Raw genomic sequence first — 62020 nt, forward strand, 5'->3', positions numbered from 1 at the left:
ATGTCGCAATTACAAAGCTCCTGTGCTGCCAGGACAGTAGAAACCCCCGACAAGTGACCCCATTCTGGAAATTACACCCCATAAGGAATCTAACAAGGGGTGCAGTGAGCATATGGACCCCACTGGTGACGGGCACATGTGTAGAACATGTGCCGTGAAAATAAAAAATACAATTTTTTTCATTTTCACGTCCCAAATGTTGCCGTCACCAGGGGGCCATATTCCTGCTGCCCCCCTTGTTAGATTCCTTATGGGGTGTAGTTTCCAGAATGGGGACACTTGTGGGGGGTTTCTACTGCCCTGGCAGCACAGAGGGTTTATAATTGCATCATGGCCTCCTCTAATGGGAATGGCGGCCATACCTACTTAGCTGGGAAAAGGGACAATTCTAATTTATTTGGGGGTGTTAGGCCAATTTTTAGTTTATAAGGTTGGAAATGACAGGTGTCCATCAAATTCTATCTGTGTTGATCCAGAGGAAGGCAAAAAACCCTCGTGAGGCAGATGACAGTAGCCTCATCACAGGGGAAAAATTCCTTCCCGACTCCATAATGGCGATCAGAATAATCCCTGGATCAACGTGACCCCTGAAATAGGAATAAGGGACAGAATTTAGATAATGTAGAACTCCAATGACGTGTGGTGCGCCTTGGAGCGATCCAGTATGCAGAGGCCGGGGTGATCAGGACAGGTGTCACACTGGAAAATGGCGTCCTTCCTGATCCCCCTGTTACGCCACACTCTGCACTTCTTCTGGGGTCTCCCTTTCTCCAGTGTGGGGGACGTCACCTGGAAAATGTTGTCCTGGTGCGATACGGGGTCCTTCATATCCAGAAGCGCTGGGTCCGCTCCATGGCTGCTAAATATTAGGGCGCTATTACTACTTCTGATATGTTCGGATCGTGCCGCAAGCTACAGGGCAGCGAGGGACCGGAAGAGGGGGTGCTGGTATAAAAGTTATCCCCGTACGGGTGGTGACCTTTATCCAGCAGTGGGAAGATCAGTTCCCGAACGATCTCCCCACTAACTCCGAGGATGGGGGGGGAGGGGGCATCTGGGGGCATCTGGGGGCTGGATTCGGGTGTCCCTTCCTTCATACACTCTAAGGGTACATGCACACTGCGGAATGGCGAAGGATAACACTTTGTGCATTCCACAGCTGGCACCAACCGGCGGACTGATGCAGGCGCGCCTCTCCGTCCGTGTCATAGACTCCATTCTATGCACGGGCGGATTCCGCTCTCTGTCCAACGTATTCATTCTTTGGATGGACGACGGAATCCGCCCGTGCATAGAATGGAGTCTATGACACGGGTAGAGACATGCGCCCGCATCAGTCCGCCGGCGGGTGCCAGCTGCGGAAAGCACAAAGGGTTATCCTTCGCCATTCCGCAGTGTGCACGTACCCTAAATCTGTAAGTGTACCCAGAGGTACGCTCACAGAGTTTGTAGAATTTCACGCCATACCGTGGATCTCTTATTGGGACGGTACTGGCGGAAAAGACGTGTCTGGGGGGCAGCGTACGCTACGCTACCCCCAGATACATCATTGGAGGATGAGGATGATGAGGATGAATGGAGGAAAGAAGGATCCCCCCATTCATCCTCACTGGCTGTTTCGGTGTCGGAGGCAATAATAACGTATCCCTCTGACGCCGAAAACACCCTGGGGGTCATCTTTATACGGGGATTAGTATATGGGGTATGTAAATGTGGAGTGGTGTAGTGTCAAACTTTATTCAATGTAGTGTAGTGTGGTGTAATGTAGTGTTTTTTACGTGTTTTTTTTACAGTAAGTATAAAAAAAAAAAACTACGGCAAAAATGGTGTTGCTGATAAATGCCGCACTTATGTGCGGCACTTATCAGCAGACCGTGGCAGTAGGATATAGAAAAAAAACACCCTACGCCAAAAAGGAGGAGTTGCTGATTAGCAGCGCACTTTCGTGCGATGCTGATCAACACTCAGCGGCGATAGGGTGCGGAAAAAAGAAAAAAAAATTTTTGAAAAACAAAAAAAAAACTTTTATTACATACTGAACATCCCTGTAGCTGCTGATAAGTGTATTACACATATCAGCCGCTAGAGGGCAGCAGAGCGGAAAATCCCGAAAACCCGACGCTGGAGCCGAAAATAGCCGAACGTGACGTCACGGAAGAAGCCGAAGACCCGAACGACAACACGAGGACGCCGCAAACCCGGAAGACGCCGATCAGGAGCCCGGGACAGGTGAGTAATGTACGAATACCTGCTCTGGACCCCTCAGCTACCTAGCTGAGAGTTCCGGAGCAGGTATTTATAACTTTTGGGGACTTTGATCGCCGTGAACGGCCGTCCGATAGGCCGATCGGGCCGGTGGCACCTGGCCACCATTACTTTTTACAGTAATGGCGGTCGGTGCCGTCCTCGGACAGCACCGACCGCCATTTTTTCCGGGTCATCGGGTTACCGATGACCCGGAAATGTTCCGATCGCCGCTATTGGCTGATCTGAACTGATAAGCCAGTAGCGGCGATCGTCGGCATGGGGGGGGTTAACAACCCCCCATGCCGACAGGGAGAGATGGCCTGCAGTGTATTTCTGCAGGCCATCTCTCCCGATCGCATGCGGCCGGTCCGCGGCGCCCTCTTAAAGGACCCGCGTACCGGTACGTCATGGGTCCTTAAGTGACAGTGATCCATGACGTGCCGGTACGTCATGGGTCCTTAAGAGGTTAATGAATCTAGCCAATATGTTTACTTAAAAGAAAATCAACCTTGGCATGAGAAACTAACATTTCATTTAAATCACATGATTAAGACAAAGAAGGGATTACATGTGACTTCTATATATAGTTATGCTCTTCTAACATCAGCTTCAACGGTAACAGGTTGAAGATGCTTCCAGCTTATCCCTATGCTCCCGGTCTTCCTTCCAACTTGGGAGAGATACTTGTAAGTAAAACTATTTATTTTTATTTATTTGTATATGAAGCTTGTATTACTGACTATACTTAAAGTCAATCTGTTAGCTGCTAACACTATTTGGGCACAGCCCTATGACTTTCTGTAGACAAGCACTGATCTCCTAGATCGATGCTCACTTACTGAGGCCATACACTGCCCAATAATGATGTCTATGCAGCCTTTGTGAAAAATATAAACTCCTACATACCTCTCCATGCTCCCTGCTGCAAGCTTCGTCCCTCTCCTGGCACTGTGTGAAGTCACAGGCTGCTCAGCCAATTACCGAGACAGTGCCAAAGGTACGAAGCGGCCAAAGCTAGCAGGACGTCAGGGAGCATGTACAGGTATGTAGGTGTTAAGTTTTTTTTTTTTTTACACATTTATCAGCCGTCAGCTGCACATCACGATTACACGTAGCGATGAGTGCCGACGCCCGATGATTGTAGGTCTGGACTGATGATTGGTTCATTAGCTGTTCGTCTCTATTACATGGAGCGGCAACCGGCCAAATCGGCCTGATTCAGCCGATTATCGCTCCGTGTAATATAGCCCTTAGTGTTCAGCCAAGGACGCATATGGTACCTCTGATATGTCTGTCTGTGCTGCCAAAACAGAGAAAATGGGGGAGATTTATCAAACATGGTGTAAGGTGAAACTTGCTCAGTTGCCCCTAGCAACCAATCAGATTCCACCTTTGATTCTGTGAGTAATGAAAAGTGGAATCTGATTGGTTGCTAGGGGCAACTGAGCCAGTTTCACCTTACACCATGTATGATAAATCTCCCCCTATGTTTTTATTTTTCTGTGTAAAGTGCAGAGAGCAAGCTGGAATGCCTCCTCAGACTACATCCACACGTCCGTTGTTCTGTCCGCAATTATGGGCACGCAATTGCGGACAGAACATAGAATCAATGGTATTCAAAGGCCTCGTTCAAACGTCTTTACGTGTGTACGGGGCCGCTATCCGTGCCACAAAAAAAAAAGGATATGTTGTATTGCGGACCGCATTTTGCGGCAAGGACCGCTACCCTAATGAAGCGGCAGTGTAGATGCACATTCGTAGTGCGGGCCGCGGTCAGGGCCGCGGTCATGTGTGAATGTAGCCTCACTCCCTCTCCCATTCCTATCCCTGCTTGATTGACATCAGCTGGAAACTAAGCCTAAGCAGACACAGGCATAAGAGGGGACGTGAAGAGACAATATGGCCCTCAATAATATATTGAGTTGGAAAAACCTCCTGGATCCTTGGCATTAGAAAATAAAATGCAGTGATGAAAATGCAAGGAAAGACCACTTAATTCATATAGCGATTTATTCCTCACACCTCATGCTTTGCTAGCCCCCCTGGCTGCAGTGTCTTATCCTGTTGATGCCCATACAGTAAAGTTATTGAAACCTTAACCCTTTGAGGACACAGCCCAAAATGATCCAGTGGACCGCGCCAATTTTCCTTTTTGTGCCTTTGTTCCCCCTCCCCTCTTTGATCCTCATGTCAGGTCCTCATGGCAATCAAAACCAGGAGTGGATTGAAAACACAGAAAGGCTCTGTTCACATAATGTTGTATTTGAGTGGATGGCCGTCATTTAATGGCAAATATTTGCTGTTATTTTAAAACAACGGCTTTTGTATTGAAATAATGGAAGTTATTTACCGTTATATGGCGGCCATCCACTCAATTACACCATTGTGTGAACAGAGCCTTTCTGTGTTTTCAATCCACTCCTGGTTTTGGTTGCTATGAGGACCTGACATGAGGACCAAATACTGCCTGAAATATACTGTGTGTGAACCCAGCCTAACACAGATTTTCTAATGTTTTATTTTTTATGAAATCCTTTTTTTTGCATTTAATTAGTAATAAAATGGTCCTATTGTGACTCCTATAACGGTTTTAGTTTTTCACCTACATGGCTGTATAAGGTGTCATTTTTATATGTTTTATTTATACTATGGGATAGGGGGGTAATTTTAACTTTTATAAGTGGGCGGGGCTTAAGGGTATTTTGAAAAACATTTTTACATTTTTTTTTTTTACACACTTTAAGTTTTACATGCAACCATTAGATTGCATACACTGATCATTGCTATGCCATAGGCATAGCATTGATCAGTGTAATAGGCGCTCTGCTCATTGAGCCTGCCTGTGGCAGACTCAATGTGCAGAGCGCCAATCGAACCGCAAGGAGGAAGGGCCGACACAGCGATCGGGACGCCGATCGGTAAGTGACAGGAGCTGCTCCTGTACGTCCTAGGTCATCTAGGGCTTAAAGGGGTTCTCAGAGAATACTCCACAGGATAAGGGACAAGTAAGAGATCGGGGGGGGGGTGGAGGGGGGGGGGTCTGACATCTGTGCCCTCCCCTCAACGATCTCCAGAGTGGCTCCTGGCTCTTTTATTTTGAATACAGCCGGGGGTGGGCATGAGACCCATGGCTCTGTTCATTCTTTATGGAGCCGCCAAAGAGAGACAACTGCAGCACTCAGCTCTTTCCAGCAGGTTGGGTGTGTTCTTCTTGCTATTGTTTTATCTCTACTGTTCTTAAATTAATTAAAGAAAAAAAAACATATTCCTACACACCTGCAACATCAGATTTGAAAAATAAGACTGACAAAGAGGCTAATACTGGTGGTGGGAAGAAGGGGTTAATAACCCAACATATATTAGGATTCCAGAGTGTCTGTCGGCCATATCTTCCTTCTTTTCTTCCCGCTTTCTAAAACTCAACATGGACAAAACAGAACTTATCATTTTTCCCCCATCCCACTCTACCCTGCCGTCTAATCTGACAATCACTATCAATGGCTGCACTCTGTCCCCTGTCCCCCAAGTCCGCTGCCTTGGGGTCACCTTTGATTTTGCCCTGTCTTTTAAATTCAGGCCCTGACCACCTCCTGCCGCTTTCACCTCAAAAACATTTCCAGAATCCGCTCTTTTCTCACCCCTGACTCCACCCAACTGCTGGTCCATGCTCTCATTATTTCCCGCTTGGACTATTGTAACATCCTCCTCTCTGGCCTTCCATCTAACTCCCTTGCTCCCCTCCAGTCTATCCTTAACTCTGCCGCCCGACTAATCCACTTTTCCTCTCGCTTTGCCTCTGCCTCTTCCCTCTGCCAATCCCTCCACTGGCTCCCCATTGTCCAACGTATTCACTTTAAATTATTGATCATAACGTACAAGGCCATCCACAACCTGTCCCCTCCGTACATCTCTGACCTGATATCCCGCTACCGTCCCTCACCCAACCTTTGATCCTCCAGTGACCTCCATCTGCGCTCCCCCCTTGTTCGTACCTCGCACAACTGCCTCTAAGACTTTGCCCGAGCCTCCCCCATACTCTGGAACTCACTACCTCGACACATCCGGCTCTCGTCCACCAACAAGTCCTTCAAAAGTAACCTAAAAACCCATCTCTTCAAACAAGGCTACAACTACAATAATTCTGCATCACCCTTGACTGGCTGCACTTTACCTCCTGTTTCTCTCCTATTACCTTATAGATTGTAAGCCCTCGGGGGCAGGGTCCTCTTTCCCATGAATCAGTCTGCCATCTGCCTTCATGTAATGTGTTTTGATCTTGTAATGTTCTTGTTTGTTACCCCTGTCGCCTGTATAGCGTTCTGGAATTAAGTGCGCTCTATAAATAACTAATAATAATAATAATAATAATAATAATAATAATAATAATAATAATATATACTCCCATTAGCTGCAGAGCACTACATAAGCCATAGCATTAACCCCCCTCACTTCAGCAATACGCATATATACAGCAGGTTCCCACTGCACATGCCCCGTGCAGTAGGAATGTAAATATACATTCCTGAACTGAAAGGGCTTTAAATGTGTGTAGGGCCACTCCAATGAGAGCAGTCCCACACACATCAGTGTCGCCAGCGCCGGAGGCAATGACAGCCTGTCGATAATCCCTGAAACTCCTTAAATTCCTTTAAGGGAGTCAGTGAAAGGATAAGCACCTGTCACTTACTGATCGGGCCCCAATGACTTGTACTGACAGGCAGATCAGGCTCTGTGTACAGATCGCAGATAGTACTGGTCTATTCTTTGCTATGGCACAGCATAGATCAGTATATGCAATCTAATGATTGCATATGTAAGTGTAAAAAAAAAAAAAAAAAGTGTTAAAATTAAAAAAATATTTAAAATAAACCCCCAATAAAAGTTTAAATTACTTCCTTGCTCATTACAGAAACGAAAATATGTAACAATAAATAAATAAACATATTATATATTGTAGCGTGCAGAATTTTCCAATTTATTTAAATATCTCAATATATTTCCTGCACGGTGAAAGGCATAAATTAAAAGAGTGGGGGGAAAAAATACCAGAATTTACTATAGCAGAAAAAAAATTTTAGTAAAAATTTTCTCTTACACCAATATTATAATAATAAAAACTAGAAATAAAAACAAAAAAATAAGCCCTCAACCAGCCCTGTAAGTGGAAAAATAAAAGCATTATAGATCTTTTTTCACCCACTGCTCCCTATGACCTAATCTCTTTCTCAGACTGCTCCCCATAGTATCCCCTCACAACAGTAGTCTTTCATCCAGACTGTTTCCAAGGCCTCTTATTTACAGACTGCTCCCCCTGGCCACTTTCTCTAGCAAACTGCTTTGTTTTACATTCCCTCTTCACAATGGTAAGAAAATCCCAAGATCATGTAAAATACTAAAATACCAGTTGTACCTCCATTCTAGGGAACATAAAGCATGTAATCACATGGGCAGGTAAAAAGGATTTATACAGAAGAGTCCATGCTGGCAGCGTGATTTGTAAATATATCTACATATATAAAGGGAGTAGCTGCAGTTTGGCGATTAATTATTGTGCGGAATATCGTTATTTCGTTCAAATTTGAGCGATAATCGTCCTGTGTAATTGCAGGCAACGATCGAAAAATAGTTTGTGTGTCGTTGATCGTTGATTTAGATCTGGCCCTAAAATAATCGTTATTTGTTCGCTAATTGTTTGCTGTAATTCCACATTCTTGCACCCAAGTTCCACATTCGTTCACTAATTGTTCAGTGTAATTGCACATTGTTCATTAATTTTCTGGGATCAGATGGAGTAAATGATCGTAATAACGATCACAACTAACGATTATTGTTCTGTGTAGTATGGTGAACAATTTCCGGTTAACGATAATAATAATAATAATAATAATAATAATAATAATAATAATAATAACATAACTCCATAATATGGGTTTCATATCTTTATTTATATTCGCATCCACAGGACGCAATCGAGAAGGTCATTTATACACCGGTAGGATTTCAACCTATTTTACTTGTGGGCTAAAACAAAGCTGGTTTCTTCCTATTTGTCATACTAAAGACTATTTCTTTTTACAGCCAGAGCCCTATGAAGCTCTTCTTAGAAGACCATCATTTAAAAAAACTGAAAATATTATTCTCGAGGGATACATCCCTGAGGGGGCACAGAGGTATGTTTCTTTTTGAATTGAGTTTGTATAGTGGATATGTAAGGTAGGGACCATATAATTTTGTATGCTCAGAGTTGGACTGGTCCACCAATGTTTTAACCACATCTCCAATGCTCTCCTGCCTCATCCCCCATGAAACTATTGCAGGGTGCCGTTCTTTTGTCATTGAAGCCTTTTTTTTTAAAAGTGTCTGCTGAGTTTGTTCACCTACTACACCCTGCTATAGGCAGAAGATAATAGGGATCACAAAAATGTCAGTGCATTAGAATACTTTACTGCAGTAAACTCTAGAAATGATCAGGCAATTGCTTGTACAAGTCCCTTAAGGGAACTAAAAATGTAACTAAGTTCAAGAAAAGTCCCCATAACAAATATTATGGGTTAGAGGTGTAGATTGTCAATTCTTATGTACATATATACACTGGTTTCAAGAATATATATATATATATATATATATATATATACACACACATATGCTGTATATATATATATATATATATATATATATATATATATATATATATATATACAGTGGTACCTTGGTTTAAGAGTAACTTGGTTTACGAGCATTTTGGTTTAAGAGCTTCCTGTACTGGGTGGGAGGGGGAGTAGAGGAAGGGCATGGTCTGCATAGTGGGGTCTACAGCCCTGTACTCTGACCCAGGAAGTCTCCCTCACCTTCCAAATCATAGCAGATCCACTTCAGGCTGGGGCTTACATCAGGGGACAGGACTGTGGAGGTAATCTCTCCATAGCTGTAACCCCTCTCTCCCCGGACAGAGAGCACTGCATGTATGTGCCCACATCTGCCCTGCTCATTCCTTCATGCTCCCTGCAGTCTCTGTCCGCCCTTGTGTTTCCCATCCTCTCCATTACTGTACAGTAACTTATAATATCACATATTCTGCTGTTTCTGAATGTTTGTTTCATTTTATTCCTGGAAAGCCTCTTTAATATTAGACAAGTTAATAAAGGCTCCATACCATAGATCAATATAAATTTAAGTGAATGCTCATCTTTTACATTGGACTGTGTCAAGATTAAAATTGATGTCTCTGTCGCCTTCCCAGGTTTAGAGTAAATCTTATGAACAGCATATCACAAGATATTCTATTTCATGCCAGTGTTCGTCTCAATGAAAAAAGGATTGTAAGGAATAGTAAGAAACATGGCAACTGGGGTAAGGAGGAATCTGATACGCCCAACATGCCATTCGAAGCTGGGCAAAACTTCACGGTAAAAATAATAATTGTTATTAAGACTTAAGAGGTTGTCGATAATAGACAAGAATAACTTCTTTTTTTTCCCCCTCAAAAATACAGGTAGCTCACAATCTAAATGTGCCTATCATCATAATAGCTGTATTATCAATACCAAAATGTTTCATAAGTTTATATACAGTCTATATGTATTTCAGGGGAATTTAACTTCATAATTTAACTTTGTCAGGGCCTCAGCATCGGAATGACCTATGTCAAGTGCTATGGCCTTTTAAACACAAGGAGGAAAAAACGAAAGCTTAAAATTGGCTCAGAGCTTAAAGGGTTAAAGACATGTTTTATTGATTTATGTTTTACATGACTCTGCACCTTGCCACAAATGGATGTGTCAGGAACAGCAGGTCTGCACAAGCCCTCTTCTGGCATGTCTACATATCGCTAGTGCTGCTGCATTCCAGGTTGCCAGGGCTGCAGCGCTACTGACACAAGCTGCTTCCCCAAATCCAACATCTTCTTTCATGTGAATATAAAGTTATAATATATATACTATGAATCCACTATTTTTTCTTTTGTCTAAGAGTACTCACAATGCAATTTATTATTGCATTGTAAAGTCCCTATTCCACGGAACGATTATTGGCCGTATTCGGCCGATATCGGCCGCTACGGACGATAATCGTCCCGTGCAATAGAGTGCAACAATCAGCCGACATCGTTCATGTCGGCTGATCGTTGCAGTCGCTTGTTTTTCAACATGTTGAAAAACAAGTGACTGATACAGCAACGATCTTCTGGTGTCGCTCTGTTGAATAGGAGCATCGGCAGCAGACGCTGCTATATCCTATGGGCTGCCCGGACGATCAGCGATCACCTGCTATTAGCGATATTGGGTTTAGCATTAGCAGTATTTTTTTTTTTTGTGTTTTTGCTTGCTCCTGCTTAGTGTGAATGGTGCTGTAGAAGAGCTGAACAATTTTTTTATTTTAATCTGTGTTACAGATGGGGGGAGTCAGGGCCGCTTTAACCAGAGGGCACATGGTGCACGTGCACAGGGCCCACTGGTTAAAGGGCCCCCCCCCGAGCAGGCCGGCCGTTGCTATGTGCGACCAATGCGGTCGCACAGAGCTCCGGCCACCAGCCTGTCAGGGGGGAGCGCCATGGATGGGTAATCTACTTACCCCTCCATGGCGCCCCCTGCAGGGCCCCCCCGGCGTTCGCCGCTGCCCCCGCCCGCCCGCTGCTGCTGCGGCGCTTCAGCGCTTCAGCAGCAGCGACACTGACAGAGAGAGAGCCATTGGCTCCCTCCCTGTCAGTCACTCTTGTGGCCGCACTTCCTGCGGTCACAAGAGGCCGCACTCTCCCTCTAGCGCCCGACGTCACTGGAGCGTCGGCGCGAGGGTAAGGGGAGTGCAGCCTCTTGTGACTGCAGGAAGTGCGGCCACAGGAGGGAAGAGAAGAGGAACGCGTGGACCTAGGTGAGTAAGTGTTTGTTTTTTTCAATGTTATATGGGAGGGGAAGCACATATACTATTGGGGAGCACAGGGAAGCTATATACTACAGGGAAGCACATATACTATTGGGGAGCACAGGGGGCTATATACTATGGGGGAGCACAGGGGGCTATATACTATGGGGGGCACAGGGGGCTATATACTATGGGGGAGGACAGGGGGCTATATACTATAGGGGAGGACAGGGGGCTATATACTACTGGGGAGCACAGGGGAGCTATATACTATGGGGGAGCACAAGGGGCTATATACTATGGGGGAGCACAGGGGGCTATATACTACTGGGGAGCACAGGGGGCTATATACTACTGGGGAGCACAGGGGGGCTATATACTATGGGGGGGCACAGGGGGCTATATACTATGGGGGAGGACAGGGGGCTATATACTATGGGGGGGCACAGGGGGCTATATACTATGGGGGAGGACAGGGGAGCTATATACTATAGGGGAGGACAGGGGGCTATATACTACTGGGGAGCACAGGGGAGCTATATACTATGGGGGAGCACAAGGGGCTATATACTATGGGGGAGCACAGGGGGCTATATACTACTGGGGAGCACAGGGGGCTATATACTACTGGGGAGCACAGGGGAGCTATATACTATGGGGGAGCACAGGGGGCTATATACTATGGGGGAGCACAGGGGTCTATATACTATTGGGGAGAGCACAGGGGGCTATATACTATTGGGGGGGAGCACAGGGGGGCTATATACTATTGGGGGAGAGCACAGGGGGGCTATATACTATTGTGGGAGAGCATAGGGGTCTATATACTATTGGAGAGCACAGGGGGGCTATATACTATTGTGGGAGAGCACAGGGGGGCTATATACTATTGTGGGAGAGCACAGGGGGGCTATATACTATTGTGGGAGAGCACAGGGGTCTATATACTATGGGGGAGAGCACAGGGGGGCTATATATTATGGAGAGCACAGGGGGGCTATATACTATTGGGGAGAGCACAGGGGGCTATATACTATTGAAGGAGCACAGGGGGGCTATATACTATTGGGGGAGAGCACAGGGGGGCTATATACTATTGGGGGAGAGCACAGGGGGGCTATATACTATTGTGGGAGAGCACAGGGGGGCTATATACTATTGTGGGAGAGCACAGGGGGCTATATACTACTGGGGAGAGTGCACAGGGGGGCTATATACTAATGGGGGAGCGCACAGGAGGGCTGTATATAACTGGAGGAGCACATGAGGGGCTATATACTACAGGGACACCTTAAAACTATGGAGGCACAGAGGGGTGTAACTATGTAGGGGTACAGAGGGGTGTAACTACTGTATAGGGGTACAAGGGACCTAACTACTGTATGTGTTGGAGCCTAAAATATTTGTCTGTCAGATTCTGGAGAGAAGATGCATAGCCAGGAGAAGACTTCAAGGTGGCCCAGGCTGGATGGAGAGAAAAAGAAAAGGTGACAGACTCTGATCGGAGAAGACGCCCCCGGTGAGTCACTGGATGTAACTGCACTCTGTTATAGGGTTGTAGTGTTAGGGGTCATGATGTGGCGGTATTATGTAATGGTATCATTGGTGATATCTTTGTTTTGTTTAGTGCAGTTTTTATGTAATATGTAATCACTTTATGGTGGAAAAAGTGTTATAAGGTAACTACTGTATGTATTGGGGCTCTTGATACAGTGTGGGGGAAAATTCAGTACATTATACAATGTGCCGAAAGGGAAGGGGGGGGGGCCCACTCTTGAGGGCTGTGCACTGGGCCCACCAATGTATTAAAACGGCTCTGGGGGGAGTGGCTGCCTCTACTTGGTCATGCACGCCACCCATCCCACCTTGGGGGTTATTTTGGCCAACATCAATTGGATCCTGCATACCCAGAGCATAGTCTTATTATTAGCCCAGGAAATGCCAGAGTTATTGTAGGTTCCATACCATATATGGGGCCACCTTACCATGGTGGGATGTTACACTTTATTCGGGTTTATGTCCTGCCATTAGCAGCGAACTGGTTCCATTTTTTTTTTTTAAATCTGTATACTGTTTGCATTTTTCAAACACCATATACCTTTTATGGACAAGTTCCACAAATGCGGACTGTTTAAGTGACTGTCCTATTTTTATGCAGAATGGACTTTCTGCAAATTTTAGGAACACAAACAAAGAAAACAAAAACAAAAAAACTGTTAAGGCTAGGTTCACACTGCGTTTTCAGCATCCGTTTAACGCATCCGTTTTTTGCAAAAAACGCATGAAAAACGGATTGCAAAAAACGGATTCATTTGTGTGCATCCGTTTTTCCATTGACTTCCATTATAAAAAAAAACGGATCCGTTTTTTTTTGGCGGACCAAAACGGACCAAAAAACGTTGCTGACCCTATTTTTCTGGACGTTAAAAAAAAACGGATCCGTTAAACGGATGCTGAAAACGCAGTGTGAACCTAGCCTAAGCGATAGGATCTACTGCATACTGTATAAATATTGACAGTATACAGATAGAAATATACAGTGATGTAAAGGCGGCCTTAGTGCTTTTATTCACTCCTAGCTGAAAAGGGATTCTATCAGCTGACAGCCGGGTTGCCAACTTGATTTTTTATTTTTATTTTGGACAACTGATCTAAAACTCACAAAGCTCATAGTCTGTTTACACTGAGCGATAATTTGCCCAATCAAACGATTCACAACTTCGAAGTAACGATATTTTTTTTATAACGATCAGCGTTTAGAAGGATATATCTTTTGAAAAAAACGTTATTGCGTTTAATACGAGCTGATTATCGCTCAAATGCGATTGTTATCTTGAAAATGCGAATAAGAACCTGTCACTGACTGATTGGGACCCCTGCAATATGGCTGCTGCATAGAGTCTGCTCTCAGGCAGCTTTTATGTACAGATCGCTGAGTGTACTGAACAATGCTATGCAATGGTACAGCATTGATCAGTATATGTAATCTGAGCATTGCATACTTTATAAGTCTCCCAAGACTTCCAATAAAAAAAGCTTTAAAACATATTTTTTAAAAAAAAGCCCCAATAAACGTTTAAATTACCTATTTTCCCATTAAACAAAAAAAGAAACATTTTTTATGTCATAGCATGCGTAATTGTCCGATCTATTAGCATATAACAATATTGTTCCCGCACGGAGAACAGCAAAAACGAAAAGAAAAAAAGGATTGCTGATTTTTTTAAATTATATATCAGAAGAAAATTAATAAAAATCAAATATTTTTTTTTCTTTTATACCAATATGATATCAGTAAAAACTAGAGATCATGGCGCAAAAAATCATGCCCTGTAGGGGGGAAAATAAAAGTGCTATGGCTTTTTGAAGGGGAGAAGGAACATTGTTTCAATTTGACCGGGACATCCGTGCATCAGTGACATTTGGCCTGAAGGGGTTAAATAGCAGAACCAGCAGTAAGAACAACCAAACAAGATTAACATTAGGGCTCATTTAAACATCAGCACTGCTACATCCCCATATCTGCTTTCCATGTTATTTCCTTCAGGCCTTCAGCTCCCTACACATGACTCCCATTTCCCAGCAGTTCCCTGCTCCTCCTTGTGGTCTCCTGTTTCATTTTTCCATTGGTGGTTCTGGTAGATTCTCCTTAGTTTTTAATGTCTTGACAATGTATAATATCTGTGATCCCCAGTAAGTAAAAATCTTTTCTATGTATTATTTACTACCAGATGGAAATCAGGAACGGAGAAAAAACTATTGAGGTGTATGGTGATTTAGAAAAACTCTTCGATTTTCACCATCGCGAGTTTATCAAACTGTATGATACAATCGAAGTTGTCGGAGATGTCAACTTGACCTGTATGGATTTCTAAATCCATGGAAAATCCAAAATTTGGTCCATAAGAATCCTTTACCAGATCTATCCTTGTCTACAAATATTAATACAATCCTAAGTCAATGATAGAATACATTATACATTACATTACACATTACACTTACATGTCATTCATGGAGGATCTTTTTTGCGGCTAATGTTTCCTTGGTTTACGCTTCCATAATGTAATGACAGGATCGGCTTCTCTCGCCCTCCTTATCCCATCAGTTATAGACGTCTCCAAAATTTAAATGTTCTTTATAGTGGAAATTTTTACTATTAATTATTTCTGATCTGCACTTTTATGGTAAACTCCAATGTCTTTCTATTCTGTGCTTCATAATCTCCTCCTATAAGCTATGACATGGATTGTATTTCACCCCACAATAAATGCATTGAATCCCATATACCGTCTCTGGTGCTTTTGACTACTGAGAAATGGTAACATGTAATGGGATCTCAGTCTTACCCAGTTAGTAAGTTTAGGAGCTCAGTACTGGTGCCATATAATGTATACCAATGAATGAATCATATGTATAGTGAGATCACTCTTATATTGTTGACTTTTGTACATTGCATTTTGGCAGGTTTGCTTGATAGTAAGAACTTTAGGGCGGTGCCTTGTCAGCTAAAGGGCCTCCTTTTATTGTTAGCCATTCCCTAATATACCTTAGATTTCCAGTCACAGTGCTTCTTACTGTGTCTGTGAAAGCCCACTTTAAGAACATTTATCACCTTATTTATCACTTCCCTATGTTAAAGTGACTCTTTACCCACAATCTGTCCCCCCCAAACCGCTTGTACCTTCAGATAGCTGCTTTTAATCCAAGATCTGTCCTGGGTTCCTTTCGGCAGATGATGCAATTATTGTCATAAAAAAACCCAACTTTTAAACTTGCAGCCCGTTGTCAAATTGGCCTGGGGTGTCTATGCCCTAGGACTGCGACGCCTTTCCCCCCCCCCCCCCCCCACCCGCCCTCTTCACCATTAGGAATGCCCCAGGCAACATTTCTCCTATTCACCTGTCTGAACACTGCACAGGTGCCTTAAAGTGTCACTGTTTCATTTTTTTGGCAGAAATCAATAGTCCAGGTGATTTTTTAGAAACTTTGTAATTGGGTTTATTAGACAAATATGCCATTATCTGCATTCAAAAAGACTTTCCCCAGGTACCCCTCCCTCCTCTCTCTCATTCACTGCTCATTATCAGGAAATCTCCACTAGTTTACATTAGTCTGTCTGTTCTATGAAGAGGGGAGGGGGGAGGAGGGAGATTAGTCAGCAGCAGAGAGCAGAGAACAAAGGATTACACAGCAGGGAGCCGCATGAAAGCCGGTATTCAGAGGTCAGAGAGGTCAGTGCAGTCTGTGAGAGGAGATAAATGGTTTGTAAATAGTGAGGTTCCGGCACTCCAAAACTCAGTTAAAAATCCAAAATTTATTAAATCATTTTAAAAGTCAGCTGAACAAGTCATGCTGCGTGGCATGGCGCAGCATGACTTGTTCAGCTGACTTTTAAAATGATTTAATAAATTTTGGATTTTTAACTGAGTTTTGAAGTGCTGGAACCTCACTATTTACAAACCATTTATCTGCCGACGGACAGCCACCGCCAGGAACCGTGCACCCTCCTGCATGTGCTGAGACCCTAACAGACATACCGGGAGGTGAGCTGATTTCCACTACTTATTTTTTGTGAGAGGAGATAGCTGGAGATGTAGCTGCAAATTAACTCTTTGTTGTCCTGTTTTGGTGCCTCATCTCCCTCCACCTCTCCCCTCTCCATAGACAATCATAAAGACAAGGGGGAGATCTTCAAACTGCTTTTTCATTATAAAAATGCATTTTTTGGCTAATAAACCCAATGGCAAAGTTTCTTAAAATCGTCTGTACTGTTAATTTCTGCAAAAAATTTAAACGACAGTGACACTTTAACGATTCAACAGGTGATGAATAAGAGAAATCCTGCCTGGAGCATTCCTTATGGTGAAGAGGGTAGGGAGGAGGGACGGAGAGGCATCATAATCCTAGGGCATAGACACTCTAGGCCACACCAATTTGACACAGGGCTGAAAGTTTAAAAGTTATTTTTAGGACAATAACTACAGAACCTGCCGAACGGATCCCAGGAAAGATTTTGGATTAAAAGCAAGTGGTACAAGTGGTTTAGGGGGGTCAGATTGGTGGAACAGAGTCGCTTTAAAACCTGCTACAAGCAATAAAACTAAGCTAAAATCCCATTGTAGTTAGTAACCTCAGGTAAGGCAAATGTGAGTCATGGTGAACATGGTGACTCACTGAGAACATGGCACTGTGCAGAGTTCTAAAAGGTTTTTGCCATTTTCACACCTTTAAATATGTTGTGTGAACAGCAGTAACAACAGTCAACCACTGGTCATAAAACGTTTCTTTTCGCTCACATATTGTCCCTTACAAGCCAAATAGATACCACAATTACAGCAGGGTAGGAAGATCTGGTCAAATCAAGCTGTTTGTTTTATAGAAACCACTCAAAAGTGAAATGTTTCGGCAGTGGTGTCTCTTCAAGGCTCTATTGAAAAAGGCACCATTTTAAAATGTTGCACTTTGTTATGGTGGTATCTATACGACTTGTTGTCTTGGATTGGTGCAACAGTAGATCAATTGTTTGGTGAATGGTGTCTGGTGCTGGATTGCCTACACAAAACATTAAATGTCCCTTACCACAATAAAACAACAAGCTGGGTAACTACTGAACAAGTTCCTCTTATGCTGCGTTTAAACGGAATGATTATCGGGCGAATTTTCGCGATAACGATCAAATTCGAACGATAATCGTACGTGTAAACGCGGCTAACGATCGAAAAATCGTTCATTTTGATCTTTTAACATGTTCATAAATTGTCGTTCGTCGTTCGCAAAAAACTCGCCGATCGTTCCGTGTAAACAGTCGTTCACTAATTTTACCTATGTGTGAGATAGGCTTAAGCGATCGCAAAACGATCGCAAAATGAATTTTCTGTACGATATATTGTTCCATCTAAACGCTGATCGTTATAAAGAAAAAAACTTTACTTTGAAATCGTTAATCGTACGATCGGGCCAATTATCGCTCCGTGTAAACGTAGCATTAGGGTCCATTTACACAGAAAGATTATCTGGCAGATTATCTGCCAAAGATTCGAAGCCAAGGCCAGGAATGGATTTGAAAAGAGGAGAAATCTCAGGCTTTCCTTTATGACCTGTTCTCTGTTTATAGTCTGTTTTTTGGCTTTAAATCTTTGGCAGATAATCTTTAATAATAATGCTTTTATTTGTATAGCGCACACAGATTCCGCAGCACTTTATATAGTTTTTGCCAATTATTGCTCCCTGTCCCCAGTAGGGCTCACAATCTAAATTCACCTATCTGTATGTTTTTGGGTGTGGGAGGAAACCGAAGTACCCGGAGGAAACACACAAAAACGGAGAGAACATACAAACTCTTTGCAGATGTCCTTGGTTGGATTTGATCCCAGGACTCCAGCGCTGCAAGGCTACAGACTAACAACTGAGCCATCTTCCTGTGTAAATAGATTCTAAGTAGAGAAAATGTACACTAACTCTATTTGGGTTTTGCTAGAGAGGGCCTTGCTCTCTAAGGGCAGTATTACACATCCCAATGACCGGTATAGGCAAACACCAATCTGCTAGAGGGGGCACAGTGCACACCTTACATAAAGAGAGAGCACAGTGCACACCTTACATATAGAGAGAGCTCAGTGCGCACCTTATATATAGAGAGAGCTCAGTGCACACCTTACATATAGAGAGAGCACAGTGCACACCTTACATATAGAGAGAGCACAGTGCACACTTTACATATAGAGAGAGCACAGTGCGCACTTTATATATAGAGAGATCACAGTGCGCACCTCACATATAGAGAGAGCACAGTGTACACCTTATATATAATAAAAAAAAACTAGACTTCCCCTTTAATGGAAGTGTGGTGTCCTACCCCTGGTGTTTCTTTCTCTTCTATGCACCTGTCAAAAAGTTCTCACTTAAGTTAACGGGTGGATGAGGTATTTTCAGTTTTCCGACTAGGTGTCAGTATTTCCTATGTATTCATATGTATTGAACAGCCGAAGGTTGAAGTCATTGGTTAAGGATTTTATACCATGTTTTATATGCTGACCATTAGGAGGTACTCTACTCTTCTCTACCTATCCTCTTTCTTCCAAAAACACCACCACTTTGATGATGCAGTGTTGAGCACCAACAAGGGAGAGTAGTCACCAACGAACCCACACCAGGAACACATCTCAAAAGTGCATGGCAGTATCCTGAAAAGGTAGGATCTGGCCTCAGTAGGACAAAGCAACCAGTATACAAAAGGTCTACATATCCTCCTGCGCAGTGCAGGTAACTGGGAAGACTCGGACACCTAGCTACACCCAGATAACCACGTCTGGGGCTCGTACTTCCCTACTGGGATGGGTTCTATGCTACCAGAGGGTAGAAAGTTGTAAGACAGTGTCCAAACATGAGTACGAGTAACATTTCACTACTAAAAGATATCTATCAAGGTTCCCACAGAATATAAGGCTACACAGGGTTAGGGCTCCTCTGGCAAACTCCTCTCCTTTACTCTTTTCTCCACAAGCACTACTGTAATTACCATTGAGCGAGCACTGACATGACAGGTCGACGCTCCCTTGCTGTGAAGACCTCAAGCAGTGTAATAGAAGCTTTATACACTCTTCAATCTCAGCCTTATGTCTGAGATCAGGAACCACAAATTGTGTATTCATGTATCCTTTCTTTTCGACCTCGACTACCCAATCCCGCCACAAAATTGGTAACAGCAGGGAGCTGTTGAACATTGCATGTGGACGTAGTTTCAGGTGTACAAAATGCTCGCAACATACATTTGTCCCCCCTCGACTCAAAAGGGAAACTTCCCGGATGGCCAGACAGAGGAAGTGGAGAGTCCAGTAGTGAAACAGATACGATCTCTGGATCACCATAATCTCCTGGGTCAAAAATGTCACCCTTACTTGAGCTGGGGATGCAATAGGGGGTTTAACCCCCATCTAAATTATTACTGGAATGCATGCAATAACTACACATACAGTAACCCTATGGGAAGAAACATCCCTTAACCTTACAACCCCTAAATAATCTTTACTCTTACATAAAAAGAAAAAAAAAATGACACTAAAATATCAACAGTGATAAATACTCAGTTTCTTTTGTGTATAACTAATAAAAACTCTTTTTCTGTTTATCTCATCACATATCATTATAGCATCTGATATTGTGGAACGTTATACTTATGACAGCCCAGCTGATACTGTAATAGCTTCAGGGCACTAGGTGATTGCTTTAACATATGACTCATAGCTCACAGGCATTATCCAATGAGAAGTGTTCATACTTAACACTATAGTAGCTGAACACGATCGCTGTATACCAGTGCTGAACAGCATAAATGGTAAAATGATGCATCTAGCCGCCCTAATGTGCTTTACAAAATAGCCATCATATTCAGAGGTTTAGAAACTAATAAAACACTGATATATATTTCAGTTTCCCTCTATCATAGGAGATGGGCGACATCACTGTCATGCACCTGAGATCGTTTATTGAATAAAAGTGACCAACAAAACACAGTTATCACTGAACTCAAGGAGAACAGTGAAAAAAAATTCCAATGAAGTACTCAATCAAGAGTCTCCACTGACGCCCCCCAAAATTTAAATATGCAAAACAGGAGTCCGTGGAGCCTCGGTTGCGAGTCTCTAAACACGGGATAGCCAGATATCTCTAGCCTGTTGCCACGGGGTGCCTCCATGATAGGGAGAGCACCACACCACCCTGATAGATAGCCCCCTAAGTCCCACTCGGTTGCGAGTATTGGAACATAAATAGGGAAACACCAGGATGGCCCCTTTTTGTCAATGTCTAACTCAAGGTGCGAGTATTGCGATCATGACAAGGGCTTGCCGAGGCAGGCTATCATCCACAGACAGCCGTTTCGGGGTTTTTGCCCCTCGTCAGTGTGGAGTAGGATTAGTGTGCCTTGGCAAGCCCTTGTCATGATCGCAATACTCGCACCTTGACATTGACAAAAAGGGGCCACCCTGGTGTTTCCCTATTTATGTTCCAATACTCGCAACCGAGTGGGACTTAAGGGGCTATCTATCAGGGTGGTGTGGTGCTCTCCCTATCATGGAGGCACCCCGTGGCAACAGGCTAGAGATATCTGGCTATCCCGTGTTTTGAGACTCGCAACCGAGGCTCCACAGACTCCTGTTTTGCATATTTAGCCAGTCAAGTGACTTCAGAGGTATTTAACTCCAGTCACTGACTGGCTGAGTGGGCATTTTTGAGCCCGGTTCTGACATCATAGGAACAGTAGCCCATTTGCCAAAATCTATAGCCATCGCAGCGTTTAAGGTAGTCAGTGACAGGACGAGCTCCTGTAACTGACTGATCGGGACCCCTGGATCGCTTTTACCAAAGGGCAACTCACTTAACTCCGTCCTGTTGGATCGTCCATCTGTGCATAGACTCTTTTCTTAGGCAGGCTCTATGCACAGATAGCAGATAACAATGATCTATGCTATCCTATGGCATAGCATAGATCAGTACATTCAATCTAAAGATTGCATGTTATACTGTAAAAGACAAGTGTAAAAAAGAAGTGTAATTAAAAAAATTAAAATTTTAAAAGTATTTGAAAACCCCTTATATAACCCCACCTCCCCAAATAAAAGTTTAACATACCTCCTTGCCAATTATAAAAAATAAATAAATAAATATATATATATATATATATATATATATTAAAATAAACATATTACAAATCATAGCGTGCAGCATTGTTCAATCTATTAAAATATAACATTATTGTTCCGCACGGTGAACGGCGTAAATAGAAAGAAAAAACACCAGGATTGCAAATTTTTTAACTGACCTATTTTTAGTATTTTATAGACTTTTGCAAATGTTGACATTAGAAACTGGAATGCAAACCCACTGGGCACATATACAGGGGTCACCTTTATATTGGGTAAGATATATGTATATGTTAGTTGTTTCGAGTACTATGTGAACTTGAGTTACACAGGCAGGTAAAGCACATGTACTAGTCATGCCAGCTGTAATGAATCTAGCCCATATATTTACTCAAAAGAAAATCATCCTGGCATGAGAAACTAACATTTCAGACGAGATCAAACATTCTATTGAATTCCACCCCCAAGAATGGTTTATATGTAACTTCCTCATACACTATGTTCTTCTAATATCAGCTTCAAAGAAAACAGGTTGAAGATGGATTATTTCTCTCCCTTCAAAATTACACAGCTTGTAAGTAAAATAATGTATTTATATGTATTTATTTATAGGTTTTGTATTACTAACTATACATAAAGTAAATCTGTTATCTGTAATTTACATTCCAAATTGCTGACACTATTAGATAACTGTGCACTCAAGGAGACACATGGTCCCTTTCATATACCTGTATATGCTTCCAGAACATAGAAAAATCTGTTTATTTTCCTGAAATAATCTCCTGAAGGGCAGCAAGCTGAATATCTGATCACTTCCCCCTACCCATGTCCCCCATGATCCCAAGCAGGGAAAGGAATGGGGTAGGGGAGTGAGGAGGAGTTACAGACTTAGGGAGGAGCAAATTTACAGTATTAGTGAAGAGAAGGGTTTTGTTATGCTCAGCTGTTGGCTTGTCAGCCACCTGTTTTGAGATCTTCTCCTGGTGCCTGGAAAAGCTGAATGCAGTCCCAGAACTGCATCCAGCTTTTCCAGGCACCTGGAGTAGAGTTCAAGGTTGCGGGTTGACGAGTCGACAGCTGAGCGCAAAAAAGCGCTTCGTTTTACTAATACTGTAGATTCCTACACAGCACTATATGGATTTGGGAAAGCTCCTTTAATACTTTGCATTAGATATTAAAAGCATTTTTTTACACGTTCTGGAAGCACAAATGGCAATATGAAAGGTACCATGTGTCGCCCTGAGGTAAGAGCTATCTCATAATGTCACCAGTTTTGAACGTGAATTGCAACTGACAGATTCACTTTAACTCTTTCATGACCAAGCTGCGCTCTTCTCCTCGCCTTCTAGGAGCCATAACGCTTTTATTTTGCCACCTAAGGGGCTGGTTGGGGGCTCATTTTCATGACCACGATTTTTAGTTTTATTTGGTACCATATTGGTGTTTTTTTTTCTGATATATGATAACAAGCAAGCTACAATACCAAATATGTTTATTATTTTTTTTTTACATATTTGTAAAATGGAAAAGGAGACGAGTTAAACTTTTATCGGGAGAGGGGTTTTGTGATATTTTTAAAAACTGTTGTTTTTATTTTTTACACACTAAGGGGGACATGCATCATCCGGCGTACTGATGATTTTCGGCGTAAAGTGCCGATATGCGAATGATTTTATTCGCAAATGGCCAATTTGCGAATAAAATATTTGCATATCGGCACTTCACGCCGAGTACGCCGGGGGGCAGGGAGGGGGTGTGGCGGGGGCGTTACGGGGGGGCGCGGACTCAGAGTCTGCGCCATTTATCATTTTTTCAGCGCAAAGATACGCAGAAAACCTACTCCACCTTTCAGGTGGCATAGGTTTTTGGCTGTGCGCACCAACACGCACAGGATTTATGTAGAGGCAGTCCGCCTCTACATAAATCTCCGTAGCATCGGAGATGCGGGGACATTTATAAGTCCGGCGTAAAAAACGCCGGACTTAATAAATGTGCCCCTAATTGCCCCTAGATTGCTTATATTGATCAATGATCAATTGATCAGTGATCTGCTTGAGGCTGAGGTATAAAATATTTCTCTATCTGCCAGGGACACTGATCGGGATCCGCCCAGTCACACTGCGGTGGTTCTGATCAGTCACAGGGGCTGATCCTACCACAGTGATCACAGTGTTTAAAGAACTGATGGCAGACAGCAGCATGATCGCTGCTCGCAGTGAAGCAGCCCTGCACACAATAAAACCCCTCCATGTCAGGTTTTCCGTAACAATTTGAATTTTAATTTTGGAGACTAATGTGGGTTAAATAACACTGAACAGGATCAGGGACCCACTGATCAGTAAGGCTAGCCCACTGAATGTTACCAATGATTTTCAGGCAGCCATAGGCGTGATAATGGCCTTTGGTATCCTCACAGAAGCCAGTCAAGGCTTGTTGATAGGATTTTAAGAGAAGATGAAAAAGATAAAAAATAAAAAAAGCTAGTTTTCATTTTACACCACTGGTTACTCATTAAAGGGAATCTGTCAGTTGCAATTCACGTTCAAAACTGGTAACATTATTAGATAGCTGTTACTTCAAGGAGACACATGGTGCCTTTCATATAGCCATTTGTGCTTCCAGAACATGTAAAAGTGCTTTTAAAGGGGTTACCCAGGATAAGAGAAAAACATGGCCACTTTCTTCCAGAAACAGCACCACCCTTGTCTCTCAGCCCAATTCCATTGAGGTGAATAAATCTGGGTTACAGCACAAAACCTGAAGAGAGGGGTTGTGCTGTTCTAATCCTGGATAACCACAGTAATTTCTGTAAACACCAGTGGGCCCAAATAGTTCAGTCTTTTACATTAATGGATCAGCGCTGGTACCTGCTAGTGTAACAATCTTTTTTTTTTACCAACCGCCCGGTTCCCCTGCACAGTGACGGTCTATTCCTGAGCATCGGCCCAGCTTGAAGCACTGGGATGGGTCCGCCGGCTCCCCGTGTGATGAAACCCCCTTCCCTTTGTGAGGCAGCTCTATTGATTCTAATGGAGCCGCATCACAGGGGAGAGGGGTTTTCATCACACTGAGGGACAGCAGGCTCCAGTGCTTCATACTAGGCTGGTGCTTGAAAATAGACTGGCACCTTGCACTGGAATTGGGGGGTGGTTCAAAAAAAGGATTGCTACACTAGCATGCGCCAGCGCTGATCCATTCATGTAAAAAAAATTAAAGTGATGTACCTGATGGTACATTAGCTTTAAGGGGGATATCCAGGCTTAGAAAATATAAGCTGCTTTCTTCCAGAAATAAATCCAGGCGCATGTATTTCGAATTTAAATAATTGCTGCCAAAATTAAAAGCCATTTTCGAAGTCCAAAAAAAATATGAGGATGTTTCAGAAATTATGCCAAAATACAGACTTAGTCCATGTTCACACATGGCACAAACAGCAACCGTTGTGTGACACGGACATACTTTACATTATTTTCTATGGCTTATTGGAGTGTGGACACACCCGAATATGCCTGCATTCCAATTAAAATTAAGTGATGTTCACCCGGTCGATGGGCCGGGTGAACATCACAAACAGCTTTTATTGTTTGACATGTCCATGTCAAACAACGGACCCTGTTTTGCCATGTGTGAACAGGACCTAAATGTCATGGTAAATTTAGGTTTAAAAAATTGCACATTTAAAATATGGGCTTTAAAAACCGACCTAAAATCAGTAGTCGTTAATGAAGAAATTATTATGTTACAAAAGTTAAAAGAATTAAAAAAATGTATTCCTACACAGGTAAAATACAGTGGTACCTCGGTTCTCGAACTTAATTGGTTCCGGAAGGCAGTTTGAGAACCAAGCAGTTTGAAAACCCATAGGAAATAATGTAAATGTGATTAATTGGTTCCAGCAGCCACCAATAATTACCTACAATCCTCATTTATTACACTGATAAGTGCTCAGTATAATCACTACAGTACAGTACAGAACAGCACTATATACTGTACAGGACATTAAACATAAGAAATGTTTATCAGAACCAGCAATTATATTACAGTAGTCACCAACTCCTCACCCATCCTTTACCGTATAGCGTCCCCCCCCCCCCCCCATCCAAGCACTGTAATGTATGGGAGATGGTGGTGCACTGCCTGTACTACTACTGCACTGTATATGCACTCCAGCAGTCTTATACAGCACTGTACTGTTTGTGAAGCCTCACCACTGCTTAACTCGCCAGGTACAACCCACCATCCACGCTCGCAAAAATGTTAGAAAACCGAGCAAAGTTAGAATTCCAAACACTACTTCTGGGTAAATTTCCGTTCGAGTACCAAGCAGTTCGAGTTCCAAAGCGTTCGAAAACCAAGGTATTACTGTATATAAGATTTTAAAATGAGGCTGACACAGAAAGGCCAAAACTGATGGTGGGAGGAAGCGTTATTAATTACCGGTAGCTGCAAATCACTACATAAGACATAGCATTTTAATGTATACAAAAACAAAATAACAATAAAGATGCAGCTCCCATCTTTAGTGTGGGGGTGCTACATCTTGTAAGGGTAGCTCGACAGTGTGTTGCAGTCCTATAACCGAGTGTGGTGAAATTGTCAGGTACAAGAGGTGATCAGCAATGCCTTACTGTATTGTATGAATTGAACATCAGTAACAGATAACTGGCAAAGGTTAGCATTGATGCACACAGTACTGTATTTGTTGCTGCTCACCTAACACAGAATCCCTCCTAGCTTGGCAACTGCCCCCTTTTTCTAACAAACTGCTTCCTATGGCATATTTACTTGTACAGACTGCTCCCACGGACTCACCCTCTTTCTCACAGACTGCTCTCAAGGATTCACCTTCTTGCTCATAGACTGCTTCCAAAGACTCACCTTCCCTCTCACAGACTGCTCCCAAGGACTCACCTTCTTTCTCACAGACTGCTCCCAATGACTCACCTTCTCTCTCACAGGCAGATCCCAATGACTCATCTTTTCTCTCACAGACTGCTCCCAGGGACTCACCTTCTCTCTCACAGACTGCTCCCAATGACTCCCCTTCTTTCTCACAGGCTGTTCCCAATGGCTAAACTTCTCTTGCACAGGTGGATCCCAATGACTCATCTTCTCTCTCATAGACTGCTCCCAAGGACTCACCTTCTCTCTCACAGACTGCTCCCAATGAAAAAAGGCAAATACATATAGGGCTATGCGTAATAGGAATATTTATTGGCTGCTGTTAGTTACATTCACTAGCATACAGCGAGAAAGATCGGTCTCCAAAAGAACTATATACAATTATATACAATGAGACAATGACTGTCGTAGTTTGCCTAGTTACTAAAAATCCTGTCGGTCACTAGATCCTCCAGCAGCTCACGTCAGTTATGACCTCTGTAAGTTACTACAGCCTCAAACGGCTAAAATCATATGCAAAGTGCTGCCACACACACCCATACTCAACGCGTTTCAGTCAACTGTGATCAAGACATCATCAGGAGTATTCAGGTGGTAAGTATTAGTAAGCAACACATATGTTAATATTGTGCAAATAGTATCAAATTCTAGACACTGGTTCCGATGGCGGTACTCACTATCCCATGAGGATGGGGCTAGGAACATCTAGATGCAGTTTAGCAGTGGCTAACACCGATCTAGGTCGCCAATTGTCCCCTGAAGTGTGAGTATATAATGGGTCTCAGATTCCGGTGGTGTGCCGGTTGTGTCCGATGTTGGGAGATGTTTGCGCTCCGTTCTTCTGCAGTGGCTGGTCCCAATGACTCACTTTCCCTCTCACAGGCTGATCCCAATGACTTAACTTCTCTCTCACATACTGCTCCAAAGGACTTACTTTCTTTCTCACAGACTGCTCCTAAGGACTCACCTTCTCTCTCACAGACTGCTCACAATGACTAACCTTCTTTCTCACAGAGTGCTCCCAAGAACTCACCTTCTTTCTCACTGACTTCTCCTAAGGACTCATCTTCTCTCATGCAGATTGCTCCCAAGCACTAAACCTCTCTCTCTAACAGACTGCTCCCAAGGACTCACCTTCTCTCTCACAGACTGCTCCCAATAACTCACCTTCTTTTTTACAGGCTGCTCCAAAGGACTCACCTTCTCTCACAGGCTAATCCCAAATACTCACCTTCTCTCTCATAGACTGCTGCAAAGGACTCAACTTCTCTCTCACAGGCTAATCCCAATGACTTACCTTTTTTCTCACAGGCTGATCCCAATGATTCAACTTCTCTTGCACTGGCTGATCCCAATGACTCACCTTCCCTCTCACAGGCTAATCCCAATGACTCAACTTCTTTCTCACATACTGCTCCCAATGTCTTACTTTCTTTCTCACAGACTGCTCCTAAGAATTCACCTTCTCTCTCACAGACTGCTCACAATGACAAACCTTCTTTCTCACAGAGTGCTCCAAAGGACTCACCTTCTTCCTCACAGACTGCTCCTAAGGACTCACCTTCTCTCACACAGACTGCTCACAAGGACTCATCTTCTGTCTCACAGAATGCTCTCAAGAGCCTTGTCCCTTATTGGGTTCTTTTTGTGCACAGACCGTGTATCCCAACAAACTTCTCATCATGGCCCTTTTATTACAGACTGCTTCTTATTCCCATCCCCTCTCTCACAGACTATTGCCCTCTTGTTCTTATTCCTTTTATTACATTCATCCGTAGTAGTAGTAGTAGTAGTAGTAGTAGTAGTAGTAGTAGAACACGACATGGAGAGAAAGGAACAGCTGCACATCCCATCTATGGCTGATACTAATGCCGATATGCCTATTTTAAAAATCAACACCAGGGTGTCTGTATACAATTTGATCAAACCATAATAGCCCCGTGTACCACGTGTAGGTCTCCTGGTTCACACAGGTCCCTACGCTAACTCCACGCCGTGTCGGTCAGTGAATGCCAACCCCGCAAAGCGTGCACATGCAGAGAAGGGAGGCCACGGAATGGCCCTGCAACCCCAATGTCACAGGACCAAACCCAAAATGTCCCATCAGAACCCGGCCAGCACCACCGGCGGGGAAGGCTGCCCCCAAACAACACAAATAGGAATATGGTATTACACTCACCACTGCTGCTCACACAGAATGGGGAAGACATAAGGTACTGACATGTGAGCACAGGCATATCCTGCTAATTTTGGTCATGTGGGTCTTATAAAGGTGTGCCAGCTGTTCAGAAAAGGGAGAACTGTAAAACATGACATGGAGAGAAAGGAACGGCTGCACATCCCATCTATGGCTGATACTAATACCGCTAGGCCTATATTAAAAATCAACACCAGGGTGTAGTAGTAGTAGTAGTAGTAGTAGTAGTAGTAGTAGTAGTAGTAGTAGGAATAGTAGTAGCAGTAGTAGTAGCTTACAGCAGCAGCATGCTCTTTCTTTCAATACTCCCCTTTCACAATGGTAGGACAACCCCAAGACCATGTGAAATACTGAAATGCCAGGTGTACCTCCATTCTTGGCCCTTAACAATCATTTCTGCAGTAATAAAACATTTTTCATATGTCTACAATGCCAGCAAGGGTCATTTACCTCTTTTAGTTGCAGTTTTGCTGAAAATACACATCCATAACTTATGGACATTGTCCTGGCTCCATTTTATCCCTGCCGACCCTTTATGGTAATTAACAAAAATGCTAAATAACTGAATTAAATTATTGATAGGATCAATCAGCGACATCATTTATAAGACTCTGGGTGGAAAATGCTGCACAACCTTCTTTCCCTTGTTCTTCCTTCTATCAGTTCTGTTTGCATGAAAACTGAACACATCCTTGGGTAATATAACGGATTTAATAACATGTGCAAGCAATGATGATTTATACAGAAGAGTTCATGCAGGCCGCGAGTTTTGTGAATATATGTACAATTATACAGGGAGTAGCTGCAGTTTGGCGTTTCTGTAAATGTCATTGATAAGTATGGCTGGAGTTAGCAACTTCAACTTGTTGAACTTGTGGATATATTGTATACTGTATGTATCTTAGTCTGCCTGTATATTAATAATGTATCTGTATAATATAGATTTTATATCTTTCTTTATATTTCCACCCACAGAAAACTGACAAGACGCTTTATAAACCGGTATGATTTTAACCTACAGTATTTTACTTGTGGTCTATACTAAAGCTGATTCTTCCGTTTTGTCATACTAAAGACTATTTCTTTTTATAGGAACAGCCCTATAGAGCTGTGTTTGCGGCAAATATTGGATCAAATAAACATGTAATTATCAAGGGAAAAATCTCTGAGAAGACAGAGTGGTATGTTTCTTCTTAATTTACCTGCAAAGTTTCATGGGTTTGTATAGTAGATACGTAAGATACAATTTATAGAATTCAGTGTACTCATAGTTATACAGGCCCACCAAAGTTTTTACATCTTCAACCCCTTCACGTCAGCCATATGTATATATATGTTCCTGCTGCACATACCCCGTGCAGCAGGAGTGAATATATACGTTCCTTACTGGGTTGAGGGGTTGGATGTGTGAGTGTGAGTGGTCCCGCACACATCAGTGTCCTGGGAGCCAACGATAGTGACAGGCAGCTGCAATTCACAGCTATCATGGCGTTTAAGGTAGTCAGTGACAGGACAAGCACCCGTCACTGACTGATCGGGACCCCCGCAGCCATGCTGTGGGTGTCCTGATCGCTTGTGTTAACAGAGCGGGGGTAAGTTTCTTACCTCCGTCCTGTTGGATCAACGTTCTGTGTATAGAGTCTGCTGGACCCATTGCCTTATTCAACTTTAAACTGGCACGTTCTTTGAAAACATTGGCCTCTGAAAACACTGGGGCTGAACCCATATAACTGGAGGCAATGCTATGTCCATCCATGCTATGATTGTGAAAGCTTCCTTCTGAAAACTCTCAGTAGAAGTAACTATTCAGATGATCAGTGACTTCCTTATCTCGATCAATAAAAGGTATTCTCCCCATTACTTATTTTTGTGATTCTGCAGTTTTTTTGTTTTCCTAACAATAATATATCTGAAGAAGGTTTTGCCTATGGTTGTATCCATGTTTTCCAAGACTCCTAGAATTGCATCCAATTTCTCCAGATGCCAGGAGCTGAATGCAAAGTATTTGGGTTCAGCTGTGTGGCCAAACCTAAAAACTAAAGTTCGTACAACACTACTTGTAAACAATAATGTTTCTCCTTCCTTTTACTTTTGCTAATTTTTTGTACATGTTGTCTAGTTGCCTTTAATATGGCCTTTTTAACCCCTTAGCGACGGGCCTATTTTGCGCCTTAATGACCAAGCCATTTTCATACTTTTTACATTGCCGCCTTCCAAGAGTCATACCGTTGTTTTATTATTGCCCACATAGCCATATGAGGTCTTGTTTTTTGCGGGACAACTTTTACTTTTTATTGCTTTCATTTTCAGATGCATGAAACTTATTGGTTCATTTTTAATAACCCTTTTTTGGAGGAATAATAGAAAAATTGTCATTTATTTTTCTTTTTTTACGCTATTCAGTGTCTGATAAAAGTAACATAATAAATGTATTCTTTGGGTCGCTATGGTTATGGCAATTCCGAAGTTGTTGTTTTTTTAAACTATTATCACTTTGGCACAATAGAAACTACAGTATCTTCCTGAAACTTTTGCCACATTGCAAGATCTATAGCGTTCTTATCTTTCATGTGATGGAACTGGTTTTGGGCTAATTTTTTGCGGGAAGATGTAAAGTTTTTACATATATAAAAATGTTTGATCTCTTTTATGATGTTTATTCTAAAGTGGATTGACAGAAAACTTTGTGCACCATGCAATATAAATAATGAGATTTTTTTTATAGCTTGTTCATAGCGATACCAAACATGTATAGTTTTTATTTTTTTAAGTATTTTAAGTAATAGTTTATTACGGAATACAATGCATTTTTACTACTGTGGGAGGGTGGGAATTTTTTTTAATGTTTTATTTTACACTTTTTTTTTATTTTGACACTAGTGTACATTACTGTAGTGCAGTGTATTGTCTATGTCAGCCTCTAGCATGGCTGTGTAGAAGACCTTGGGGCCTTCAGAAGCCCCTGGGATTGCCATGGAGATGATTGCAATCCCGGACCTCACTGTAGGACTTCCTGTTGAGTATATTGCACAAACCGCTGTCATGACTTGACAGGGGCATTCTACGGGTGTATTGGCAGTCACTAATGGGTTAACCACTGCCACTGAATGCTCACTCCTGATGTTTTATCCCACTCTTTTAATTCATTATTTAAATATTTCCCTACTTATTTAAAATCTATCTTTCTAAAATCCAATGCTCTTGTTGTAGTATGGGATTGCATGCAGTTAGTGTGTATGTCAAACCATAAACACTGATGGTCACTGTAACCTATATTTTCCTCACCTCTAACCTTAGATACCCGATTCCCACTAGTAAATACTAAACCTAGAAGGGATTTTCCAATTAACATACGGCATGTTGAAGTCACCCATAACTACAATTACCCCCTTTACTGACATTTTTGCCATTTTATTCGTTTAGGCTATGTTAAAACTACGTAAAAGTACGGCCGTTGTTGCCGATGTACTTTGCACGGTGTGGAACACTGCCTCTCCTTCTATGGGATCCCGGCCGGAGCATATAAGCATAGTATACGCATGCGACGTTGCAGAGAACTGACATGTCAGTTTTCTGCAGCCGCAATTCAGTGAATTGCGGCTGCAGAAAGACCCATCAGTTCACACAATGAAGCGAGTGGCTCTGGCCGCTTGCTTCATTGTTTGCTATGGGGAGTTCTGATGCGGACACATGTTGATGCGCCTGCATCAGAACTCTGCGGCCTGAAAAATTATCCTGCAGTACCGGCCGGGATGATCTTTGCAGAGACCGGTCATTCCATGACCCGGCGGGGTCATGGAATAACCAGTCTTTCACGTAGTGGGAACATGGCCTAACATGGTATCATAGTGACCTCTGTATGCCCCAGAGGCCTATAGATAATACCTATCCTAATAACAAATCCACATAGTCTCCAGCTTTTTATAAGTAGGACTAGGTCCAAATCATACCAAGACTTAAAGGAAAATTCCAGTGTTTTCCAATATTAATTAACACATAAAATCTTTTTTTTTTTTTTTTTTGCTAGTGCCAAATTTGTCCTTTAATGGCCATGAGCTCATAGATCTTGTTTCCTAAGCAGTGAACATTCATACACATTACACAAAGAGCATTACTATGCTTTGTTTTTCCACACTGCACTGCATCTACTGTACCAATAACTGTGTTTTTAGAAATCCCACTACACTCATTCACCTTAACAGGTCAGGGACAGAAATCCTTCTAAACAAAACTGCTGCCAGTAATTGACCGAGTGGGTATCACCTGCTCGGACTATATTAAAGGGGTAGTGCGGCGCTAAGTTATACAACTTTGTAATGTATGTTATGTTAGTGAATGGCCCCTTTCCCGTGTTTCCCCCCACCCACGCTGGACCCGGAAGTGTATTGCTCTATACTCACCTGATCCGTGTCGACTCCCGTCCGCCATTTTGCAACAATGATGTAATCTTCGGGCGGCCGGCCGAACCGCTCCGACCGTCCTGTGCTGCATCATCAGCTACTCAGCCGCGATTTGCTGAGCATAACTGAGCTGATGACGCGGCAGAAGGCGGCCGGCATGAGGGACGGTCGGAGAGGTTCGGCCGGCCGCCCGAAGATTACATCATTGTCGCAAGATGGCGGACGGGGGTCGACGCGGATCAGGTGAGTATAGAGCAATACACTTCCGGGGATTACGTGGGTGGGGAACAGGGGAAAGGGGGCCATTCACTAACATAACATACATTACAAAGTTGTATAACTTTGTAATGTGTGTTATTTAGTGAATAATTGTTTAGCGCCACACTACCCCTTTAATGTTACAGAACAAAAGGGGAAAGACGGGCAACTGGGAGGGTTGAGGCAACAGCTGTGGGGGATTGTGGTAGTAGAGTATCACTTTTTTTTAAAAACCCAAATGCTATAAACATTTTATTCCTGTAAAGTCTCTCTAACTCCCTCCCGCCACTGCACTTAATTAAGCCGTAACCGCTGCATCGATGTTAATTCACGCCGCAGAATGACACAGGCACAGGAGCTGCGCCTGTATCATCTGCGGCGGGTCCCAGCTGTCAATGATAGCTGGAGACCCACCACAACTCTCAGCACCAGAGCCGCCCTCAGGTGCTGAAAGTTAACCCTATAGATACTGCGGTCAGCATGACCGCTGCATCTATAGGGCTTCTGACAGAGAATTCTACCTCTACCTCTACATATCTTTCCGCTGTCTATCGGGGCATTACGAAGTGATCGCAGAGCCCTGATAGTAGGCATGGAACCTGGGAGCCTCAGGCTACTGGTTTTCTGGCTACAGGGGAGGGTCGGAAGGCTGGGCCCTGCGCCCCTGAGCTCTGCCCCCTCCCCTCTCTCCCCTGCCGCAGTCACAAGATTGTAACTGCGGCAGGGGACAGAGGAGAGGGGGCAGACATAGGGACATCAGCTTATGGGATCATTATGATCCCATAAGCTGATGTCCTAAAACGACCTGGTCATTGATGCATCAATGACCCATGGTCATGAAAGGGTTAATATTAGATAAGTTAATAAAGGCTCCTTGCTATAGATTAATCTAGATTTAAAAAATTGAATTGAAAAAGACAATATGCTCACCTGTCCTTGTTCCCGTGCTGCCCTGCATCACTGGGCTGCCGTACCTTGATGGGTGCCCTATTCTCCCAGCTTCCGGTTATGTCCCTGACTGGGTTGAACATCACAAGAGGGTGTGAGTTAGACCGCTCGGCCAATCAGTGACTGCAGTGATGTCCTGCCCCAGTCACTGACTGGCTGAGCAGGCCATCCCTCAACTGGGTTGTGACGTAGCCGAAGGGGAGCTAAGACAGCATGCTGGGGTCCAGGAGCCTGGCGTGGCGCAGCATGAGCACCGGGGCCTGTGAATATGACTTCTTTTTTATTTTACTCCACCCAGCCCAGAATAATTTTTGAGGCCACCGGCGGACTTCCCCTTTCCCCTTACATGTACCTTTAACATGGGACTGTGTCAACAATAAAATTGATGTCATTGTCACCTTTTCAGGTTTTTCATAAATCTAGTAAACAGCAAAACAAGAAATATTATCTTTCATGCCCACATTCGTCTCACTGAAAACAGAATAATAAGAAATACTATGATAGATGGCTCCTGGGGTAGTAATCAAGCGGAAACTGATACTCCAATCATGCCATTCCAACCTGGACAAAACTTTACGGTAAGAACAACTTTACGGTAAGAACTTACTTTACGGTAAGACCAAAGCTAAAGAGGTAGTTGATGATAGAAAAAACATAGCTTCTTTTTCCCCAAAACAGAGCCACACCTGTCTACCTGTCTACAGGTTATGTGCGGTACTGCAACTCAGTCCTGTTCACTTAATTTTTAAAGCACATTTCTCATAAGGCTATGTATCCTGTATATAAACAGTTGCAGTTTCATGCTTGCGAAGGGTATGTTCCCACTATAGAATGGACGAGGAGACTGTAAAAATGAATGTCTGCCATATTGGTGCCAATACTACCCGCCAATTGTTTTTTTCCTATCTGGAATGTATGTATAATATCTGTTGGCACCAGTAAGTAAAAATCTTTTTTTTTCTCCGTATATCATTAACTACCAGATGGAAATCAAGTATGAAGATGATTCTATCGTGGTGTATGGTAATGAAAAAAAGCTTTTCAACTATACCCATCGCCTGCCTTTCCAGGAAATTGATTTTATTGAAGTTTCAGGAGATCTCTACTTGGACTGTATCAGGTTCTAACTTCCAGCAAAATACAAGAATTGGTCCATAAGAAACCTTTACCAGATCTATCATTGTCTCCATATCTTAATACAATCCTAAGTCAATGATAGAATACATGCATGTTGGTAACATTACACTTCTATTTGATTCATGAATGATCTTTCGGCTAACGTTTTCTTGGTTTACATTTCTATAATATGATGACAGGATCGGCTTCTCTCGCCCTCCTTATCCCATCAGTTATAGACGTCTCCAGCAGTAAATGATCTTTATATTCCCTGTGAAGTATTTCTGATCTTATATATGATCTCTATAAACCAATGGCTTCCTCTGGGGCGCTCTTATGGTAAACCGCTATGTCTTTCTATTCTTTGCTGCATAATCTCCTCCTCCATAATCCTCCTCCTCCTCCTCCTCCTATGACATGGATTGTATTTCACCACACAATAAATGCATTGAATCACATATAACGTCTCTGGTGCTTTTGACTACTAAAAAATACTAACATGTAATGTGATCTCAGTCTTACCCAGTTAGTAAGTTTAGGAGCTCAGTACTGGTGCCATATAATGTATAACAATGAATGAATTATATGTATAGTGAGATTAGATATGTAAATGTTATTAGGATAAAAGGTATCCATCCTAGAATTTTGCAGGAATTAGGTAATGTGTTAGACAGACCCTTATACCTAATATTTAAAGATTCTATAATGACGGGGATTGTTCCACATGATGGGGCATAGCTACAGCAATATTCAAAAAGTGATCCTGGAAACTATAGGCCGGTAAGTCTAACATCTATAATAGGTAATGTATTTGAGGGATTTGTAAGAGATGCTATACTGGAGTATCATAATGAAAATAATCTTATGACACAGCACCAGCATGGATTTATGAGGGATCTATCCTGTCAGACTAATCTGATCGGCTTCTATGAGGAGGTCAGTTATAGACTGGACCTGGGTAAGGCTGTGGACATTGCGGATCTGGACTTTTCAAAGGCATTTTATACTGTGCCGCATGAAAAGTTGGTCTATAAAATGAAGATGCTTGGACTAGGGGAAAATATATGTAAATGGGTAAGTGATAGGTTAGTGTTGGGTCCACTTCTTTTTAATATGTATCTTAATGACCTTGTAGAGGGGCTACAGAGTAGAATCACAATTTCTGCCATCGCTCCTGGGCCCACACAGGCACACAGGGGGCCTACTGAAATCTCAACAGGTTAATTCTGTCTGCAAAAGCAGCCTTAAAGGGGTTATCCAGCACTACAAAAACATGGCCACTTTCTGCATAGACAGCACTTTGGGTTTTGCAAATTAGTTCAATTGAAGTGAATGGAACGTGGAGACAAGAGAGGTGCTGTCTCTGGAAGAAAGTGGCCATGTTTTTGTAGCATTGGGTAACTCCTTTAACACATATCTGTAGTTGGCCCCCCAGACAGCATCACTACCTGGCAAAGAGAGAGATGATTATTGGTGGTGAAGGAGGAGCACAGCCGGCCAGGGTCTCAGAAGTGGGCGGGGCTCATTGCCCTGGAGCAAGAGAGAGCCAAGCAAGTGGTGGCCCCTATGCTTCTTCACCTGAACCTGCTGCTGTAACATGAAGGGTCTCCAGGGTCCCCTCCTCCTCCGTTTACTCACTGCCAGTGCTGCTGCATTATGTCACAGCAGGAGGTTCATGTGAGGAGGAGATAGGAGCCTGGGGCACACCACTGCAGTCACTGATTGGCTAGAGGGGCACCCATCGGCCAGGTCAGGCATTATTCTCTGAGTTGTAACATCATCAAAACTCTAGGGAAAATGCCTTTTAGCGGGAGTCCCAGACCTTCTAGCACAGCGATTCACAGGCACAGGGAAAGGTAAGTAGTTTTTGTCTCATGATGTTCCTCCCTGCAAGATATTAAGATTTTTTTTTTTAAAACTTCTCCTTTAAAGGTTTTTTTTCCCTCAAACATTAAGGGTACAAACACACTGGGCTTATCCGCAGCGGTTTTCTTGCTGCAAATTCACAGCAAGCCCTGCTGTGGATCCCTGCCTTGTACTCTCTATGGGCAGACAAACTCGCAGCAAGATGGACATTCCGCTGCCCCACCGCAGCGCACTCATTGGGTGAGCAGGATGTAAAGACGCTGGGAGCCCCGAGAGGGGAGCAGGTGAAGTATACGCTCCGGCGGCTGGGGGGTTAACGGGACGGGCTTTTGACAAACTCGCAGCGGGATGTCCATCCTGCTGCAAGTTTGTCTGCCCATATTGTGTACAGGGCAGGGATGCGCAACGGACAAGCCCAGTGTGTTTGTACCCTAAAACATTGAATCTGTTACCAATGCAAATATGAACATTATGGGGCAGATTTATCAAAACTCTATACTAAAAAATGGTCTGTTTTCTCCACAACCAATCAGAGCTTAGCTTTAATTTCTAAACTGCTCAGATTAATCTGAACTAAACTTTGGTTGCTATAAGCAACAGCTTTTTACTTTTACTTTTTTTATGAATGAGGCCAAATAACTCAATACTTTATGGCATTTTCACATTCCCAGCATACCACCTGTAAGGCTATTTTCACATGCAGTGTCCCAGAACAATGGATAGTGATGCTCATTGCTGCAGGCAACTAAAAACAACTCCCCGCACAAACACAAGCACGGCAACCCATCTTAGGCTGACATCCATTATAAAGGACTGTAAAAGAACTGGATTGTATGTGTGACTAAGTCAAAGTAAGCCGTATTAATTAAAGGAGTAACAGTTACACCACCCCCTTGCTTCTCTCCCCGTTGTCTAATCTGCACCACCCAACATAAAGGGCATCCCCACCATTGTGTCATAATCACAGATAGCAGTATCAGGGAGCTGGCTCCAATGGAACCAAATGGTTCACTTCACCCACCACCTTTAGAGAACATCAGGTGGAGTTGGCCCCTTAAAAGGAACCAATCAAGCCAAAAACGGCAATACAGCTAAGGAAACGTGCTGGTACATCACCCAGCATGCTTCCCAAACATACCCCTGTAACCTGCGTCCCCTGTTTAATTAATCCAGGATCTTACTTTTATAAGCTATATATGCTAATTCCAACCAAGTAGTCATCTGGGCTGTGGCTCATCCATGTAGTTACAGTCCTGGGCGGGTTGCAGCGCTGTAATCACTCCCCTCTGGGCGTGATGGAAAGCCCTGTAGACTGTGACGTCACCAGGGGGCCGGCATTGCACGTCGGCAGCACGCCAACATCTTTATACGCTGCGCATGCGCAGTACAGCAGGAGAACTCTTTGCTGTACTACACTGTGCAGGCACAGTACAGTAGTGTCTTCACCGGCTGTACTGCGCATGTGCGGCGTAGTAAAGACGTTGGCGCGCTGCCGACATGTAATGCCTGCCCCCCGGGTGATGTCACAGTGTACAGGGCTTTCCATCACGCCCAGAGGGGAGTGATTACAGCGCTGCAACCCGCCCAGGACTGTGACTACATGGAGGAGCCACAGCCCAGATGACTACTTGGATCGATTTAGCATACAGCGCGGGACTTTATAAAAGTAATATTCCGGATTAATTAAGCAGGGGACGCAGGTTACAGGGGTATGTTTGGGAAGCGTGCTGGGTGATGTACCAGCATGTTTCCTCAGCTGTATTGCCGTTTTTGGCTTGATTGGTTCCCTTTAAACCTCTACAGCGGACCCCCTGAGGCCGTATTACCATGTTCTGTGCATAGTCCCTATATATGGACAGTGTGCAACAGAACAAACTCCCAAAATCATGTATCACAATGCCACGCAGCTTTATCAGTACAGTACCGTGTAGACAGTGTTTCAAAGCTGCCAGCATCATAATAGAACATGATGCCGGGAGTTCCAATAATCCGTTACATTGCACCCTGTCCAGACTGTGCACAGAATGTGGGAATAAGGCCTATGAGAGAGCAAAATTAAAGGGAATCTGTCAGCACTTAGATAGGGCCTGGGTGCTGACAGATTCCCCACAATTATCAAAGAGCCTTGTTTAACAGTTTGAGCTTTGGAAATTACCTTTTGGATAAACCTGTATTGTTTCTTGTCAGGTCAGTACAACGCCACAATTGTGTACAAAATATTGTTGAGGAAGCATACAAGTTATGACATATTTGACCATATCATCCTCTAGGGTTTGAATAATAGAGACAGCAACAGTGTCCCTGATCAAACGGATATAAATTGTTGTAAATGAGGAGATACCCTGGAAAAAAACAGGGTTAGGCTATGTTCAGACACCGTATATTTTCGTAAAACCACGGCTGATTTATACAGAAATATATGTCCATCTCTGCCTAAGAATCCCAGCCGGAGAGTAAACACATAGTATACGCTCCGGCTGCGATGCCTCGCGGCGCCGCAAACAGCTGACGTGTCAATTTTCTGCAGTTGCTATTCATTGAATAGCGGCCGCAGAAAACTCGTCAGTGCAGACTGTGGAGCGAGTGGCTCGGGCCGCTCGCTCCGTAGTGTGCTGTGGGGAGTTCTGATGTGGGCGCACACGGATGCGCCCGCATCAGAACACTGTGGCCGAAAAGTTCATCCAGGATTATCTTTTCAGAGACTGGCCGTTCCGTGACCCGGCCGGGTCACCAAACGGCCGGTCCCTTACAGCCAGGTGCGGGCTGGGCCAGGGGGGGGTCTGTCCCCACAGTACACCTAAGGGCCGCGGCGGCCAGATGTTGTTAAGGCCGCTCTGCCACTTTAAGGCTCTCTTCAGTAAGTGCGGCCGCTGCACTTTCTATGAGTCAGCAGCGGTGACAGAACGCCGCGCTGACTCTGCTTCACACTTCACTTTAGTCATTGGTGGAGCAGGCAGCCTATTCCATCAGTGAGCAAAGAGCAGTGCACCACACATGGAGGAGGATGCCGGCCGGGAGAGGAGCCGCCCAATGACAGGACTGGTATCTGGGGAGGGGGTCTGGGGGGGTTACTGTATAGTAGGACAGTAAAGGCGGTGGGTGCAGCTCACTAAAAACTCCGGGGCCGAGGTCACAACTAGGCAGTGACTACCCTGATCACTAAATATCAAACAGAGAATAAAAGAAAGAAGCCTAGACCTCAAAGCTAGTGTAGGTATGCAGATGGGTAAAAATTGGTATGTGAAATGAAAATGGATAAGTGAAAATCCACAAAATGACAAGAACGGAATAAAAGCAGTTCAGGCAATGGCAACTCTAAGGAACAAAAAAAAAATATCCATTTTCATTTCAAATACCAATTTTTACCCATCTGCATACCTACACTAGCTTTGAGGTCTAGGCTTCTTTCTTTTATTCTCGGGTTACTGTATAGTATTGGTGTCTGTAAGACACCAATACAATACAGTAGCCTAGGACTCCTCTGCGATCCAGACAGTGCGATTAGCCCTGCCTGCTCCTCTTTGCTCTGGCCAGACCTGACTAGAAGAGGCCAGGGCAGCAGAGCAGCACGGACCAGCTAGTGAGTATGTTAAGGAGGAGGGGGGGGGGGGCATTATTCTTTGTTCTGCAACATGTGTCTCTCCAGTTGTTGCAGAACTACAACTACACTGGTGGCAGGACATGGTAGGAGTTGTAGTTTGGCAACAGCTGAGGAGTCACTAGTTAGGAAGCAATCATTTAGGGGTACAGTTTATTTAGTAGTGTTCTCCAACCTGTGACTGCTCAGTTAGTGCAAAACTACAACTCCCATCATGCCCTTCTGGCAGGAGATAATGGGGATGGTAGTTTAGGAACAGCAGGAGGGTCACATGTTGGAGGACTCCACACTAAATAAGCTGTATCCCTAAATCATTGCTCCCTAACAGTGGCTCCTCAGCTGTTACCAAACTATAACTCCTATCATGCCCTGCTGGCAGGATATAATGGGGGTTGTAGTTTAATAACATCAGGAGGGTGACATGTTGGAGGACTCCACACTAAATAAAATGTACCCCTAAATGATTGCTTCCTAACCAGTGGCTCCTTAACTACAACTCTCATGTCCTGCCAGCAGGGCACAATGGGAGTTGTTGTTTTGCCACTGATAGGGAACAATAACTAAGGGGGGTCAGTTTATTTAGTATAGTGTTCTACAACTTGTGAACTTCTAGTCGCTATAAGACTAGAACTCCTATCATGCCCTGCTGGCATGGTAGTTAAGGAACAGCTGAGGAGCCGGAGCCACTGGTTGGGAAACAATGATTTAGGAGGGGGGGGGGGGGGTCAGTGGTACAGTACATTAGGGGGGTCAGTGGTACAGTACATTAGGGGATCAGTGGTCTGTACATTAGGGGGGTCAGTGGTACAGTACATTAGGTGAGGCAATGGTACAGTACATTGGATGGGACAGTGGTCTGTACATTAGATGGTACAATGGTACAGTACATTAGGGGGTCAGTGGTACAGTACATTAGAGGACAGTGGTACAGTACATTAGGGGGTCAGTGGTACAGTACATTAGAGAGGGGGCAGTGGTACAGTACATTAGATGGTACAGTGGTACAGTACATTAGAAAGGACTGTGGCACAGTACATTAGAGGGGACAGTGGTACAGTACATTAGGGAGTCAGTGGTACAGTACATTAGAGGAGACATTGGTACAGTACATTAGAGGAAAGTGTTAGAGTACAGTACATTAAAAAGGACAGCGGCATAGTACTGTATATTAAAGAGGACAGTGGTACAGTATATTTGAAGACAGGGGCGCAGTACATTAGGGGGGCAGTAGCATAAGTCATTAGGTAGGTAGCGACACTGTTTATTATAGACACAGCCACAGTTTATCCAGGGGGACAGTAATACAGTTCATTAGGACAAAGGGGTGACATTCACTTAACACAAGGAGAGGGGGCGGGTAACTGCAGATGGGGGCACAAAGGAGGGCACAACTACAGATGGGGAACAGAGAGGGGGTCTCATTACAGATGAGGGCACAAAGAAGGGGTCTTACTACAGATACAGGCATGAAGAAGGACCTAACTTTAAACAGAGGTACAGAAAAGGGAAGTGGCTACAGATTGGTCTTTAAAGAAGTTCCTGTTACTGTTCAGGGTCACTTCATAATGGAAAAGAAAAGGAAACCTGACCGACTCTGATCAGAGAAGACGTCACCTGTGAGTCACTGGATGTGTCTGCACTGTACTTATATGGTATACAGTGCTTTGTGTACAGCTGGTATCTACCAATATTTGGTCACTGTATGGGGGAATATTGGCCCCTGTGTGGGGGAGTGTAGTACCAGTATAGCAGTAATGCTCATATTGTGACGGTATTGTCAAGTAACCATTTATAATGTAGTTACTATGTGATTGTAGTATGTGGTCATGGTATGGCGCTATTATTTGTCCCTTGTATACTAGTATTATTGGTAATATAAGTATACAGGATTTGGTCAGTAATAGTATGATGTCCACGTCCATACAAGGTATTATCTAATCGAGAGCAGATTAAACTCTGGCCTTATATAAAAATCCCGGGGCAGCAGGGTTGGAGGAACATAAAAATGAATCTATACTCACCCGTCCCTGTGCCCCTGCAGCACAGGTTCACCACTTCTCTCAGAGCTATCGTTATCCTGCTTCTACCGTTCCTGCATTGTCCAGTCCCGGCAGGAAGTATCCACTCGCCCCAGTACATGACGTTGCAGGAACAGGAGCTGCAGGAACCGGTCTGTGAGCAGTGATACAGCACTGCGGGGGCATAGGGACAGGTAAGTATGGCATTTTTATTATGTTCCCCTCACCCCATGCCGGCTTGGGATGTTTAGGTTTGGCAAAAGTTCTCCTTTAAGTATATGTGCCCTAGCGATTATCCGCTACTCATGGGCCACTGCTGTGTGCTTGACCCCCAGGCTAAAGTTTGCCAGCCAGCCCCTGCTTACAGCATGTGAACATGGCCTTAAACAGTGCAGGAGACATAACTATAATAAACAAAACAAAGAAGTCCTAGGGGCATTGGGCCCATATAGCAGAAAAAACAATAGGTGAGAGCTTGAGATAATAGTTCTATTATTGTATCATTTTTAATGCAATGTTCATTCTCAGTATTTTGCAACCAAAACCAGGAGTGGATTGAAAACACAGAAAGGCTATGTTCACACACTGTTAAAATTTAGTGGATGGGTTTCATTCAATGGCAATTAACGGCCATTATTTCAAAACAACAGCAAATATTTGCCATCCACTCAATTTCAACAGGGATTTGAACCAAAGAAAGAGCTGCTGGAAGGTCTCTAGACAGGTGAGTTATCTCTAGACTACAGCTCCAACACTTTTTGGTTCAGAGATTAAACTATATCTGAGTGTTTCTTTCAGACATAAACTGCCTACAGAGAACTGATCTGCAATCAGAGACACTGACTGACAGCTGTGCGAGCAGGAGGCTGGGCAGCATTGATTATACTTGAAGAGGGAGGAGGAAGGAGTGGTGAGGTGTGCCAGAGTGTGGCACAAACAACTCCTCTTTGACACTTCATTACAGTAGGAGACCTGAGATTGTGCATAGTCCACTACAAGGACAAATTACCAAAAGGCACCATGCACACTAGGGGACCACCACAGTTCCCTGAAGAAGCCTGTGGTGGCGAAACGTACGTAGTGACAGCTGTGACCCTCATAGTAAAATGGGTGAGTGTTAACATCATTAAGGTTTCTGTCTGCATACAATATTGCCTAGATAATGTTTTACCTGATTGAGGCTATGTTTACATTCGAATCCGCACTTCTCTAGACATTTCCTAAGCAATCATAATTTGTTGAACCATTTTTCTATGCGGCCTGTTTTAACCCTTTGAGGACCAGGCCCAAAATGAACCAGGGGACCGCGCAAATTTTGATCTTTGCACTTTCATTTTTTTCCTCCTCCCCCTCTAAGAGCTCTAGCACTTTCAGTTTTCTATCTACAAGGCCATGTAAGGGCTTGTTTTTTTACAAGAGTAGTTGTTCTTTGTAATGGCGTCTTTCATTCTACCATAACATGTATGACGGAACCCCCAAAATATTATTTATGAAGATATAAATAGGTGAAATCGTCTGGGCACAGACTTCCAGGACGTACCGGTACGTACTAGGTCGTCTAGGGGTTAATATTTGCAATTTTATTAGTGTATGGTTGTTATTAAGTATACAATTTTACTTTAGTACAACATATAGTTTTTTTTTATCATGTTGTCAAAATAATCATGGTAAATAAAGATTTTGTGATTATTCAGACTTTATGCCCATAGTTTTTGTTGTGTATCTACACTAGGGGACTGCCAGCTTCGGCAACTTAGCTAGGGCCTGGGAGCTGACAGATTCCCTTTAACCCCTTAACGACAAAGGGCGTATATTTACTCCCTGTTGTCGTTAAGGGCGTTCAGAACGGGGCCGCTCGGCAACCCCGCTCTGAACCGCCGCGATCCCGAGTGCCGCATGTAGCCCGGGACCACTGCTATTAGCGGGCACGGTCCGATCACCGTGCCCGCTAATAAGGTAATCGGATGCAGCTGTCAAAGTTGACAGCTGCATCCGATTACCGGATGCAGCCATTCCCTGGTGTCTAGTGGTGGCGATCTCCGTGACCGAAGCTGACTGGGGTCTCCGCCAAGATAGCGCTGATCCCGGCTCGGCACTCGTTTGTTTTCGGCTGCAGCAGCCGAAAGCAAACGAGTTTCGATCTCATTGATCTTTGCTGTATAAGTATACAGCACAGATCTCAATGAGAGACCAAAGTGTATATACTAGAAGTCCCCTCCCCTAATAAAATTCTGAATCACCCCCCTTTTCCCAGGTTATAAATAAAAATAAATAAACATAAACATGTTTGCTATCACCGCGTGCATAATCGCCCAAACTATCAACTAATCACAATACTGATCTCGCACAGTAAACAGCGTAAGCGAAAAAAAAAATCCCAAAGTGCAAAATAGCGCATTTTTGGTCGCATCAAATTCAGAAAAATTGTAATAAAAAGCGATCAAAATATCGCATATGCGCAATCAAGGTACCGATAGAAAGTAAACATCATGGCGAAAAAAGTGACACTTCACACAGCCCCATAGACCAAAGGATAAAAGCGATATAAGCCTGGGAATGGAGCGATTTTAAGGAACATATATTTGTTAACAATGGTTTGAATTTTTTACAGACCATCAGATAAAAGAAAAGTTATACATGTTACATAGCGTTGTAATCGTAATGACTTGAGGAACATATATAACAAGACAGTTTTACACCAGGGTGAATGGCGTGAAAACAAATACCCCCCAAATAAACAAAATGCTTTTTTTTTTTCAATTTCACCCCACATTTTTATTTTCTGTTTTTCCACTGTCATTGCAAAGTACAATTAGTGGCACAAAAAATAAGGGCTCAAGTGCTATGGCCTTACACAAGCACAAGGAGGAAAAAACAAAAACGCGAAAATCGAAATTGGCTGTCCTTAAGGGGTTAAAGCTGCTGTAGGCAGCCTTTAGCAATCACTAAGGTGGAACAGCTCAAAAAGTGGCAAAAGAGGCCCCAGACGGTAATGCTGCATTTCCACGGAACAATTATTGTTCGAATTTTCGCTATAACGATCGCATTTGAGCGATAATCGTTCTGTCTAAACACAGCAAACGATCAAGTGACGAGCGAGAAATCGTTCATTTTTATCTTTCAACATGCTCTTAAATCGTTCGTCATTAGCTAAAAATTCGCAGATCGCTTCGTGTAAACAGTCTTTCAAAGATTTACCCTATGTAAAAGATGGGCTTAAGCGATCTTAAAAACGATCGCAATAACGATTTTTCTTACAAATATTCTAACAATTTTTCTAACGATTTATTCGTCTAAACACTGATCGTTATAAAAACCAAATCGTTCCTTCAAAATCGTTAAACGATCAATTGGGCGAATTATTGCTTTGTATAAACGGAACGATACATCGTACGGAAAAATCATTATGCGATCGTTTTGCGATCGCTTAAGCCTATCTCACACATAGGTGAAATCATTGAAAGAATGTTTACACGGAACGATCTGCAAATTTTTTGCGAACGACCAACGATAATTTAAGAACATGTTGAAAGATTAAAATAAACGATTTCTCGCTCGTCGTTTGATCGTTTGCAGCGTTTACACGTACGATTATCGTTCGAATCGATCGTTATCGTTACGTGTAAAAGGACCATAACAGATCATCTTTCAACAATCGCATTTTTAGGAGCTGATCCCACTACTGGACCACCAATAAAAGATTAATCCCACTTAAATGCCACTGCCAGTTTTGCCACTTATAGGCAGTATAGAGAGGGCTGGTTTTGTGAGCCCACTCTATACCCTCTTAAGTACACATTGTGTACTTAAGAGGTTAAACAAGATGATTCCAAGTCTGAGAAACAAACACCAGGTATTAGTAACACAATGAGCAATATAAAAAAACATTTGGGGAGATTTATTAAACATGGTGTAAAGTGAAACTGGCTCAGTCGCCCCTAGCAACCAATCAGATGCCATATTTCATTTTCCAAAGAGTCTGTGAGGAATGAAAGGTGGAATCTGATTGGTTGCTAGGGGCAACTGAGCTAGTTTCACTTTACACCATGTTTGATAAATCTCCCCCATTGTTCATATAAACAGATACAAAGTACCAGTCAACACCAAAACATTTGTTAAATATCTAGATACTAATCAGTGATGAGCGAGTACTAAAATGCTCTGGTGCTCGTTACTCGAAACGAATATCTCCCTATACTCGAGTGCTCGTTTCGAGTAACGAACCCCATTGAAGTCAATGGGAGACTTGAGCATTTTTGCAGGCGACTCAGGTTCGGTAAAGGGAATCTGAATCATAACCTAAACATCTACACCTGCCTTATTTATGCTATGTACCTTGTATATTGCTTCATCTAAATGTACTAAGACGACTAATATCGGTGACGGGACAGACCTACTTATACCTAGCACAGGATCAGTCCCTCCTGTCGTTTGGGGACGCCTGAACCAGGGGGTCCCACCTCAGCACTAGCAACCCATCACCTATCTTTGCCCGGAATCAAAAAACCTATGATTTATGTTTGTGTTTAATGCACATGTGTATGTTCATTAATAAATGTATGCTATAAGATGTAATATAGCATTTTCACTACAGTCCCTCTACTTTGTTTATTTTGACTAGAAGCCTAAGCCTAGGACCTACAGTAGCTCTAATCATAAGGTTCCTTGACCCAACTGATAAGTTTTCGGTAGAGGGAAGGTCGTGTGAAAACCTGTCAACCTCAGAGATTGATGGAAACACAATGGAAATGGACAGGAAACAGCAGGGGCAGCATGTATGCATGCCTCTGAGGCTGCCTAATGGCACCATTATGCCTAATTCTGTGCAACAGCTTGGTTAAAACACAGGTAGGCATATGGACCACCCAAAAACTCAGCCTGACACAGCATGGCAGTGAGAACACAGGGAACCATTAAAACAGAGGTAGCATATCATGAACCAGACAAAAATTTAGCCTGACACAGCATGGCGGTGAGGACAGAGTGCACAAGGTAGAAGCGGTAGCCAGTCAGCCTCCCCAAAATGATACCAGACCTAGCATGGCTTTGAGCACACAGAGAACCATTAAAAGTGAGTGAGGAAGCAAGTAAGCCCACCCAAAAATTGGAGTGATTCCAAAGGCTGGGATATTTAGTGGACATGAACCCGTGTGCTGACAGCTAACTGGCTAGGCCAGCTGTCAGTCACCATCAAGGGTATACCTGATGCCTCTCAACCATGGGATGATTAGGCCCCGGCCACGGCTAGACAAAAAATAAATAAAATAAAACTGACTGGTTGGCGGGGGCGCGATCAACGGGCCCCCGGCAAACCACTCCTGCTCCTCTGCAGACGTAGTGTGACGTCAGGCAGTGAGGACACATAGAACAATACAGTCTTCTCAAGAGGCCCTGGAATTTGAGAACACGGGGAACCATTAAAACAAAGGTAGAATATCATGAACCAGCCAAAAATTCAGCCTGACACAGCATGGCGGTGAGGACAGAGTGGACAAGGTAGAAGCGGTAGCCAGTCAGCCTCCCCAAAATTAGGCCAGACACTGCAGGGCATTGAACACACAAAGAACCATTACAAGTGAGTGAGGAAGCAAGCGAGCCTCCCAAAAGTTAGGCCAGACACAGCAAGGCATTGAGCACACAGAGAACCATTAGAAGTGAGGGAGGAAGCAAGTGAGCCTCCCAGAAATTAGGCCAGACACAGCATGGCATTGAGCACACAGAGAACCCTTAAAAGTGAGTGAGGAAGCAAGTGATCCTTCCAAAAATTAGGCCAGACACTGCAGGGCCTTAACCACACAGATAACCATTACAAGTGAGTGAGGAAGCAAGTGAGCCTCCCAAAAGTTAGGCCAGACACTGCATGGCTTTGAGCACACAGAGAACCATTAAAAGTGAGTGAGGAAACAAGTGAGCCCACTCGAAAATTGGAGTGAGTCCAGGGGCTGGGATATTTAGTGGACACGAACCTGGGTGCTGACAGCTAACTGGCTGCATATCTTTGGAGGTAGGGACGAAGAATAACATTACAGTCTTTTTAAGAGGAATTTTATTTGAATGAATGAATACAGTTTCAATTCTTTAAAGAGTCTCTAAGAGAGGGCAAGTGTCTATTAAAAAGACCTGGTCAATCCGGCCTTCGAAAAGGCTTTAACATCCAAGGAAGGTAGACGGAACTGGTGAAAGGCCTGGTCAATCCTGCCTTCAAAAAGGCTACTACAACATCCAAGGAAGGATAGAAGCTACTGGTAAAAGGCTTTTAAGCCCTGAAAAATGTTTGTATTGCTAGTATTCCCTGCCTACTGGAACGCTAAATCCTACACTGACACTCTCCCTGACCAGCAGCAGCTCTGTCCCTGATCTCTCACAGTATGCGTCTGAAGCGAGCACTGCCGGCGCCGAGTTTTATATGGCAGGGTCATCTGATCTGGCCAACCAATCGCTGCTATCGACATGTATGGGTCCCACGTGATCACAGGATGCACCAAAGAGTCTCCTGCATGTTTATTGGCTGAGAAATAGCGCCCAAACTTACAGGAAACGGATGATGAGATTTTCTCAAGTATCGCGAGATGCTCGTCCGAGTAACGAGTACCATCGAGTACCCTAATACTCGATCGAGTACCAAGCTCGGACGAGCATGCTCGCTCATCACTAATACTAATCTTTGAGTAGAGCTCAATCTCTAAGTTAAATAACAAAGCCTTGGTACAGCGTTACTACAGTGTAAATATGCTAGCCAACCACAACATCACTGGGGTCAGCCAGTCTGACATGCACTTCCACATGCAATCCTATTATACCATGGGCTGGGTCTCCAATGATAACCATGGTCCCACAACAAATATCTATAAGCAGGGGGGATAGGGGGCCATCTATAAGCAGGGGGGAAGGGAGCCTTCTATAAGGGAGGGGGAGAGGGGGCCATCTATAAAGGAGGGGGCAGAGGGAAGCCATCTATAAGGGAGGGGGGAGAAGGGGCCATCTATAAGGGAGGGGGGAGAGGGGGCCATCTATAAGGGAGGGGGCTATTTATAAGGGGGTATAAGTAAGGGCAGGCATCTATAAAGGGAGGGGGAGAGGGAGCCATCTATAAAGGGGTATAAGTAAGGGCAGGCATCTATAAGGGAGAGGGAGAAGGGGCCACCTATAAGGGAGGGGGGAGGGAAAGGGGGCCATTTATAAGGGGTATAAGTAAGGGCAGGCATCTATAAAGGGAGGGGGAGAGGGAGCCATCTATAAAGGGGTATAAGTAAGGGGGGGCATCTATAAGGGAGGGGGAGAGGGGGCCATCTATAAGGGGGGGAGAGGGGGCCATCTATAAGGGGGGGAAGGGGCCATCTATAGGGGGAAGGTGGCCATCTATAAGGGGGGGAGAGGGAGCCATCTATAAGGGGGTATAAGTAAGGGGGGCATCTATAAGGGGGTATAAGTAAGGGAGGGAGAGGGCCTATAAGGAGGCTACATAGAGGGGGCCATTTACTATAAGGGGGATAACATAGTGTCAGCCTACCCACTAAATGAGGGCATAAAGGGGCCAATACAGATGTGCAGTTAGTAGAGAGATGAGGATGGTGCCTAATGGATGAGAAGCCTAATATGTTTCTCTGGCAGATTCTGTGGATTCGTGGCTTGGAGAAGTTCTCATAATGGCCCAGGACACATGGAGAAGAAAATGAAAATTACTCGGATCAGAGAAGACGTCCCCTGTGAGTCACCTGATATAACTGCACTATAATGTATATGGTGTACAAAGCCTGTGTAGGGCTGGGTCAGCCTCTATATGACTGGATGAGGTGATAGTGATCTGTATACAGTGGAGTATTCAGTAGTAACGGTAATGTTAGTCAGTATGTGGTGGTATTAGTCGGTAGCAGTAATGGTGTTAGTCAGTATGTGGTGGTAATATTTGTTACTTTTATCTGGTACTGTGTTTTTATTGGTCTCAGTATGGATTTGGTCAGTAACAATATGGTGGTGATGGTAGTGGGTGTGGTGTAGCGGTAATATTTCCTTCCTATATACTGGTAATATTGGTCTCAGTGTACACAGGATTTGGTCAATAACAGTATAGCGGTAATATGTATGGTGATCAAATTTTCTCTTCCTATGGGCTGGTGTTATTGGTAATATCTGTCTTGGAGTATATCTATATTATATATAGATAAAAGGGTAGAACGGCACTGTGTTGACTTACAGTCAAAAAGCTTGCAGCTTGACTGGGTTCACACTACGTATATTTGAGGCTGTATGTTTGAGGCTGTATAGCAACCAAAACCAGGAGTGGATTAAAAACACAGAAAGGCTCTGTTCACATAATGTTGTAATTGAGTGGATGGCCGTCATTTAATGGCAAATATTTGCTGTTATTTTAAAACAACGGCTGTTATATTGAAATAATGGAAGTTATTTACCGTTATATGGCGGCCATCCACTCAATTTCAACATTGTGTGAACAGATCCTTTCTGGGTTTTCAATCCACTCCTGGTTTTGGTTGCTATGAGGACCTGACATGAGGACCAAATACAGCCGCACAGTTACAGCGTGTGAACCCAGCCTCTGAGGGTGCACGACTCAGGTGACCGACCCCCGGTACCTTCAGAATAATGTAAAAAGTGAAGAGACGGCACTCCGGAATAAAGTGAAGGTGTATTTATTCACCCAACACGTGTGGCAACGTTTCGACTCTGCTCTAGAGTCTTTCTTAAGCAGTTACAAAGTGGTAAATGAGTAACATTTATATCGGAGGTTCCGCCCACTGGCCATGCCTCCCAATTAGTGACATCAGAAAATGTGCATGTATCAACAAAGTGTAAAACAGCTCATCGATCGCAACATCAGAATAATGTTGATCATATATACACATATTGTGTGTATCATACAGACTCCATAACATACATAATGTGCATCCTGTGCGTAAAAATAGTCCAATTTAAGCCATAAATACATCCCGATAAGGGACCGGAAGGAAGAGGACGTCACTCACCAGCCCATCTACCGAGCCAATCCACCTTCAGAATCGCCACATGGCACACCGTTTGTAAACAAGACGTCCACGCAAGTCCGGAAGTGTCCCGGTCACATGGTGTGCACATGACTTCCATCAGGGGGCAAACAGTATGGAGATCTTGGCGCATGCGTATAGAGGTCCATAGAGTCACCGGGCCCCATCTTGGAGTATGGAAAGAAATTCTCTGTTGCCCCAAAACTCTGTTCCGATCACATGATCAACCTCACGCACGCGCACATGAAAAGTAAAAGTTCCCGAGCGCCATCTTGGAGTGGGGAAACCACTCTCCGTTGCCCACAGAAATGAGTAAATAGTCCGGGAGGGGTTTCAAAATCGCGGCCACCAACTGTAAAGAGAACCACTGGTAATAACACGCCCATACGGTCTTGCTGTTCCTAATTTTGCTATGGTGATGATTTCACACTTGCAGGTGCAGCTCGACCAGACTGTGTACCTCCTTCTATTCGAATGCACACCAGTGGTACCTCCTAGTGGACGGACTTGTCCTCCCTCCCAGTCAAAATAAAATGAAGGCAAAATCCTGATAGAATAATGCGAAAAAGGTTAATACAGGCTCGATGGGTCAGGTGAGTGTAGATGCTCATTCCATCACCCCGACACTGTACTGTCTACCCAAAATCCACAAATCCCTTGTGGACCCGCCCGGGAGACCTATAGTGTCCGGCTGTGACTCAGTTTTTAGTCCAGTAGCCATCTTTGTAGATAAGATATTGGGGCAGTATGCAGTGAACACTAGGTCATTTATACGAGACACGGCAGATTTTTTGGGATAAAATTAGGCAGGTTTTCCATTCCAACAGACTGCATCCTTGCATCTTTTGATGTGACCAGTTTATACACCTGCATTGACCATGAAAAGGGATTGAGGAGTGTGAAGAAGGTGTTACAGGAGTCTGACTACACAAGTGAGGGGAGGGAGTTTGCAAGTGACTTATTGGAGATATTACTGACCTGTAACTATTTTGTTTTTCAGGACAGGTTCTTTGTTCAAGTTAAAGGTACGGCCATGGGGTCGAACATGGCACCGACTTATGCAAACATAGTCATGGCCGACCTGGAGGAAACCCATGTCTATGTGTCCCACCACCAGAGCAAGTTGCTCGGGTGGTGGAGATACATAGACAACATTTTTTTGATTTGGACTGGTACACAGGAGGAGTTAGGGGAATTTTTTGATTATATGAATGACATTGACGCCGACATCAAATTTACCATGACTAGTTCTACCATTGGTGTACAATTTCTAGACACATTGGTTTATGTCAAAGAAGGCGCCCTGGCGACTGATATTTATTTGAAACCCACAGACAAGAACAATTTGCTCAGATTAGACAGTTTGCACCCTAGGAGAATGATTGAGTCCCTGCCCAGAAGCCAGTTACTGAGAGTGTGTAGGATCGTGGACGAAATGACAAGAATTGACTCTAGACTGGAAGAAATGGGAGACAGGTTCATCAGAAGAGGGTACCCTAAAAAACTTGTCAAAAAGAGCATTATACAAGTTAAACAGGAGGGACAAAGGACGGACACTAGGAAGAAACTGACATTGGACCGTATCCCCTTCATATCCACATTTAATGAACAGAGCCAAAACATAGCTAAAATTATTCGGAAACACTGGGGATTAATAGCTAATTATCATCATGATGTCACAATTTTGAGATCCCCCCCCCCTTTCTCTCCTACAGAAGAGCAACGAGCCTTAAGAATAAACTGGTACACGCAGACTGTCAGAGGGATAAACTGGATTTATCATCTACCTTAAAACCAGGCAGCTATCCATGCTTAGGGTGTGAGTTGCTGCCTTATGATTAAGGGTGATGTATTTGTCCATCCTAACACCAATCGCAGATACAAACTCAGGTACCATACGACTTGCAAAACGGACCATGTAATTTATGTCCTACAGTGTCCCTGCCCCTATATATATGTAGTTGAGACTACCAACGAATGTCGTATACGGTTAAATAACCATAAATTTTCAAAACACAAAGAGCGTTTGGATCTTCCTGTGGCGAGACATTTTCTGGAAGCAGGTCATACACTGCAACAGCTACGCTTTATGATTTTGGATCATATACCAGTACCCCGTCGGGGTGGTAATAGACAAAAAATACTAAAGCGTAGGGAAGCCCAATGGATCACCCGTTTGAGTGCCTTGCAACCACATAGCTTGAATGTGGATTTATCCCTTAACCCCTTAGCGACCCATGACGTATCTGATACGTCATGGCGCCGCGGGGGGTGTTCAGAGCGGGGTCCCGCCGGGACCCCGCTCTGAACGGCGCTGATCCCGCCTGACACGTGCAGCCGGGCAGTGCCTCTGTTAGCCGGCGCGGGTCCCGTTGCCGCGCCGGCTAATTAAGCACTTCAATGCAGCTGTCAAACCTGACAGCTGCATTGAAGTGCTTTATGCACAACATCCCTGGTGTCTAGTGGGTCGGATCTCCCCCCCGCGATGCGATCGCGGGGGGGAGATCTGTTCTTCTGGCCGTGCCGGGCCTCAGCGTCGGAATGACGCTGATCCCGGCTCGGCAATAGATTGCTATGGCCTGCAGTAGGCCATAGCAATCTATGACCGATCTCATGGATCTTTGCTGTGTATATACACAGCATTGATCTCTATGAGAGATCAGTGCTATGTATATACAAGCCCCCCAGGGGGGCTTCTAGTCCATGTAAAAAAAAAGTAAAAAAGTGTTTTTATTAATAAAAAATCCCCTCCCCTAATAAAAGTCCAAATCACCCCCCTTTTCCCATTTTATAAATAAATAAATAAACATATTTAGTATTGCCGCGCGCGTAATCACCCGAACTATTAATTAATCACATTCCTGATCTCGCACGGTAAACGGCGTAAGCGCAAAAAAATCCCAAAGTGCAAAAATGCGCATTTTTGGTCGCATCAAATCCAGACAAAATGTAATAAAAAGCGATCAAAAAGTCGTATATGCGCAATCAAGGTACCGGTAGAAAGAACACGTCATGGCGCAAAAAATGACACCTCACACAGCCCCATAGACCAAAGGATAAAAGCGCTATAAGCCTGGGAATGGAGCGATTTTAAGTGACATATATTTGTTAACAATGGTTTGAATTTTTGACAGGCCATCAGATACAATATAAGTTATACATGTTATATATCATAGTAATCGTAACGACTTGAGGAACATGCATAACAAGTCAGTTTTACCATAGGGCGACCGGCGTAAATGCAAAACTCCCCGAAATCAAAACAAATTCTTTTTTTTTTTCAATTTGACAGTGCAAATGATTTTTTTCCGGTTTCACAACATATTTTATGGAAAAATTATGCCTGTAATTGCAAAGTACAATTGGTTTCGCAAAAAATAAGCGCTCATATAAGTCTCTAGGTGAAAAAATGCAAGCGCTATGGACTTTTAAACATTAAATGGAAAAAGCAAAAGCGCAAAAACGAAAATTGGCTTGGACCTTAAGGGGTTAAAGCTTTTTTGTAACTATAGAGCAACCCTGGATACTACTCGTGTCATTATAAAAGGAACAAGTAATCTATATCATAAAAATCAAAGTCTGTCTGTCTGTCCTTCTGTCCGTCTGTCCCCTATAGACTTCCAAACGCCTGAACCGTTTGACCCCAAATTTGGCACACAGATACATTGGGTGCCCGGGAAGGTTATTGCGAAGGTTCCGTCCCCGCCAGATGTACAGAAGGGGAAGGGGAGGGGAAAGAGAGGCGCCCCATAGAGATGAATAGGAAAATCTCCTCACTGCAAACACAGGTGATATAATTAGCTGCAGCAGACACGGCAGTTGGAGCCTTAGCAACCAATAGGATTACTGCTTTCATTTTCACAGGGAGCAATGGTTGCTAGGGAAGCTGCCTCACAACATCCACAGTAATAACTGGTAGACCCCCTACTCCATCTATACAGTACATGTATATACAGGGCCCCCTACTCCATCTATACAGTACATGTATATACAGGACCCCCTACTCCATCTATACAGTACATGTATATACAGGACCCCCTACTCCATCTATACAGTACATGTATATACAGGACCCCCTACTCCATCTATACAGTACATGTATACAGGGCCCCTACTCCATCTATACATTATATGTATACAGGGCCCCCTACTCCATCTATACAGTACATGTATATACAGGACCCCCTACTCCCATCTATACAAGACATGTATATACAGGACCCCCTACTCCATCTATACAGTACATGTTTATACAGGACCCCCCTACTCCATCTATACAGTACATGTATACAGGACCCCCTACTCCATCTATACAGTACATGTATATACAGGACCCCCTATTCCATCTATACAGTACATGTATATATAGGACCCCCTACTCCATTTATACAGTACATGTATATACAGGACCCCCTACTCCATCTATACAGTACATGTATACAGGACCCCCTACTCCATCCATACAGTACATGTATATACAGGACCCCCTACTCCATCTATACAGTACATGTATATACAGGACCCCCTACTCCACCTATACAGTACATGTATACAGGGCCCCCTACTCCATCTATACAGTATATGTATACAGGGCCCCCTACTCCATCTATACAGTACATGTATATACAGGACCCCCTACTCCCATCTATACAGGACATGTATATACAGGACCCCCTACTCCATCTATACAGTACATGTATATACAGGACCCCCCTACTCCATCTATACAGTACATGTATACAGGACCCCCTACTCCATCTATACAGTACATGTATATACAGGACCCCCTACTCCATCTATACAGTACATGTATATATAGGACCCCCTACTCCATCTATACAGTACATGTATATACAGGACCCCCTACTCCATCTATACAGTACATGTATATACAGGACCCCCTACTCCATCTATACAGTACATGTATATACAGGACCCCCTACTCCATCTATACAGTACATGTATACAGGACCCCCTACTCCATCTATACAGTACATGTATACAGGACCCCCTACTCCATCTATACAGTACATGTTTATACAGGACCCCCCTACTCCATCTATACAGTACATGTATATACAGGACCCCCTACTCCATCTATACAGTACATGTATATACAGGGCCCCCTACTCCATCTATACAGTACATGTATATACAGGACCCCCTACTCCATCTATACAGTACATGTATATACAGGACCCCCTACTCCATCTATACAGTACATGTATATACAGGACCCCCTACTCCATCTATACAGTACATGTATACAGGGCCCCTACTCCATCTATACATTATATGTATACAGGGCCCCCTACTCCATCTATACAGTACATGTATATACAGGACCCCCTACTCCCATCTATACAAGACATGTATATACAGGACCCCCTACTCCATCTATACAGTACATGTTTATACAGGACCCCCCTACTCCATCTATACAGTACATGTATACAGGACCCCCTACTCCATCTATACAGTACATGTATATACAGGACCCCCTATTCCATCTATACAGTACATGTATATATAGGACCCCCTACTCCATTTATACAGTACATGTATATACAGGACCCCCTACTCCATCTATACAGTACATGTATACAGGACCCCCTACTCCATCCATACAGTACATGTATATACAGGACCCCCTACTCCATCTATACAGTACATGTATATACAGGACCCCCTACTCCACCTATACAGTACATGTATACAGGGCCCCCTACTCCATCTATACAGTATATGTATACAGGGCCCCCTACTCCATCTATACAGTACATGTATATACAGGACCCCCTACTCCCATCTATACAGGACATGTATATACAGGACCCCCTACTCCATCTATACAGTACATGTATATACAGGACCCCCCTACTCCATCTATACAGTACATGTATACAGGACCCCCTACTCCATCTATACAGTACATGTATATACAGGACCCCCTACTCCATCTATACAGTACATGTATATATAGGACCCCCTACTCCATCTATACAGTACATGTATATACAGGACCCCCTACTCCATCTATACAGTACATGTATATACAGGACCCCCTACTCCATCTATACAGTACATGTATATACAGGACCCCCTACTCCATCTATACAGTACATGTATACAGGACCCCCTACTCCATCTATACAGTACATGTATACAGGACCCCCTACTCCATCTGTACAGTACATGTATATGCAGGACCCCCTACTCCATCTATACAGTACATGTATATACAGGACCCCCTACTCCATCTATACAGTACATGTATATACAGGACCCCCTACTCCATCTATACAGTACATGTATATACAGGACCCCCTACTCCATCTATACAGTACATGTATACAGGACCCCCTACTCCATCTATACAGTACATGTATATACAGGGCCCCCTACTGCATCTATACAGTACATGTATATACAGGGCCCCCTACTCCATCTATACAGTACATGTATATACAGGACCCCCTACTCCATCTATACAGTACATGTATATACATGGCACTACAGGTATACAAAACTGTGACTGGGTAACACTGCCATACCAGACCTGACCAATACCGCCATACTGTGACTGAATAACACTGCCATACCAGACCTGACCAATACCGCCATACTGTGACTGGATAACACCTCCAGACCTGACCAATACCGCCATACTGTGACTGGATAACACTGCCATACCAGACCTGACCAATACCGCCATACTGTGACTGGATAACACCTCCATACCAGACCTGACCAATACCGCCATACGGTGACTGGGTAATACCGCCACACCAGACCTGACCAATACCGCCATACTGTGACTGGATAACACTGCCACACCAAACCTGACCAATACCGCCATACTGTGACTCGATAACACTGTCATATCAGACCTGACCAATACCGCCATACTGTGAATGGATAACACCGCCACACCAGACCTCACCAATACCGCTATACTGTGCTGGATAACACTGTCATACCAGACCTGACCAATACCGCCATACTGTGACTGGATAACACTGCCATACCAGACCTGACCAATACCACCATATCGTGACTGGATAACACTGCCATACCACACCTGACCAATACCGGCAAACTGTGACTGGATAACACCATCATATCAGACCTGACCAATACTGCCATACTGTGACTGGATAACACCGCTATACCAGACCTGACCAATACCACTATACTGTGACTGGATAACACCACCATACCAGACCTGACCAATACCGACACACTGTGACTGAATAACACTGCCATACGGGTAAATACAACCCTGCAGGTATACAGGACACTACAGGTATACAGGACCCCAAAACTATACACTACAGGTGCATGGGACCTCCACAAAACTACATACTACAGGTATACAGGACCCCAAACTTTACACTACAGGTATACAGGACCCCAAAACTATACATTACAGGTATACAGGACCTCCACCAACTATATACTTCAGGTATACAGGACCTCCACCAACTATATACTACAGGTATACAGGACCCCAAACTATACACTACAGGTTTACAGAACCCCAAAACTATACACTACAGGTATACAGGAACTTCCCCAACTATATACTACAGGTATATAGGACCCCAAACTATACACTACAGGTATACAGGACCTCAAAACTATACACTACAGGTATACAGGACCTACACCAACTCTATAATACAGGTATACAGCACCTTCACCAACTCTATACTACAAGTATACAGGACCCCAAATATACTACAGGTATACAGGAACTCCACCAGCTATATACTACAGGTATATAGGACCCCAAACTATACACTACAGTTATACAGGACCTCCACCAACTCTATACTATAGTTATACAGGACCCTCAAACTATTTACTACAGGTATACAGGACCCCCAAACTATATACTACAGGTATACAAGACCTCCACCAATTATACACTACAGGTATCCAGGACCCTCAAACTATAAACTACAGGTTTAAAAGACCTCCACCAACTATACATTACAGATTACATTACATTACAGGTATACAGCACCAACTATATACTACAGGTATACAGGACCCCCGAACTATACAGTACAGGTATACAGGACCTTCACCAACTGTACACTGCAGGTATACAGGACCTCCCTCAACTACACACTACAGGTATACAGCCCCCCCAACTACACACTACAGGTATACAGGACCCCCCCAACTATACACTATAGGTATACAGCCCCCCCCAACTATGCACTACAGATATGTGAGACCCCTAAAAACTATACATTGTGGGTATACAGAACCCCTCCAACTATGCACTACAGGTATACACTAATTCCACTGATTAACTCAGATGAAACAATACCTTTAGCTTGGCCTCCTGGGCACCTTAGAACAAATCTAATTAACACACTGACACTTTATACCCGGGCAGCGCCGGGTACATTTTCTAGTATGTAATATATATGTAATATAATTGCTTTTTTGAATCACTTATTGTGCACTATTTTGACTCCATTCACAATGTCTTTTTATATTTACATTGTCTCTTTTCTGTCTCCCTAGATGGAATGAGGATCTACACTCACCTGACCCATCGAGCCTGTATTTACCTTTTTCGCATTATTCTATCAGGATTTTGCCTTCATTTTATTTTGACTGGGAGGGAGGACAAGTCCGTCCACTAGGAGGTACCACTGGTGTGCATTCGAATAGAAGGAGGTACACAGTTCGGTCGAGCTGCACCTGCAAGTGTGAAATCATCACCATAGCAAAATTAGGAACAGCAAGACCGTATGGGCGTGTTATTACCAGTGGTTCTCTTTACAGTTGGTGGCCGCGATTTTGAAACCCCTCCCGGACTATTTACTCATTTCTGTGGGCAACGGAGAGTGGTTTCCCCACTCCAAGATGGCGCTCGGGAACTTTTACTTTTCATGTGCGCATGCGTGAGGTTGATCATGTGATCGGAACAGAGTTTTAGGGCAACAGAGAATTTCTTTCCATACTCCAAGATGGCGCCCGGTGACTCTATGGACCTCTATAGGCATGCGCCAAGATCTCCATACTGTTTGCCCCCTGATGGAAGTCATGTGCACACCATGTGACCGGGACACTTCCGGACTTGCGTGGACGTCTTGTTTACAAACGGTGTGCCATGTGGCGATTCTGAAGGTGGATTGGCTCGGTAGATGGGCTGGTGAGTGACGTCCTCTTCCTTCCGGATATTGAAACATCAATTAACAGCAATGTTTCTATCTTTGCAGATGACACCAAGCTTTGTAGTACAGTACAGTCTATGGAGGATGTGCAGATGTTACAGGATGACTTAGACTCACTGAGCGTTTGGGCGTCCACTTGGCAAATGAGGTTTAATGTGGATAAATTTAAAGTTATGTACCTGGGTACTAATAACCCGCATGCATCATATGTCCTGGGGGGAGTTACTCTGGGAGAGTCGCTGATGGAGAAGGATCTGGGTGTACTTGTAGATAATAAACTACAGAACAGTACACAATGTCAGTCAGCTGCTTCTAAGGCCAGCAGGATATTGTCATGCATTAAAACAGGCATGGACTCACGGGACAGGGATATAATATTACCGCTTTATAAAGCTTTGGTGCGGCCTCATCTGGAGTATGCCGTCCAGTTTTGGAACCTGATTCATAAAAAGAACGTTCTAGAGCTGGAGAGGGTACAAAGACGGGCAACTAAACTAATAAGGGGAATGGAGCATCTTAGTTATGAGGAAAGATTAAAAGAATTACATTTGTTTAGTCTGGAGAAGAGACGTTTAAGGGGAGATATGATTAATTTATTTAAATATTTAAATGGCCCCTACAAGAAATATGGGGAAAAGATGTTCCAGGTAAAACCCCCTCCAAGGATAAGAGGGCATTGCCTCCGCCTGGAGAAAAAAAGGTTCGATCTCCGGAGGCGACAAGCCTTCTTTACCATGAGAACTGTGAATCTGTGGAACAGTCTACCCCAGGATCT

At 43.7% G+C, this 62020-nt stretch overlaps 1 protein-coding gene and 1 long non-coding RNA gene across 3 annotated transcripts; both read left to right on the forward strand.

Moving 5' to 3' along the window:
- The first annotated feature begins 2850 nt into the window (after window positions 1-2850).
- Window positions 2851-15355, forward strand: LOC138769759 (galectin-4-like). Of its 2 annotated transcripts, XM_069948404.1 has the most exons (5): window positions 2851-2933; window positions 8210-8239; window positions 8326-8417; window positions 9488-9653; window positions 14835-15355. In XM_069948404.1, the coding sequence occupies exons 1-5, from the start codon at window positions 2877-2879 to the stop codon at window positions 14976-14978; spliced, it is 489 nt and encodes a 162-aa protein (XP_069804505.1). In that variant the 5' UTR covers window positions 2851-2876; the 3' UTR covers window positions 14979-15355. The 2 variants fall into 2 exon arrangements, with proteins under 2 accessions (XP_069804505.1, XP_069804506.1); XM_069948405.1 differs by lacking the exon at window positions 8210-8239 and having other exon boundaries at window positions 2872-2933.
- Window positions 15356-29939: 14584 nt separating this feature from the next.
- Window positions 29940-35945, forward strand: LOC138769803 (uncharacterized). Its single transcript, XR_011359311.1, has 3 exons — window positions 29940-30023; window positions 34855-35026; window positions 35432-35945. It is a non-coding gene; the product is annotated as an uncharacterized lncRNA (long non-coding RNA).
- Window positions 35946-62020: the final 26075 nt, after the last annotated feature.

This window comes from Dendropsophus ebraccatus, chromosome 12 (genome assembly GCF_027789765.1).
Source record: "Dendropsophus ebraccatus isolate aDenEbr1 chromosome 12, aDenEbr1.pat, whole genome shotgun sequence".
Taxonomy (NCBI): domain Eukaryota; kingdom Metazoa; phylum Chordata; class Amphibia; order Anura; family Hylidae; genus Dendropsophus; species Dendropsophus ebraccatus.

Coding starts and splice junctions, on each gene's coding strand:
- LOC138769759 (XM_069948404.1), top strand. CDS start 2,877: ATGCTTCCAGCTTATCCCTATGCTCCCGGTCTTCCTTCCAACTTGGGA. Junction 8,240..8,325: donor AGAAGGTCATTTATACACCG/GTAGGATTTCAA, acceptor TTCTTTTTACAG/CCAGAGCCCTATGAAGCTCT. Junction 8,418..9,487: donor ATCCCTGAGGGGGCACAGAG/GTATGTTTCTTT, acceptor TCGCCTTCCCAG/GTTTAGAGTAAATCTTATGA.